We start from the raw sequence: 72,089 nt of genomic DNA, 5'->3' as shown, positions 1-72,089 counted from the left end.
TTCATAAACATTTAATATGTAAAAAAAAATAAGAATATTGTTGACCTTTTTTAACATTTTATTCACTTTTTTTGCATTTTGTTCACATTATTAACCGTGGTTAATTCTCTTTATTGGGTGTTTTCAATACAATTGAAACCTCTGACCGCAGTCCGATTACAAAACAGCATACATCAGCAACTCAACATGTTTAGAAGAGAGGAATTATACATATCATACCATCCATCGTCCGCCCAACCCTAAACGAGACATGATGAGGTCTGTTGTGAAACAGTAATTGTCCATAAATTGTGTTCCCTTTCAGTGAGACAAAATCAGTCTGTAGGCTCCGGTAACATGTTTGTTTGATCATTGGACTCCAAACTAGCCACATAGTACCAAAGTGGACTGCAGAAATCCTGTAGTCTCGTTCATGGTAGAGTCTGCATATAGCTCAGCAAGTTCCCTACACCAGATCATGTCCTTCAGCCAGGGTTTGCATTGGGTTATGACTTTACCTCTCCATGTCATTGCCACCCTGCAATGACTCAGCAGAGTAGCCATCGCAAATACATTTCAATGATGTTTGGGCGAGTCTTTCATATATACCAGCAATGCCATCATCAGGGGATGGCTGATGCCGCAGAATCCACCTTGAGATCCAAGGCCTTCATCACCAGAGACCAGAATACAGTTCTTGGTGAGCAGCTCCATGGTAAGAGAAAGAAATCCACTGCAAAACTGAGATTCAGCGGCCATTGGGGTCATTAGAAAGGCCATGTTTGCCCATGCTATCAGGGAAGTGGTAGGCCTAATGAAGGTACTTGTAATGTAGTAGCCGACATTTCCCGTTGTAAGAGATCTCTTTGGTCTGTGCACAGCAGAATGCCCATTGCTTGTCTGTGATTTCTATGCCTATATGCGATGATCATTGCAGCCAGGTGTCTACTGCTCTGGTCTAGAGCTAGCTTACAGAACCATGTTATACATACGGGCAACCAGGTGGGTTAGAGATGGGGTTTGTAGAAGGATTGGTAACAATTCCCAGTTCAGAGGGGTCTAAGGAAATGACGAGATCAGGAGTCACAATCTGTGGAGAGGTGTGGTGCAGCGGCTCGGGCAGCTGACTTCGGAGCACAGGGTCCACGGTTCGATCCCGGCTCCAGCGGCAACTCAGCTCATCACCATGGGACTCTGGGCAATAGCTCACTTAATTTCCACGACAGCCCCCAGCGCCTTGAGACCTATAAGCGTGAGTAATTTGCACTTCACAAATACGGTTTTGCAGTGTTGCAGATTATAATAACCTGGCCTGTCTTTCAGTGAGGCTGGTGTCAGGGACCCAAAATGCTCCAAAGTTATGCATGTATCATTTGGGAACAGATCACCTAGTAACTGGAGCCCCTTGCATTATAGCAGTGGGAGTAGGGATCTGTGTGCGTCCGTATGACCATACAAATAGTGTAAAATGTCTGATTGGGCTGTATATCTAGCCTGGTTATCAGTTATGTCTGCAAGGCGTGTCAGGGCCTACCTCACACACTCTACCATGTTAATCTCACTGACAAGGCATCTGGGTCTCCCAGAGAACAGAGACTGCAAAGGGGCTGGGTCTGCTAAAACGGTCTTGAGGAATACAGGTGGAGATTTTCGAACATTATGTATCCAATGAGTTTCAAAGTGGGCCTGAGCTACCAAATAGTATAGTTCAAAATTTGGAGCGCCAAAGCCCCACCGCCCATAACGTTTCTGTAGCTTGACCAGCTGATACACTGTTGCTTCCTGACCCACATCAGGGTGATCATAGGAGAGCGCAACTGGGGGGAAAATATGCTGCGCAGCGGAATGGGAATCATTTGGAATAAGTATAACAAATTCAGCAGTATGACCATATCCATAAGGGCAATACTGCTGGTCACCAACAGGGGAGCTTAATGTTAATTTCTACATTAGCTTCTCAATTCTAGACATGCACACTCCATAGTTTACATTTATTTTTGTAATTCATTTTTATATTTGTTTTAATGTAAAGAAAGTTGTTTTTAGTACAATTTTTCTGCTGTTTGTTTTATTGGTGGCTGTATTTTGTAACCTGTCTTCTTCGTTGTAGTTCAGCGTCTGGATTCCAGTGTAAAGGTTCCTAATTGCAGATTAAAGTGCAGATAAGAATCGTGTGTAAGTTACTCATTAGATATTTAGGATCATGGGGAGTAGATTGGTATTTCGGTTAAGTGCTGAAAGCTAGATTTAATGAGTATGTGGTCTGTCGTAGAAACATCAGCTTTTAACTTTACCAGAGTTAAAAAGGTGGATCACAACTGCCCGACCAAGTTTTGAGATTCATTGCCTCAATGGGAAGGCTTCACAGACCACAGGACTCAAAGCACTGGTGACAGATTGGGATATCCTTAGTTTCACCTGGTGCATTGCAGGCCCCAGGAAATTGAAGAAGAGACTCTTCTCTATTCTCTATTGCTACCCAGTCTTCGTACATCAAATAGAGAGAGGAAGGAGAAAAACAATGTATATCGGCTGCAGAAGCATGACCTAGATCAGGATCTCCAACCTTTTCTATAAATATATTTTTTTTCTGATGAGTGGAAATAGTCTTCAGCTACTAATTTCTTTGGCCATTGTTGCTGTAGTGACCACATAAAATACAATACAATAGCGATACCACACCTTGCAGGATTACTATTTGCGCCCTTCAGATGTATTTCACAATATTGTTTGACAAAATATTGTCATGTCAAAATATCATATCCAGATATTTGACTAACATGTTATCATGAAAGTACATATATGGAGGTAAGTATAGAATTACTATGATAAACTCCACATACTTTGAAAATACAGATATCTTCAGTGTAAGAAAGGCCTTCTTTTTGAATGATCCCCCCAAACTCTTGGACTGATGCTGCTGTTTTCGTTTACTCTGACGTACACTGGGCCCTGCCAACGAGGACCCGCATGTGCATGTGCTCTGACCCATCAAAGTGTATGTGCAGTTGGCTAATCCCAGAACGGCATATTTAACTTACCTAAAAGTCACTAGTATATGGTACAAATTGTACCCAGGTCTAATCAGTTAAGTGTCACTGTTGGACTGCATCACTTATTATGCTACCTCTACATTGACAAGGCAAAAACATGGCTCCAGGTCTGCCACTGTCACCTAGTAAGGCAGCCTATAAACTGCCAAACCAACATGGCAAAATAAACCCTTTTGCCATGATAAACCTCCCTTTTTAATATTTAAAAGTCTCCCTAGGAAATGCCTTAGTGCCCTACTACTGGAAGAAGGTGAAATTCTGGGGTTCGAAATGCTGCAGGAAAGATTTCGTATTCCAGACAGTCAATGGCTGGTTTATGGTCAAGTTACCAGGGCAATTAAGGCAGTCAGGCCACAGATTTCACATACAGCAGATTTTCCACTGATTGAGTTATTAAATAGAGGTTGTAGGAAGATTAAGATTTTATATAATTGCTTAGTGGACCAAATTCCGGATGATATTGAGAAGGTTGAGTCTAACTGGGCGACAAAATAAGGAGATTCTGATGTTGGTCTGGATCTTGCTCTCGTATTGAATTAAAAAATATTCCGGGCATCAAACCTTCGCGCACAACACTACAAGACTATTTTTAATCTTTACCATACACCCGCGAAGATATTTGCCTGGGGTCTAAGCGAAAATGATAATTGTCCCAGATGTAATCAAAGCCAGGCAGACATTATACATATGTTTTCTTCCTGCAAACAGTTGGAAAATATTAAAAAAGAAATAATGAAATTTATGGAGGGGCTGCTAGGTCAGTCCATCGACCTATCCCCTACCTTAATTTTACTGGGTACAGACTCTAAGTTGGGTTTAGGCGAGGCTGAAAGAGATCTAATATTTTTATCTGTTGCTGTACTTAGAATTTTAATTTCTGCGGCGTGGAAAGATACGAACCCCCCATCCTTTCAGATGTGGCTCTCGAGATTTCTAGGAATTCATAACATAGAATCCTGCCTCTATGAATATAAAGGCATGAGGCAGCGTAAGGAGGGTATACGCCTATGGGCTCCTGTAACTAATTGGAGAACAGATAGAAATGGATACAAATTTTGTTCGTCTCCCATTAATTGAAACTGATTTCTAACCCTATTTATATATTTATTTTTCTCGTTCCCGCTAACAAGATGTAATTAAAAATGTATGTAAATATATCAAATATTTATCAAATTCTTACCATGTATGCAATAATTGTTGACATTTGTCTATTTATGTACCATTTTTATCAATAAAAAAAAAAAAAAAAGGAAATGCTTTAGTACCCGACAAGGTAGGGTTCTAAATGTTAAAGAGAACTACATGTTCCTTGTATACTACACATGTCCTGACAATGAAAACTCTAAATTGTCTTTTTCACTGCAGCACGGCTGGTGGCTCCATTAGCTAACATGGAGTTTCCCTAGCCCACATGCTAAGTACTAATTTCCATTCAGGACCATGAAACCTAATACTCCAAGATATCAAATTCATCATTACATTAAACCCGACTTAATGCTGAAGTCAGAATTAATGTAACTAGTAATACAAAGATGACTTTAGAAAGTCCCCACTTTCTTGCTGCAAACATCTTGTAGCCACTTCTGATTAACTGCAGCAGTTGTCATCCAAGACAGCCTGCCGACCTCCTACTAAGAGATATGAAGCACTCCCAGTAAGGGGAGCAAAGGGTCTGCTAGAGGGAGGAGGTTTGACTTTCTCTTGCCAGGATGGTCAAAGGCTAGTGGCCTCAGATGGCCCGATTTCAAATGGGCTACCATCTCGGAGACCAAATGTGAGTCGCACCTTGCTTACCAGCTCTTTGTGTAGGTAGACAGGTTGGCATGTCCTCCAGAGGGGGAAACCCTATTACAGAGCTGGTTTTCTAGGCCGTGTGGCTCCATATCCTGGACACACCTCTGAGCTGTGCCCATGGCTCTGTCCGAGGAAACAGGGGCATTGACATCTTGAATTGGGGCAGAGAGATGAACTATGGCATTGTTTAGTGCCAACCACACATGAAATGATGTAAAAGTGGGTAGGGCTGCCCTGTGCCCCATTGGCTTGTGAGTCCTCCCCACCCACAAACTTGAAATTGGCATAAGTGACACCTCTAGCGTTCAGCTTCAGAACACTGCGGGATTGGAAAAGAACAGAAGAGGTACTGTACCTGCTGAGCCCACAGGCTGGGCCCAGAAAGTCAGCCTACAGCAGGTAAGACTGCACCTATTGCACCTACTGGAACAAGACAGGACTTCTGAAAAAGAAGTGATGCTCCCGCTCCTGCTGAGAGACCCAATGGCTGCACCTGCTCCAACTTGTGCCAGTGACCAGTGAGTGGATGCCAAGAGCTAGCTTCAGGGACACGAAAGCTAAAGAAGCCATGCATCTGAAAAGTCCCCAGCTGACCAGTTTGCCTTGGACTTGCTCTGGACCCCACTGGTGTAGCTGAGTGTTCCAGTCCTAGCCCCCAAAATATCATTCTCAGCCCTTGACTAGTGCTAGAGTGTACTCTTTTTCACCAAAGGACTGCAGCTTTTGAGCCAAAGCCAAAGAGAATGTTTTTTGATCACAGAGTCCGAGACTCATAGACTACTGCAGATTTCCTGTTTATAAGTAGCCTTGAATGGAGCTGAGAACCAAGGCTTTCACCAGACCTCTTGACTTCGCCGATCCACCAACATCGAGCCCAAGGTTGGACTCCAGCTGCAGAGGACCCTGCCAACCTCATCGTCAAAAATGTAAAAAAAAGTGCAAAGATGAAATCTTGTTCAGGACCAACTGGGCGCTCACATCCAACCCCAACTTCCACTGCAGTTGGCTTGAAACTTTGACTTTGCCCCAAATCCTCACTTTTGATTCTCATAGATAACCACTCAGAGTAAAAAGTAGGGATTTACCAACTTTTTAAAACTTGTCCAAGTGATTTATGCAAATCTTGGAAAAATCAGAACTATGTATTAATTCGTCTCCTTTTTATCATTTTGGTGGCTATTTAAAGATAACAGATATACTATATTTGTTATAAACTCTAGTGGGATTTGTATTATGGTATTGTACATATTGACTTTTTTGTTGCTGATAAATGCTTTGCACTTGTTTTCCTCTGAGTTAGGCCTGGCTGCTCTGTGCCACAGCTACCCAGGCCTGAGCCAAGGTGTTTTGTTTAAAGAACTCTAAGTGGACTCAACAGAGAATTGCGACATTATTCCTTGGTGAAGTCTCACAACCACCCCAACCGATAATCCACTTTCTCACATTCAAGATAAAAAGATGTAGAGTTAGGAATGTTAAATAAAATTAAATTTACCTATAAATAAAATTAAACTTACCTATAAATGCTTAAAAAATTCAGATGACTAACACAGCACAGAGTGCCCACAGGCTCAACAGAAATACTAACACTTATAACTCTATCCAACTCAGTTTGAATTGTCATTCAAAGAGCAGCTTTAAATGCGTCCTGGATTTTGTTTTCAAACATCAGTATATCTGTTTCTCAAGACATGTTTTTCTATCAACTCAGCACTTTCCACATTGGGTTAGCACACTGATAATGTTGTCTTTTTCTGAGAAACCCCCCCCCCCCACAGATATTTGCCTCAAAAATCAGGTTTCATGCACTGTCCCTAAAAGTAAGCTTGTGATTTCCCTAGTACAAATGTGTCATATTGACAGATACTGCTGCACATGCCAAGGTATTACCATACATGCTTGGGAGGCCTATTGTGATGCAAAAATGCCTACATTGTGCCAAAGATGCCCATCATTATGTCAGGACCACAATTGTTACCTGGCTTTCCACCATAATGCAGAGAACATGTCAGTCATGGACAATATTATTCCAAGGATAGGCAAAATTATGTAATAGCCTGCCCAAATTAGGCCAAATATACTCGCAATATTCAAAGGATTGCTAGCTATATACCATGATTAGTGCAATGATGGCCAAATCCCACCACTGCCACCTATGTGAGGACATGTGGGGACTGATTTAGATTTATACTGCCACTCTTGCCCATGTGTGGAAGAAACCTTGTTGCACATCCTTTTTGTTTGCCCCGCTTATAAGGCACCTCGCCAAAAATGCCTTAAGCCAGTTTGTGCCCAAATGGGATCGAGATCTTCTCAACTGGCTCTGCGAATTCTAAAGTCTGACACCAGCGAAGTCATAGTTGATGCTATGGCAAAATTTCGGAGCTGGAGTTGGGCCATAAGAAGGATAAGGATGCTGGGCATCATGTAACCATGTATCTATCTCAATACCTCTTTTTCCATCTTCTAAAAGATGTTTATGAGATCTGGTGTCTTATTATTTTCCAACCTAAATATGCTACTATGTGCCCATACGTTTGTGATTCTTTTCTCATATTTAAGCGAGGTTTCACTCTTCCAGTATGATTTTATTTACCATGATGATAAAAAAAAACAATATTTATTTGAAATAAGATATGCAAATGGATTTTTATTGACTTTTACCTTTTGATATTTTATATGTTTTATTATCACAAACATGGTTTTAATGTTGTTTGTATATGTATCTTTTATGATTGTTTATAATCGAATAAAGACTAATTGAAATTGAAAATTGACGACATGTGGATTATTACGTGGTGTGGTTGTGCATGTATTAATGGTGCGAACCCATATCAGGTGCAGTCAGGTTTGTTTGTAAAACCTTAGCTCAGTCTGGGCAGCTGTGACTCAGAGCAGCCAGGAATTTTCAAAGAAACAAGTGTAAAGCATTATGAAGTACCAAAACAGTTGAAAAGCTACACACCATGTGAGGCACTGCTTCCGGTTGCATGCTCGGGGAACCTCTAAGTAAATTCGTCTTCACCTCGTGCCGCAGAAAGTTATATTAAATTAAAAAGCCACGTGGGTGCTATGACTAAGATTTGAATACTATTTAACTCCATTTCCCCTGCTACATTAAACTCTTAATTTTTGGATATGAGTTCAAAAAGTGAACGACTGCCACGTTGGTTCACTTGATTTATATGAAAACTAACTGTTGGATGTTCAGTCAAAATTAATGTCCTGATGATGACCTGGAATTTATAACAAAAGGTCGAAAGGCCGTCAACGTGACTGTGGCCGCAATTATTGAAGGACACATTGTTTTGTTTTTGGCAATTTCAGTATTGTCTTATAGTCCGCCACTTGTCTGGTCCTTTGTAATTGTTATTATGTTTTATATGTACCAGTATGTATTTCTGAGCGTGATTTATAATTGGTTTTACTGAATACATTTTGTACATGTTTCCAGATAATTCTTAGATAGGCCCTTATTATAAATTTTCTGTTATTTTTTTTTGCTTAATGTATATATATCTTTAGCCATTGTTTGTATAAAATATGGATTGCCCCTGGTTCGAGGATACAGGACTGCCCTTATGGTGGTTAATGGGTGAACCTCCATAGATGTCAATGGAGTGGTTCTGATGTGAGGGATGCACGATGCTGAAGATGGCCAAGGGTGTTAAGGATGCAGACCCAGTATCGGGGGTCTTCCTGTGGCTGAATAATTTCAGCCTCAGGGATCAATGTTCCACAAAGTCAGGGTGAAGTCTAGCACAAAACCAATTACTACTGGTCTACTGGACTCCAGTTACAGCAAAACCACTGGTTCCTATTAACTTGCAGCAACTTCCGTGCTGGACAACCAAACTACACTCTGATGGCCTTCCTGGGTCCAACAGACTCATGTGCAACTTTTGAGGGTCAGAACTCGGTCTCCCAGGCTGCACTTTGATGTACAATGGTGGTCAAGTTTATTGGCGCTGGGCTCTCAAGGGTGCAGACTTCTTAGCTTTTATGGCCCTGTGGCTGTAACAGAGAGTCAGTCAACTGACTCTTGGAGTCAAATTCTCTGTCTGGGGCTCGTTGGCAACTTTTGCACGTGCTGGGCACACAGGCACAGTGCTTTCTTTGCTAGTCCAAGGTGCAGCAGGTGCAGTCCAGTCTTTAATGCCGCTTCCCTTTGCTGGATTCAAGGAAGAACAGCGCAGTTCTTCTTCAGTCCTCTCTCCACTACAGACAGAATCTTAGATCTCGGGGTGACACTTTTATGCCCTAACGAGCCTAGAGGGATGTTGTGATTGACTAGCCAATATAGGTGAAAGTGAAAAAAGTGAGTGGTAAAAGATTTTTAATCAGCAAATCTTTTATCACTCACTTTTTTCACTTTCACCTATATTTATTGTAGAGAGGTCCTGAAGAAAGCTCCTTTAATTTTTCGTAAGAGCTGAAACATGTAGACCAAGGATAATTAAGACGCAAATCACCAGTCTTACAATATTATCCACTCATAATTTTTATATATACCCTGAGCCACTGGGAATAAAGTAATTATTAGTGAGTTTCCCAGAGGTATTTTTTAAACCACACCACTTCACCACTTTCACAAAACATTAAAAAAAAACAGCTCCATAGTAGTCAGATGTCGAAGCACAGCTGAATAGCATTATTCGGCTATTCAGCTGGGAACCCGATGATGAAGCATGACACCAACTAGATTGGTGTGTGAGGGTTCTTCTAACAAACCCTTGTGGTGCCGGACACTACAGTGTTGACCAGCCACTTCACTGTGGACCGTCTAATTTGTTTATTTTACAATTACCTGGGGTAAAGGATTGACCACACTCTGTCATAACTCTCTTCTTTGTTTCTCTGATATATTTCATTTAGTCTCTAAAACATTGTGTCTAGTCTTCTCTTCTTTTATTAAGATACCGTTGTCGCCAATGACCACAAGGCAGTAGTTTCAATCATGTTTTATCTCTGCAACCTCCCCACACCGTGACCAGGACAACAGAAACCGTTGTACATAACGACCTAGAATCTTGAACAGAGGATGTCCAGCATGCAGCCAGAAAGTGGAAAGAATCCATGGGTGGGGGAATAGCGGGGGGGAGAAAAGGGCAAGGAGATGGAAAGCACCAAGGAAGTGACTTTATAGCACACTGCTACTGTTCCTCCTAGTTGGAAACTAGAGGCGGTGAGTCTCTGAAAGTTAGAGCCAAGTTCAAGCCAAAAGACAAGTCCTGGCTCAGCTTGAGATCCTCTTTATACCTTCAGCCCAAAACGAGACAAACTTACATGGGAGGCGATGTGGCCAAGTCCCTGTAACTGCGGACCATCCAACATGAGAAGCCAGGTACAAATCTTGACTTTGACTCTACATCATGTCAATCCTGGCAAATCTTCCTGTGTTGGAAGATTAAGGTGTAAGGTATTCTGTGCCTGTCTGTCTGTAGTCAAGTGCTCCTTTGTCTTTGGGCAAGGTTAGCACAATGTAAAACTGCCAAAAATAAAATGTGGATTCTACCTGTCACCCATGCTCTAATCACATCCCCAAGAATTAAGGAAAAAGCTGTAACCTTTAAAGTCAGAAAGAGATTCCTGTCTAGTGACTGAATTGCATGGGGTGAAACCAGAAAATGTGGGTTCCATCCTGACTTTTTTGTTTGACCAAATTGCGTGATCCAAGGTAAATACTTATTTCATTAAGTCTGTACAAAAACTTCTCTTGTGTTGTATTTAATAGTTTTGACTGTTGCTCCTGTTATAGGAATCTAAGCCAAAAATAGGGTACACATGACAACAGACTTGTTTCTTAGTTCACTAATAGGATTGCTGTCAGGCCAGATGGGAGTCTATAATGTTCTTCAGGGCATGTTTAAAAAAATCATACTTTGAATACATATTTCCCAATGCAGAGCTATAATCTGATGTACTAAGGTGAAATTCTTCCATGTGTCATCACTCACATCATTCCTGTGGCTGACTGCCGCCAGCATGACGCTTGCCTGTGCCTGGAGGCGCAGAAAAGGTGCTGGGGTTTCTATTGAACCCATTGAGAGCAGTTTGGCAGGGAAGGCCCACCACTCTCAGCATTTCCGCAGCTGACGGCCGCCAGTGTGATGTTGGCCATGCCTGGAGGTGCAGAAAAGGTGCTGGGGCTTCCCCCAACGCCGGCCGTGCACAGGCTTGCCTGGGCCGTGCCCGGGCAAAGCCAAGGCCAAGGGCGAGCCCGTCTGCGCCTGTCTGCGCCCGTCCGCAGTCGTATGAGTCCGGGCCGGACCCATTCTCTTGATCGTTTATCAGCGAGGTGGCTTCAGCTGGAGGGCCACAGTACCTGAGGGGTGTATCGCGGATAAGTGCCTACAGCGACGTTGATGGTCATTGTATTACTGTAACTTTTGCGAATATTGTTTTGGAGGTAGAGGCTAAGTTTCATATTATACTTCAGAAATCTCCTGTATAATCTAAATGTGGGGAAATTAAAGGCTGCACACACTGATCCCAATAGTAATAAGAGGGCAACTATCAACTCCTTTTTGGCAAAAGCGGTGGGGGCCATCTCAAAAGAGATAGACAAAGCGGAGAGGAGACTATCTATGGGTTCTATTGGTCCTCACGCACCAGTACTCACGTTAGGAGAAGTAGCTGATACAACAGATAGGAACCCCAGGGCAATTGACTCTGATAAAACAAAAGCCTCGGTTATTTGTGATATATTGCAAGAGGGGGAGAAGAGCGTTCTAACTCGCCTGCAGCAAGCAATAAGGCGGTGACAGAGCTAGATGTTTCAACGGTACCTAAAAGACCCTGCAAAACAAGAAAGAGAAACAAGCCCATACAGAGAGGAGAGGTGCCAGTGGTACAAACTAGTTTGACCAGCGTGATAGATATGGGGTACTTCTGGAGCACCTTGATGAAAATTTTCACGGGCGTGTTGACTGACTTGGTAGCGTAGCTCTGGGACAAACTGGACCAAGGCGACATTTAACATAGTAGAGTGTTTGCTGAAAACTGTGTCCAAAATACCCCCTCCCCAATGGCGCAATCTCAGGCAGCCTGTAATATAACTGAAGGGACACACAAGAAGTTACCTGTAGCGAAAGGGTTGCAGAGTCAAGTGTCGGTACTTATTAGGATACTCTATAGTAACTCTATTCACCACAGGGGTAGCGGAATTGGGGAGATAGAGGAAGGGTGGAGCATCATACCAATGAAGGTGAGACAGAGTATGCCAGGGCCAATTTTAGCGATACAAACTGTGTATGTCTGCTGATAATTGATTTGCCACTGTGATTTTGGTGGCGGTTAAAGATCCGGGTACACATAACATGGAAACTACAGAAAATCTGATCAATAAGGTAGCTCATTAGCTAGGGACACACAGCAGGTTTAATGTCTCAGGTCATACTAACATTCTGATGGCAAGAAGGTCGACTGGATTGTCCGGTCGAAGAAAACTTTCAGGGGTGATGTTATGATTGTATCTTTAGATTCCCAGCATTGGCGTATAACATCTTAAGACACTCTGCTGAGTTTCCTTTCTATGCCTCAGTGATCAAACCTCCACCTTTAGGTTTTTTCTACAGACCTACCCCATACTTCGTAGAGAAAAATCCTGCCTATGGGCGGGAGGGAGGATCCTGTACGCGAGGCTCTAGTAACAACACCAAATGTTTATGGTCCTTTATCAGATTTAAATTATTTGGACTGACTTGATGAGGACACAGCACAAAATACATCGCAGTACATCGCAGATAACCCGTTAAGAATTGCAGAATCAAGACAAGATGCCCGGGTGAGTGACATTCTAGCTCAACCTGCTAATAGTTACATCCTTCCCTGCAAGGGGGGGTAGGGACAGCTCATGCCACATTATATAATGCCCACTGTGGCGGAAATATTAGTTTGATATCTTGGAATGTGGCAAGCCTAGCTTCCAAATTTGGAGATGAGAGATGGAATAATTGTATAACCTCCTATAAGATCATATGCTGGCAGGAGACTTGGGAGATACAAAATCAATTCTTCTTAAAAGGTTATAAGGCATCTTCCAGCAGAAAGGTCTCCCTCTGGACATGCAATAGGGGGTCTAATTATTTTTATAGCATTTGACATCTGAGCATATATGGAACAGCTGAAGTGGAACTCTAGAGCCCATGAGGCACAGGTTCAAGACTGATTTGCATATGGCCATGTCTGAACTGGGGTAGCTTGGTGAGCAAAATAACAATGGATTAAACCCACATCTGTGACTGGGGTGAATGTTTTGCCATTGTGCAACATTCCGTCCATCATCTTGTGTGTTTGGCAGTTCACCCTATGTGGGAAGGGTATGCCCAGACGTGGGTCCCGTGCTCACGAAGCCACTGGAGTTAAGCTATCTTTGCTGAAGATGGCTGATAGCCAGAAACCTGCCCTAGGATGCTTGATTCCTGTCCAGGGAAGACATGGCTTGGCAGTTCGGGCTGGACTGTTCCCATGAGGCACAGGGTCAAGACTGATTTGCATATGGGCATGTCTGAACTGGGGTGGCTTGGTGAACAAAATAACAATGGATTAAACCCAGATATGTGACTGGGGGTGTATGTATTGCCATTGTGCAACATTCCATCCATCATCTTGTGTGTTTTGCTGTTCACCCTATGTGGGAAGGGTATGCCCGGACGTAGGTCCCGTGCTCACTAAGCCACTGGAGTCAAGCTATCCTGGCTGAAGATGGCTGATAGCCAGAAACCGGTTCTAGGATGCTTGATTCCTGTCCAGTGAAGATATGGCTTGGCAGTTCGGGCTGGACTGTTCCCATGAGGCACAGGGTCAAGACTGATTTGCATATGGCCATGTCTGAACTGGGGTGGCTTGGTGAGCAAAATAACGATGGATGAAAACCCCGTCTGTGACTGGGTGTGAATGTTTTGCCATTGTGCTACATTCCGTCCATCATCTTGTGTGTTTTGCTGTTCACTCTATGTGGGAAGGGTATGCCCAGACGTGGGTCCCTTGCTCAATATGCCACTGGAGTTAAGCTATCCGGGCTGAAGACGGCTGATAGCCAGAAACCGGTCCTAGGATGATTGATTCCTGTCCAAGGAAGACATGGCTTGGCAGTTCGGGCTGGACTGTTCCCATGAGGCACAGGGTCAAGACTGATTTGCATATGGCCATGTCTGAACTGGGGTGGCTTGGTGAGCAAAATAACGATGGTTGAAACCCTGATCTGTGACTGGGGGTGAATGTTTTGCCATTGTGCAACATTCCGTCCATCATCTTGTGTGTTTTGCTGTTCACCCTATGTGGGAAGGGTATGCCCAGACATGGGTCCCGTGCTCACTAGGCCACTGGAGTTAAGCTATCCTGGCTGAAGACGGCTGATAGCCAGAAACCGATCCTGGGATGCTTGATTCCTGAAGTGGCGTAAACTGTGTCACGCGTGTGTGTCTCCAAAATGTACAGGAAACCCATCAGCCCACCCAATGGCGGAGCATCATCATCTGGGATTTTGTAGAAACAAACTGGTATCTCTTCTAGGTGTCTCACTAGTTGTTATTGTGAGACATCCTAGTCAGGATCCACCAGTGATGTGAAACAGCCAAAATGAGTATGCAGTGGTACTGAAAAACAAATTGCAGTGTTGAAAATTGTGTGAGAACGAAAAATGTGAAGCTAAAATTAACTATTATGATGCCAGAGAACAAGTTTATTGAGGGGTCATCATAATGTCAAGATTAAAAATAGTGTTAGATAGTATGAATAAATGGTAACTATCTTGGGATGATTAAGAAGGTCGAAATGTTTCAGCCATTTATGGACGGTAGGTAGACCAGTGGATTTCTTCAGGACCAATAATACAACACTACTGCAACAACAGGTACGAAAAAGTAAATAATCAGAGAAACACCCTACCATTTGTGGAGTTCCAGATTCTGGAAATGATGTCTCTGTAATATGATTCTTTTCCTGCAAAATAACATACATACATATATATACAGACAATATAATTACAGGTTATTGAACACCACTATAATAACATATACAAAGCCACGTAACTAAATGCTGTAACTATTATATTCCATCAGCATACGTGATTGATATCCATCTGGTAGATCAATTTGACTCACCCAGAAAACTCTTGGGATCAGACCTCACCTCTCCTGGCGCTCGCTCAGGCAATGAGGCCCCGCTCTATAGATATGCAAAAGAAAAGAATAGCAAGAAAGACAAATATTATCCTGCTATTTTTATCATATTAGCAATCATTCAACTTTGGAAACTGGTAGAGACACGAGAGGACAGTCTATAAGAGACCCGTAGATGTTTAATGATGTTTGTTAGAGACGTAAATTTGGAGTAGCCCAGCTCGAGTTGTCAAGAGTTGGTTTGGTGCCTTAATATGTGCGGGTTTGGTGTTCAAAATCCCTTTTAAATGGACAGTATTATCGTCACAGAGTTTGGAAAGTTTTAATGAAAAACTCATCGAGACCCCCGAACAAACCGAGAGTCATGGTAAGAAATGATGAGTCCCGAAACCTGCTCACAAAGAAGTACCGCTATGTTGAGGTCTGTAAGTAAAGCGGTGGAGAAAGCGGAAAAAACGTCAAAAGACCGATCGTTCCAAACGCCTTCCTGGTGTCTTGTAGCCGTACCTGTCTGTCGGTACCTCGGGCTTTGTCCTAAGCCGAGGGGGGAGGTACCGGACGGAACAGGAAGGCTGCTATTTATATCCTGGTAAGTTCATGTTCCCAATCGAACGTGCGGACCAGAGTGGAAACTTCATGTGAACCGGAAGGTGAATATACATCCGGCTCGCGCATGCTGTCATTGGACTATTCTGGTACATCATACGGATAAACAGGGTCCGTCCATGCAGGGGCCTGCAAAAGTGCTCAAACCGGAAATACTCTCTATATCTGGTTCGTACTTACTCAGATACCCGTTTTGAAAGCAGGTGTGGTATTTCTTAAGAGAAATGTCAAAAACCCAGATAACTAGCTGAGTTTCACATCAAACCTCATTGGTTACATTCAGCTGCTTTTCTGACCAATAGAGTGGCGGAGATGGCCGAACCAAAAATAAAGTGGACAAGATGCCTAAATACATCATTATTTCACGAAATGCGGTTTGTAAACGTGGCACCGAACATGATGATGTCTACTCGACGTATAGTAAATCTGAGGGCGTTTCCTTTTAAAGCAAGTTTAAGGAAAACCAAAGGGATTTCAAGTTCTTACTCAGAAAACTGAGGGCCTTTCTTTTTAAGCAAGTTTCAGGAAAACCAGAAGGATTTGAAGTTCCTACTCGGCACTCATTGGTAATGTCAAGCTGCCCAACGTGGTGGCAGCGATGACTAAACCATGTGAGATGAGTGCAATGCTTGTAAAGGTATTTTGCGAAATGCGAACCTGATTGTTAAGCAGGTTCTGAACATGATGCCAACAAAGTTAGTTGTTTACACAAAGGCACTCACACAGTATCAGGCCTGGGTGCTTTATGATCAGAATATATGTGTATACGAACCGATGTGCATCATGACGGGCTTATACAATCAGCTTATACACTCGGTTTTTATGGCTTACAAAGTGTTGCTGTTGTTGCTGCAATTGTCATATGAATATATTCCATGTAATACACACTCATGGTGACCACCTATGATATTATAAAAAGGATATTTGAAAAAGGGGGGCCTTATTCAACCATTATTCAAGTGTTTGCATGCTGTCAATAAAACCATGCAGAGTTGTGATATCACAGATTTTGCTCAGTAAAAAATAAAAGCAAATACATTGGTATGTTGCTAATTCATTAGAATGAGTGGCATCTTGTCTAGTGTAGATAAATCCCTCCTAGGTGTCCCCAGCTTGAGGTGTTTTTGATGTGGACAAGAAAGGGGTGGTTTAGATGTTATTGAATGGTATATATCAGATAGTAACCCATGGGATGTCGTCATTTAAGCCTCTGTGTCGGTTTTGAGCTTAAAAATCCATTGTTTTTCTCTGATGAACAAAAAGCGTGCGATGTCACTGACATGGTAGGGGATGAAGGGTTGTTCTAGTACAACCCATTTCATCTCTTCAGCTTTGTGTTTTTAGTCAGGCAGTGACTCGTAAGGCGTGTCGCTTGTTTGTTGCATCTTATTGTACTTTTATGTTTGTTAATTCAAAGCTTAACTTTCCTGGTTGTCATTCCTACGTATCTTAAAGAACATGGGCATGTGACCATGTAGATGACTTTGCCACTGTTGCAATTCGTTGGCATCTTGTCCACTTTATTTTTGGTTCGACCATCTCCGCAACTCTATTGGTCAGAAAAGCAGCGGAATGTAACCAATGAGGTTTGATGTGAAACTCAGCTCGTTATCTGGGTTTTTGACATTTCTCTTAACAAATACCACACCTGCTTTCAAAACGGGTATCTGAGTAAGTACGAACCGGATATAGAGAGTATTTCCGGTTTGAGCACTTTTGCAGGCCCCTGCATGGCCCGACCCTGTTTATCCGTATTATGTACCAGAATAGTCCAATGACAGCATGCGCGAGCCGAATGTATATTCACCTTCCGGTTCGCATGAAGTTTCCATTCTGGTCCGCATGTTCGATTAGGAACATGAACTTACCAGGATATAAATAGCAGCCTTCCTGTTCCGTCCGGTACCTCCCCCTCGGTTTAGGACAAAGCCCGAGGTACCGACGGACAGGTACGACTACAAGACACCAGGAAGGCGTTTGGAAAGATCAGTCTTTTGGCATTTTTTCGCTTTCTCCACCACTTTACTTACAGACCTCAACATAGCGGTACTTCTTTGTGAGCAGGTTTCGGGACTCATCATTTTTTACCATGACTCTCTGCTTGTTCGGGGGTCTCAATGAGTTTTTTGTTAAAACTTTCCAAACTCTGTGACGATAATACTGTCCATTCAACAGGGATTTTAAACACCAAACCCGCACATATTAAGGCACCAAACCAACTCTTGACAACTCGAGCTGGGCTACTCCAAATTTACGTCTCTAACAAACATCATTAAACATCTACGGGTCTCTTATAGACTGTCCCCTCGTGTCTCTACCAGTTAGCAAGGTTGAATGATTGCTAATATGATAAAAATAGCAGGATAATATTTGTCTTTCTTGCTATTCTTTTCTTTTGCATATCTATAGAGCGGGCCTCATTGCCTGAGCGAGCGCCAGGAGAGGTGAGGTCTGATCCCAAGAGTTTTCTGGGTGAGTCAAATTGATATAATAGATGGATATCAATCACGTATGCTGATGGAATATAGTAGCTACAGCATGTAGTTATGTGGCTTTGTATATGTTATTATAGTGGCGTTCAATAACCTGTAATTATATATGTGTGTGTCTGTATATATATGTATTTATGTTATTTTGCAGGAAAAGAATCATATTACAGAGACACTATTTCCAGAATCTGGAACGCCACAAATGGTAGGGTGTTGCTCTGATTATTTAGTTTTTCGCACCTGATGGTGCAGTAGTGTTATATTATTGGTCCTGAAGAAAGCCACTGGTCTACCTACCGTCCATGAATGGCTGAAACATGTCGACCTTCTTAATCATAACAAGATAGTTACCATTTATTCATACTATCTAACACTATTTTTAATCTTGACATTATGATGACCCCTCAATAAACTTTTTCTATGGCATCATAATAGTTCATTTTAGCTACACATTTTTCGTTCTCACACAATTTTCAACACTGCAATTTGTTTTTCAGCACCACTGCATCCTCATTTTGGCTGTTTCACATCACTGGTGGATCCTGACTAGGATGTCTCACGAAAACAACTAGTGAGACACCTAGAAGAGATACCAGTTTGTTTCTACAAAATCCCAGATGATGATGTTCCGCCATTGGGTGGGCTGATGGGTTTCCTGTACATTGTGGAGACACACACATGTGACACAGTTTACGCCACTTCGGTTTCTTTCTTAGCCACATACCATTTGACCACTAGTATCCCAGTTTGTTATTAGTACAGTTGGATTGGGGGATAAGATACTAGAGGGTCGGTAATATCAATTCCCCTCGGACCCTCCATTAAATTTGTTGTGTATATGCTTGATTCCTGTCCAGGGAAGACATGGCTTGGCAGTTCGGGCTGGACTGTTCCCATGAGGCACAGGGTCAAGACTGATTTGCATATTGCCATGTCTGAACTGGGGTGGCTTGGTGAGAAAAATAACAATGGATTAAACCCAGATCTGTGACTGGGGGTGAATGTTTTGCCATTGTGCAACATTCCGTCCATCATCTTGTGTGTTTTGCTGTGGAACTCTAGTGTGGCACAGGGAATCAAGATAGGGGTGGGGAGAACATGGAGCTTCATATTGGTAAATGTTTATTATGCAAAAAAGAAGACTCAGGGACCCTCAAGTTTTACTGAGTTATCTGGGTTTCTGGAATCATCAATGGGTGAACGTTTCGTACAGGAAAATCTTGTGTTGCTTGGTGACTCTGTGTCCCAATATTGGTCCGCATGTTCGATTAGGAACATGAACTTACCAGGATATAAATAGCAGCCTTCCTGTTCCGTCCGGTACCTCCCCCTCGGTTTAGGACAAAGCCCGAGGTACCGACGGACAGGTACGACTACAAGACACCAGGAAGGCGTTTGGAAAGATCGGTCTTTTGGCATTTTTTCCGCTTTTTCCACCACTTTACTTACAGACCTCAACATAGCGGTACTTCTTTGTGAGCAGGTTTCGGGACTCATCATTTTTTACCATGACTCTCTGCTTGTTCGGGGGTCTCAATGAGTTTTTTGTTAAAACTTTCCAAACTCTGTGACGATAATACTGTCCATTCAACAGGGATTTTAAACACCAAACCCGCACATATTAAGGCACCAAACCAACTCTTGACTACTCGAGCTGGGCTACTCCAAATTTACGTCTCTAACAAACATCATTAAACATCTACGTGTCTCTTATAGACTGTCCCCTTGTGTCTCTACCAGTTACCAAGGTTGAATGATTGCTAATATGATAAAAATAGCAGGATAATATTTGTCTTTCTTGCTATTCTTTTCTTTTGCATATCTATAGAGCGGGCCTCATTGCCTGAGCGAGCGCCAGGAGAGGTGAGGTCTGATCCCAAGAGTTTTCTGGGTGAGTCAAATTGATATAATAGATGGATATCAATCACGTATGCTGATGGAATATAGTAGCTACAGCATGTAGTTATGTGGCTTTGTATATGTTATTATAGTGGCGTTCAATAACCTGTAATTATATGTGTGTGTCTGTATATATATGTATTTATGTTATTTTGCAGGAAAAGAATCATATTACAGAGACACTATTTCCAGAATCTGGAACGCCACAAATGGTAGGGTGTTTCTCTGATTATTTAGTTTTTCGCACCTGATGTTGCAGTAGTGTTATATTATTGGTCCTGAAGAAAGCCACTGGTCTACCTACCGTCCATGAATGGCTGAAACATGTCGACCTTCTTAATCATAACAAGATAGTTACCATTTATTCATACTATCTAACACTATTTTTAATCTTGACATTATGATGACCCCTCAATAAAATTTTTCTCTGGCATCATAATAGTTCATTTTAGCTTCACATTTTTCGTTCTCACACAATTTTCAACACTGCAATTTGTTTTTCAGCACCACTGCATCCTCATTTTGGCTGTTTCACATCACTGGTGGATCCTGACTAGGATGTCTCACGAAAACAACTAGTGAGACACCTAGAAGAGATACCAGTTTGTTTCTACAAAATCCCAGATGATGATGTTCCGCCATTGGGGGGCTGATGGGTTTCCTGTACATTGTGGAGACACACACACGTGACACAGTTTACGCCACTTCGGTTTCTTTCTTAGCCACATACCATTTGACCACTAGTATCCCAGTTTGTTATTAGTACAGTTGGATTGGGGGATAGGATACTAGAGGGTCGGTAATGTCAATTCCCCTCGGACCCTCCATTAAATTTGTTGTGTATATGCTTGATTCCTCTATCAACAAAAAGAGAGGTAGGGAGAAGCGCGAACACTCTTAATCCCCAATAGATTAACAGAAAATAACAACAAAAGAGTGTTCTAGTGCAGGTAGGGTGGGGGTCTGCACTGAGCACAAGTAGTCAAACACAAGCCCATTTGGTTTGTTAATAAAGCCCTCACTCACCGACCTGGTCGGTGACTTGCTTCATCATCGGGCCCCACCGGGTGTGACCGAATGTCACTCCGGTGTGCTGCAACGCCAGAGTTACTGCGGAGCTGGTCTTGTGAGGATGGAGGGGCTATGTGATAAGTAACGTGAGAAGTGTAAAGAGTGGTGGTTTAAAATTGTCTTGTATGTATCAAAAATTATTTAATAGCTGATCATCAAGGACAAAGTAAAAAATGTGTTGATAAACAAGGCCAACTAATTGGATGGTCTTGTACCGATAACATTAAGTGAAAGTGTGGTTGGTCAACATGTTTCTGCCCAAGCGGTAAAGTTAACCAGGCATTCGTCAGGACCTAGAGTGTAAACCCCGGCGGTATGAGCACGCTAAGGCCCACCCGACCGAAGGCCTTGAAAGTAAAAAATCGTGTCTGTGAAGTAAAAAGAGGGGGGCTCACCGACCAAAAGGCGGGAAGCACACAACCTCAGGTCTCCAGAAATATGGAGACAAAAATTAAAACCTGTGAAGATAAAAGGTACAAACAGACATACACAAAGACAAACAAAAAAGGTTAAAATCATTTGTCAATAAGGCTCATATGTTAAAGCCTGTGACTAGCGCTCAAGGTGCTTGGGGGTGCACAACTCGTACAAATTAGCAGAGGTGCGTGGCTCTGCCTGTGGTCTAGACAGGAACGTATACCATTAAACTTATAGTCGTGACTGAACAGGCTCACTAGTGTACTATTTGGATTGTCAACAGTGCGCGTGAGCTTGGCCAATTGTGAGAGTGAGAGATGGGGGAATTGCGATGTGATGGGCATTCATACACATCTCTGTCACTCGAGCGATCAATGGGCCAAGGGCCAGTGATCAATCAACCAAGAGTTTCAAGGGAGAAAAGAGAAAAATCTCACTTCACAGGGGGTGATATTACACCCCATAGACCTCGGGGGGGGGGAGGCAGCGCTTTTTGGCACATCCTGTGAAGGAAAGGGGGGAACAAGGAGGGAACAAGGGACAAACACAATCAGTTTGCTGAAAAGAGTACTTATCCCGTAGGGTCTGTAGCGGTCGCAGATACACTCACGCCCACTACGCCAGTCTCCCGCTGATACACCTGCTCAGCCCTCGGAACCGGGTCTCGCCGATCCAGGCTGGAGGAGTGTGAGTCATTTTATAGAGAGAGGGAGGCTGAATTGAGCTTCCGGGTCCGGAAGGTGTGTGTGATACGCATGCGTCATAATGGATGGAGTAGAGCGTGAACCAACTTAAAAGAATCGTACCCATTTCCGGGTCGGAAGGTTGGTAGTGCGCATGCGTAAGCAAGGTCGGTTTCACAAATGGCAGACTCAAAATAAAGTTATTTTGAGTCAGAGGCCCAGGGAATATCGTCATTGAGACCAGTTATATGGGTTCCCAAGCGGTATACCCATCTCTGTTCCTTTTCAAACAGTCTGTCTGGGATGTTAGAACCTCCGATGATTTGTTCAATCACAGTCCATCTGAGATCGTTTGTGGTGTGATTATTACGTAGAAAAATGATCGCTCATTTTTGTTGTAGCTTTCTTGCACCTGATATTGCTCCTATGTTCACATACCCTCTGCTTCACTTTTCTCGTGGTCATGCCAACATAACGGAGAGAGCAGGGGCATGTGACAAGGTAGACAACATTGATGGAATTGCAGTTGGTATGTGCTTTCTGGTGCCAAGTTCTCCCTGGTTCCAGATCAAGGGTTTTAGATGTAGTAGTCAGGTGGCAGACCGAGCAATTCGCACATGGGAAATGGCCTGTAACTTTCGGGAGGTTCCAAGCGTCTGTAATACTCCGTGTCAAAGGTACTGTCAATTGTCTAGGTCTCGTGTGAACGAGAGCGTCCTTTAAACTATGTCCCTTTTTGAACGAGAATAGAGGTTTCTGCCAGTCTTTCTTCGTGCTCGTGATTACAGGCCATTTCCCATGTGCGAATTGCTCGGTCTGCCACCTGACTACTACATCTAAAAAGCACATACCAACTGCAATTCCATCAATGTTGTCTACCTTGTCACATGCCCCTGCTCTCTCCGTTATGTTGGCATGACCACGAGAAAGGTGAAGCAGAGGGTATGTGAACATAGGAGCAATATCAGGTGCAAGAAAGCTACAACAAAAATGAGCGATCATTTTCTACGTAATAATCACACCACAAACCATCTCAGATGGACTGTGATTGAACAAATCATCGGAGGTTCTAACATCCCAGACAGACTGTTTGAAAAGGAACAGAGATGGGTATACCGCTTGGGAACCCATATAACTGGTCTCAATGACGATATTCCCTGGGCCTCTGTTCTAAAATAACTTTATTTTGAGTCTGCCATTTGTAAAACCGACCTTGCTTACGCATGCGCACTACCAACCTTCCGACCCGGAAATGGGTACGATTCTTTTAAGTTGGTTCACGCTCTACTCCATCCATTATGACGCATGCGTATCACACACACCTTCCGGACCCGGAAGCTCAACTCAGCCTCCCTCTCTCTATAAAATGACTCACACTCCTCCAGCCTTGATCGGCGAGACCCGGTTCCGAGGGCTGAGCAGGTGTATCAGCGGGAGACTGGCGTAGTGGGCGTGAGTGTATCTGCGACCGCTACAGACCCTACGAGATAAGTACTCTTTTCAGCAAACTGATTGTGTTTGTCCCCTGTTCCCTCCTTGTTCCCCCCTTTCCTTCACAGGATGTGCCAAAAAGCGCTGCCTCCCCCTCCTGAGGTCTATGGGGTGTAATATCACCCCCTGTGAAGTGAGATTTTTCTCTTTTCACCCTTGAAACTCTTGGTTGATTGATCACTGGCCCTTGGCCCATTGATCTCTCGAGTGACAGAGATGTGTATGAATGCCCATCACATCGCAATTCCCCCATCTCTCACTCTCACAATTGGCCAAGCTCACGCGCACTGTTGACAATCCAAATAGTACACTAGTGAGCCTGTTCAGTCACGACTATAAGTTTAATGGTATACGTTCCTGTCTAGACCACAGGCAGAGCCACGCACCTCTGCTAATTTGTACGAGTTGTGCACCCCCAAGCACCTTGAGCACTAGTCACAGGCTTTAACATATGAGCCTTATTGACAAATGATTTTAACCTTTTTTGTTTGTCTTTGTGTATGTCTGTTTGTACCTTTTATCTTCACAGGTTTTAATTTTTGTCTCCATATTTCTGGAGACCTGAGGTTGTGTGCTTCCCGCCTTTTGGTCGGTGGAGCCCCCCTCTTTTTACTTCACAGACACGATTTTTCACTTTCAAGGCCTTCGGTCGGGTGGGCCTTAGCGTGCTCATACCGCCGGGGTTTACACTCTAGGTCCTGACGAATGCCTGGTTAACTTTACCTCTTGGGCAGAAACATGTTGACCAACCACACTTTCACTTAATGTTATCGGTACAAGACCATCCAATTAGTTGGCCTTGTTTATCGACACATTTTTTACTTTGTCCTTGATGATCAGCTATTAAATAATTTTTGATACATACAAGACAATTTTAAACCACCACTCTTTACACTTCTCACGTTACTTATCACATAGCCCCTCCATCCTCACAAGACCAGCTCCGCAGTAACTCTGGCGTTGCAGCACACCGGGCTGACATTCGGTCACACCCGGTGGGGCCCGATGATGAAGCAAGTCACCGACCAGGTCGGTGAGTGAGGGCTTTATTAACAAACCAAATGGGCTTGTGTTTGACTCCTTGTGCTCAGTGCAGACCCCCACCCTACCTGCACTAGAACACTCTTTTGCTGTTATTTTCTATGCTTGATTCCTGTCCAGGGAAGACATGGCTTGGCAGTTCGGGCTGGACTGTTCCCATGAGGCACAGGGTCAAGACTGATTTGCATATTGCCATGTCTGAACTGGGGTGGCTTGGTGAGCAAAATAACAATGGATTAAACCCAGATCTGTGACTGGGGGTGAATGTTTTGCCATTGTGCAACATTCCGTCCATCATCTTGTGTGTTTTGCTGTGGAACTCTAGTGTGGCACAGGGAATCAAGATAGGGGTGGGGAGAACATGGAGCTTCATATTGGAAAATGTTTATTATGCAAAAAAGAAGGCTCAGGGACCCTCAAGTTTTACTGAGTTATCTGGGTTTCTGGAATCATCAATGGGTGAACGTTTCGTACAGGAAAATCTTGTGTTGCTTGGTGACTCTGTGTCCCAATATTGGTCAAAGCTCGAGAGAAACCCCCTTTTGCCAGACTTCAGAGGAAATACTTATGATTTAATGTTTACACTGCAAAATTAACTTAGGAACCCTATTCGTTTTCAACCACCCTCTTATAAAGGAAGGGTCACACCACAATTGTTGATTTTGTTTGATTCATCATCCATGGGTCATAATCTACAGTCCTCCAGGATTTTGGAGAGTCCCGTTAGTGATCATACCCCTGTGATCCTGGGGCTAGGCGCACAGATCGGGAGTGTAGCACAGGTCAATGGGAGGATAGGGGCAATAGCTTCAGCTGATATGGGGAGGCGATTGCGGTGGTCTCAGGTGGACACTTATGCTATCAAAAACTCACTATTCAAACTAAGGTAAAAAGAGATTATGACATGTCTCGAATCTGCCCCCTTAGACGAGGTGGTACTTAGTTCCTTTGTCACCATTGCACAGGCAGTGGCTGGCTTGTTAACTGTGCCAGCAGGCCCTCCCTGCTTGGATAACCCAAGGTGGTTTGATAGTGGGTGTTCTATGGCACTAAGGAAGCTAAAAGCAGCCCTGAAAGAGAATACACGTAATAAAGATAGGGTAGCTAGGTCCCGTAACAATTATAAAAGTGTGCTAAAACAGCAGAGGTTGTTATTACAGAATCAGGCCTGTGAAGAGCTGGTTCAAGCTAGCGAATTAAAGGACAGTAATCTTTTTGGAAGGTCATCAAAAGTCCTTGTTTTTCTGAACCTGATAGACCGAGCATGGTTCCTCATATAACCCAGGATCAATGAAGGTCCATTTCCAGGGGGTCTATAATCATGGTGACGGAGATCAAGATATTGATGACCTGGTGTCACGCCCTGATGTTGCGCAGATTAACTTCCTATTGAATGAGGTTAAAACAGCCATTGAGGGACTGTCACGGAATAAGGCCCCAAGACCGGAACAATTTAGACATCTGGCCTCCGATTTTGACCAGAGTACTTAATGCAGCAGCATCGACATCAATGCCTAAGTCATAGTCCTCCGCTACCATTGTCCCCTTCTTTAAGAAAGGTGATCCCACCCCACAGTGTTCCCGCCCCATATCTCTGATAGATTGTACTGTCAAGGTTTTGGGTAGGGTTCTATTAAATAGGCTATCAGAATGGGCAGAGAATAACGGAATTATCTCAGATGCTCAATATGGCTTCAGAACAGGCAAATCAACAGTAAAACAATACCTGAACCTCTATCTGTTGACATCAAAATACATAACCGCCAAAGAAGGTTCTATGTACTTGGGGTTTATGGACCGTACTGCGGCATTTGATAGAGTGAACAGTAATAAATTGTGGACTCCATTAGATGAGATAGGCGTCGAGAGGGCAATATTAAATGTTTTAATGTCTTTATATGCTGATACAACAGCTGTAGTTAGTTTTACATAGGAGGAGGGACTCACTGATAGTTTTAGATATTATGGAGGAGTGTGTCAAGGGTGCATTCTTGCCCCTTTTTTTATTTACATTGTATATTAATGGGCTAGAATACCACCTGATTTTACTGCCTGCTAATACCCCAAGAATAGGAACTAGACCTGTACCAGTCCTGTTATATGCGGACTCTGTGCCTATGGCACAAACACCGAGAGCATTACAAGTGTTAATTGACGGGTTTGTCTCTTTTATGAATACGCTAGACTTATCACCTAAATTTACTAAATCATTTGTTATGGAAATACGGCGCTGTGGCACTAGTACAAAAACCTACAAGGCAGGCACTGCTAGCTTAGCCAAAGTACCTACTTTTACAATTCAATTCAATTCAATTCAAAAGTGCTTTATTCGAGTATTACTCATAAAAGCAGACAAACAAACACTTAATAAAAATACAATTAAATTACAGGATCGAATATGACTTAAGCACAATACACATTAAAAAGACAATTAGAATTACATTTCATCCAGTTATATACAGTCACAGGTGCAAAGTTCATATGGTAAAAAACAGATTAAAAACAGATAAGACACCTCGCATGGGGAACAGAGAATAGATAATCTAGCAGTCTCTGTTCAACTAAGCAGAGAGTAGTTACCCTACTAGCAATCTCTGCCTAATTACCCACGCCCACCCCAGATACTTTGCAGTCGCTATTATAATCCAGTTTAAGGAGGTAGATTTTACAATGCGTAGAGCGACCATGCTACTTTTAGTACCCAGGTTTCTACACATGGGAGCCAACCAAACACGTCTGGGAGCGGAATATGCATAACAGGAGAACATAAAGTGACCCAACGTTTCCTTTCCTTCCCCACAGACTGGGCAAATAGCTGGACCGCCATCTCTCCATTTTGATGTTAAGTTACGTAGAGGTAGAGAGCCAGCCCTCATTTGGAAAAACTGTTTCCTGTCCATGGGTTTCGTTATTAAATCCCAATACATTTCATACATGGGAAACAGCTTTGCTTCAAGGAAAGCAGTCGTCATAGACCCATTGTTATTGCTAAGGAGACTCCTGTTTTCAACCTGTTCCCAGAAAAGATTTTTTATAAATAACTTGGATGGAAAGGATGACCCGGTTGGATCGGACCACAGTTCAATTAACCCTAGTTCACATAATGCTAATTTTAATGATCTAAACCATCTGATTTTATGAAATCGGTCTGCTTTGATGACATCAGCAAACCCTGCCGCATATTGTGACAACTCAGGGGTGGTCCAGATTCTACGCCAATATAATATCGGACGAAGTTTGCACATTGCCGATATTTCTTTCCTGCCAAGGTCATATCTGAGAGGCAGAAGGGGGCTGCTCTGTGGGGTGCCTGTTAGTTTCCGAAGGAAGTTATTCTCTGATGTCTGTAACTCCTGGAGGTTTTCTTGCCCCCACATCTCTGCCCCATACAATGCTGAGCCTATAGCCTTTGCCTCATATATAATCAAAGGAGGTTTGATTGGTTTGGTCAAAGATTTACAATGCTCCTTAATGATGGTACCAGCCAGTTGTTTGTGTCTTAATACTGCAATGTTTAAATGTTGGTTCCATCTATTGTCATTTGAAATGTGAATCCCCAGGTAAGTAAAAGAATTTACTACTTCGAGGCAACGCCCACTCATGGATATTTTAGATTTAAAATTTCTACAAGGATTAAAAACCATGAGTTTTGTTTTGGCTGCGTTTACCTCCAAGCCGTGGTCACTACAAAATTTATCAAAAATTACCAGTGCCTTTTGCAGACCGCTAGAGGATTTCGATAAAATTAAGGTGTCGTCTGCGAACATTAAAATTGGAACTTTTACACCTGCGAGGGAGGGAGCATCCACAGACTGGGATTGCATGCGGGAAACAATTCCATTAATAAAAAGTGTAAACAGTGTTGGTGCCATTGAACAGCCCTGTCGAACCCCTCGCTCGACAGGAAAATCAATAGTATCGTTACCGTAGCCACCCCATTGAATTTTAGCATAAGTGCCCTCATGGAGTCTCATGATCAAGGTTAAAATGGTCATTGGGACCCTCAGAGCTGCCAGCACCTCCCACAATTTTGCCCTCGGCAGCAGGTCGAATGCGGCCAGTAGGTCAACAAATGCTGCGTAAAGACTACATCCCCCCAAGACCACGGTCCTCCACTGTATCAATTGAAAACGGAAGACCTGGTCCACAGTGCTGGTGGCTTTGCGAAACCCAGCCTGAAAAGGAGATAAAACATTCTGCTCCTCTGCCCAATCAAGCAAGTTGTTAATGATTACACGCCCTACAACCTTTTGAACCGTGTCAATTAAGCTGATTGGGCGGTAATTGCAAGGTTGGGCACGGTCTACCTTTTTATATACTGGGATAATAACAGCACCCCGCCAGGATACCGGGATTTCAGTGCCCCTAGCGATATGATTTAGTAAAAGGCAGATGTATTTACTCCACCTAACGGTGTCATTTAAAAAGACATCCGCAGGGACTCCGTCAATACCCGGGGCTCGGCCACTGTGAACAGATTTCAGGGCAGACAGGACTTCACTCTGCACAAAGATGTCATCATCTGCAAACAGGTAAGTTGGGCTGGAGCTGTTATCAAACTGGTCCCTGGAAGAGTACTGCTCGCTGAAAAATTTAACCCATGCATCATGAGAGACATTATTATTGGGAGCTTCTGGAGACCTATCATGACCCCATTTGACAATATGCCAAAATAGTCTAGAGTGTTTGCGATCACTTGCACATTTCAGCTTCTGCCAGTGGTCTTCGTCCCATTCTCTTTTTGCCCTAGCAATGCAATTTTTATAGTGCTTCCTGGCAGATCGAATCTCATCCAAGTTGTTACTTTTGATCGCAGCTCCTAGATTAAATCTTGCCGCCCTACAATCTTGATTATACCACTTTGCTGATTTGTGTGGGCAGACCCTCTTGTTTTGTACAGGTTTTAAGAAGAAACTTTTGACTTTGTTAAAAAGAGTCATATGTGCTTTACTGATATCTTCATGTCCCTGTGAAGACCCAGCTACACTCTCCAGTGCCATAATGGCCTTGTCTGTCGCTGCTCCTATTTTTTCAAGGACCTGCTGATCTGTCTTAACACCTGACCACCTTAACCTACGCATATTATTGGATGGAAGAATCGTCGGGAGCACAAGTTGGTCACAAGGGGTTGGTGCAATTTCATTAGATGTCCACCAATTATGTGAGACACATAGAGGGTCGTGGTCGCTTTCTGGCCTAGCTGTTACTACCATGTCATTGAGAGATGACCATATAGATATGCTACAAATGACATAGTCAATGCGACTTTTATTTCGCCCGTTATTAAAAGTCATGGCAGGGACACGATCTGATTTAGTTCGACCATTCAGGGCTCGTAGCCCGTGCTCCAGACACATTGCGTTTAAGCCTAGTATGTCAGCCGTCCAGCGAGTTATCGGTGGAGAATCTAATGTGGGGATGTCCCAAAGCTTATCTTCCTCTGCTCCGAGAGGAGAGTCACCAGTGATGAGAGGTTCAAAAGTGCGATTTAAATCGCCTGCAATTAGAATGTTTTTCCCTGCAGAGTGTGTCTCAAGAAGATTAAAAAGACTCAAAAGAACCTCTGATTTACCTTTGCTTCCACCTCTAACATAGATATTGTAAATATCTATGGAGATGGATAGATCACTAGTCAATCTGATGAGCTGAATATCTTTTTGGTCAAGCTCCACACATTTTACAACAGTTTTTAAAGACTGCCTGATCCATATAGTTAGACCCCCCATCGGCCGCCCTTTAGGGCCCTTGGTAGCAGGAACATGAAAATTTATATAGCCCAAGGCAAAGATAGGGTCACACGCCCAAGTCTCTTGAAAGATGCAAAGATCGTAATTATTGATAAATCCAAACCAGTCTGCACAATCCATCTTGGAACATAGTCCAGCCACATTCCAAGACAAAAGATTCCCTGAGTTAGATATCATAAGAGAACAAGGGTTTGTAATAGTCTCATGTGTCATCCTACCCCCAGTGTCCTGAGTAATAATATTTTCATTGGATGGGCCTACTGAATCATCAACGGGATACCCCTGAGTACAATCTTTAGTTGAATTGCTGACCCCATCAATAATTCTTTCGTCACAGAGAGAAAAAGGCATAGATTTACAAATAGGTGGTTGTCAGTCACAAGCATTCAAGTTAGATAATGCAGAGAAACGATTTTCCAACCCCAAGCCCCAGTCCACTGAAGCAACATCCTTCCTCCCCCTCTTAGTCACAATGTTCCATTTGGTTCTCAGAATACTTGAATTTGGACCACTTCCCTTTCTTGGATAGAAGAAGTCCAGAGTCAATGGAACAATTGAGGTTGATCTCCGTTGTGGTGGAAAAATGTTGGGTAAGATGTTAGGCAAAACCCCAGGGTCAGAAAAATGTAGGACAACACACTCCCCCTTAAACTTTTTCACCCTGTCCCCAATCCACTGAACCCTTCTCGCATTAACGAGCTCTTCAGAGAGTTGCTGCTTTCCCCATGGAGAAATTACCATGTTGTTGGTCAACCATGATAAAGATTTATTTATTAAGGAAGATGTTGTTTCCCGCTCACCTTGGGCCAGGGGAGGAACATTGGCAAGGACAAGTACCAATGGGGAAGCTTCGACTACGAGCTCGAAAGTCCCTTTTTCAGTGATTGGATCATCAACAACAGGAACTGGGATGGAGGCATTAGAGGCATCACCAGGGAAAATACTCTTGGGTGCCAATTGAGGGTTTGAAACAGGGGTAGGGATTAATTCACTGTTAGCTACAGTGACTGGTTTGCTCAGAGTAGCCTCAATCCTAGTGGAAACATTTTCTGGGATTTTACCTATCTCACCCAAGGTTTTTTCTAGTAGACCTTCTAGTCGGTTAACCTCAGAGGTTAACTTATCTATTTTACTGACCAGAGGTTTAACCACACCTTTAATTTTGTTCGCCATCAGAGCCAGTAGTTTGTTAAATTGGGCATTTGAAAGTGTAACATAAGCCTTGTTAGTCAAATCAGACTCCTCTTCCTCTGAGTGTTTCCTCGGGGGGTTTGCTACTCTGTTCTTGGCTGACCTTAGACACTCCTGTTTCCCCGGAACTAAAGTGGGAGCTGGAGGGGAGATTAAGGGCTCGTTACTAGTGGGTATCTCTATCAGAGCTTCATTAACGCTAAGGTCTTCAATTCCAGCAACAGTACCACTAGGCTGAATAATAATAGTATCTGGAAGAGAATCGAGTATTTCGCCATTTGAGCTACTGTTAATCTGAAGCCCAAAGGGATCATCTGACTCAGGATCAATAAGGGGGGATTGGGTGGATGAGTCTATTCCCAGGGATGTTCTCCTGTCACTATTGATTCTTTCTACAACGTGTACAAGATAGTTCTCAATTGAGTTGTTGGGAGTAGCTATCTTTTTCGGCTGCATATTTCTCTATGTACACAACTACAATTGAAAACACGTAAAAGTATAGCCAGACTGTGAAATCAACTGGAGCAACGTTTTCAACACAACAGACCAAGAGACCAGGCCCAACCCAACCTTGGCCAACCTCGGACGGCCTCAGACGGCCCGCCCTTTGTCCGGGCTTCGTCCGGGCGTCCCGCGAGACGGGGGTAACGCGCTATTTCAGCGCCTCCTGGCGCCTGATGACGCGGCGTGCGCCGCTCGGGATGCTGGGGATTGTAGTTCAGTGTCCCCCCTCACACCGCGCTCCACTCGGCAACCTGACTCAAGGGTGGCAAATGAGTCGGCTGCGGGAGGCGGGAGGGCGAGCAGCAGAGGGCAAAGGTCTCCGAAGTTCCTCTCAGTGCTAAAACAACTGGCAGCAAGGACCGGCACAATCCTGGTAGGTTTCCCCCTCTCGACCGGGGTAACGCGCTATTTCAGCGCCTCCTGGCACCTGATGACGCGGCGTGCGCCGCTCGGGATGCTGGGGATTGTAGTTCAGTGTCCCCCCTCACACCGCGCTCCACTCGGCAACCTGACTCAAGGGTGGCAAATGAGTCGGCTGCGGGAGGCGGGAGGGCGAGCAGCAGAGGGCAAAGGTCTCCGAAGTTCCTCTCAGTGCTAAAACAACTGGCAGCAAGGACCGGCACAATCCTGGTAGGTTTCCCCCTCTCGACCGGGGTAACGCGCTATTTCAGCGCCTCCTGGCGCCTGATGACGCGGCGTGCGCCGCTCGGGATGCTGGGGATTGTAGTTCAGTGTCCCCCCTCACACCGCGCTCCACTCGGCAACCTGACTCAAGGGTGGCAAATGAGTCGGCTGCGGGAGGCGGGAGGGCGAGCAGCAGAGGGCAAAGGTCTCCGAAGTTCCTCTCAGTGCTAAAACAACTGGCAGCAAGGACCGGCACAATCCTGGTAGGTTTCCTACTTTTACATATCTGGGAGTTTTATTTGATTATCAATTAAAATGGAATAACCTGTAAGAGGAAAAGGTAAAGGTGATGAATAAAGCCCTGGGTGCTATTGCAAATTATGCATAAAGGTTAGACCCTATATGCATAGTTCCCCGGGGGTGATTTTAAAATTATATCAATCATTTTGCATTTCAAAGGCCTTGTAAGGGAGTGAGAGTTGGGGCTATAAGGTAGCAGATAAATTACAAATCACCCAAAATAAATTTCTAAAACGGAGCATATACTGTACACGAGGAATTGGGTGTCAAATATATTACAAACCTAGTGGCAGTCAGGCCTTTGCTCTGCTGGATGAAAGTTTGGTCCAACAAAGAGTCTTCTTAATCAAGCAGTAATCATGAATTCACTCTCCTTGGATCACGCATTAAAAATTCCCTGGTTGAGATACATTAAAGATTCAATCAGTGCCCTGGGTAGACCACATATATTTTCAAGTTATAAGATAGTGAAAAGGGAGGATAAAACATTAATTAAAAACCTATTTTTTTTTAAAACAACTAGCGCTGAGCGTGAAGGAAAGGAGCTCTTGAAGCCTATGGTAAGAGCCCACTCTTTAGTTAAATCAGCGCAAGGTATGGAGCCTTACCTCTCCATATTAACTAACCCCCATGAGCGTTTTTTAATTACCCGTTTTAGACTGAATATGTTTCACCATTTAGTTGCCTCTCCTCCTGGTTTTGTAGTACGTACCGAGGATAGAGGGCCCTGTGGCTATGACAATAGGTCTCCACAGGATATTTTACATTTTATCTTTTTATGTAAATATTTTACGCTGTCCCCGAAAACTATTTTTTAAACCGTATTTGAAAGATATGGGGCTTAGGCAAGCTTATGTTGCTCTTTTACATTTGCAACTCATGCAAGATGTTCGTACATTTAGTGTGGTTATTCATTTACTAAGAACAATGATAAGGTCAAGAAAATCTAGATATGATTGAGCTAGGGAGGGACATTGTGGAACCAGATTGGGATGATAGTATAATTAAATGTTCAAGAAAGATTTTAGGATTGTATTTATGGCATGTGGAACTTATGTAAAGAATAGTGCTGTTTTTAGGTATCTCCAAGAGCCATTTTAAGCCAAGGTTTGTTCAGTTTCCTAGCTGAATGATAATGAAATTGGTAGGATTCTGTACGATGAAATATGTTTTTAATGAATTTATTAGTGTTTTTTAATGTACGATTTCTTTTATGGCATTCTTACTGCTGAATAAAGATTGGTTATTATTATTATTCTTATTAATATGTGCCTAGGTGTGAAGCATGCCTGCTTCTTCCAGGTCACTCTTAATGCAGAAAGAAGCAGAGAATAGAGTAGAGTTGATACAACACGTAAGGATTGCAGGCATGAACACCCATGTCATTGTAGAGATTGTGGGGCCTTTAATTGTCAGGCCATTGTAATTTCATGACCTGACCCACATCTGTGACGAAGCAGGTAGTGTGAGACCCTAATTCATTGCAAACAGTCGTTTTCCCACTGTGCAGGAAATGTGTATTTTGACTCAATATGATATTAAAGTTTAGAATTGTTTACAGATGAATAATTTACTAATAGCTGTCTCGAACTTGCAACAGCCCAGAACTGCTAATTATAGAATATGACCAACACAATATACAATATGAGAGGGAGTGGCAGGCCCAAGGCAGAGGTGAGTCCACAGGTGTGCTCTACCACTCTAGATACTTCAATTTCAGTGGGGCCTCCATAGAGGAGAGAACCCGGTGGACTGCCTCTACTAATTTCCTCTACATCCACCACTAGGCACAGTTTAAACTCCAATCCATCAGTATGCGTAATCTCTGACATGCCTCATGAGAAAGAAATAGGCTGCATCTCGCCTGAGAGAAAAATGGCACACGGTCGTAATAAGCTATCAACAAAAGCTCCATAGGATATGAGCTTACCAGAGTCAGCTTGCGTGCACTATAATGAAAAAAAGGGGTAAGAGATAAAGAATACTTTGAGAACTTGGGTTGTTTGTAGAGGAGGGTGAAATCCTTCTCAAGCAACAGCTGCAATCCCTGTCAGGGTGAACCACTAAAGTCACAAAATTACCCTGTGCTTTACCGTCTGGTAACTTGACACAAAAGTAGTTAGACTTAACTTAGAGGCAATGTGTAAAGTATTTATTGAACACACAAACAGTAATTAAGTGAAAACACAGCACAAAAAACTCATACCAATTTTGAAAAATAGAGTACATGTTAATAAATTATTTGACACCAAAATGACAAAAATTCAATCAGTAGAACTGGAATAATTACTTTTTAAAGTTTAAAGTGAAATCTGGCACCTAAAAGATCAAAGCGCCAACCGCGGACATCTAGTCGAGTCATACCAGGACAAAGTCGAAAGTCATGGCCAACTGTGATAGGGTGTGTTTGGGATGCAAGATGTGGGTGGGTGGGCCTGGTCTCCGCTTACCTTCGTAAGTGAAAGAAATGTTGTAGAAAAATGTTTGAGGAGGCAAATTTCAGTGGGGCAAGGCAACTGGAAATGTCAAAGGAGGAGGCAGCATCATCGGGGAGCCACTGGCCGAAGTTGCGGTTAAGAAGTCTTCTTTAAAATTTAGTGGCATATTTATGAGGGCCTTGAGTCATGCTTGCACCACGCAAAGTGGTACATTCATGAAGTAAGGCCCCAAGTAATTTTATGAACCCATGCAAAGCCATGCTGCTTGGCTTTGAATGGCCTCACAAATATGCAGTAATGCATTGCAGTGCAAATCACTATATTGCCTTACTCTGTGCAAGGGAGGCGTTCCATGGGTGTTTCGGAGGAAGTGACCATGCAACTCCCATGTTTTTGACACATTCCCATATTTACAAGGACTTTGAAACCTGGGACTGCTCAAAATTGTGAACATCCTGAAGTGAGGCTTAACGAGGAGAAATATCTTTATTTCTCCTTGTTTATTTCTTGTTGTATGTGTGTTGCATTCTGCAGCATACATATAAAGAAGAAAATGCCTCTGTGGATTGTTTTTGTGCAGGAATGTGCCCCTTCCAGCACTAAAACAATCTGGCCGACTACAAAGGCACCCTTGCACCATGGTGCAAGCGTTCCTGTGTTGGTGTTAGGCTGCACAAATGGCTCCAGCAGTGCAGCATGGTACCTTGCTGCTCTGCCCTGTGCCACCTACCTTGCTGCTCTGCCCTGTGCCACCAATCCCACAAATATGCACCATAATCTCTGTTTTGTGGAGTCAGAGATCTCCAGCAAGACAAAGTTGAAGGTTGTAGCTAACAAGGGTTCCACGAGGCCAGATACTTTCTCTGCGAGGAACCACTGAACAGTATTTTCTGGTGCGGAGAAGAATGTGGTGGGAAGAGTCACAAAGTAAGGCCGATCTGCAATGCACCTTGTGCAAAACGAGCAGTTAACACCCAGTCTCCTCTCTGTTCTAAGAGGCCTTTTTGCCCCCAACAATTCCCAAGGTTTGGATTTGGGCTTTCTGGGCACCTTTAGCACAACTTCCAAAGGACCTGGTATAGAGAGACAACACTTGGAAGGTCAGGACCTACTCAGGCAGGATCCAGGTGCAGGTTCAAGATGGTTTGAGACTTTTCGGTCCCTGAGGCTCTAATCAGGAGGCTAGCCAACTAGCCCTTGGGGTCAATCTGGTAGTCCTAGTTTCAAGGAGATGTGCAAGGCACAGCAACTGGGCCGACCTCTTGGGGTTCAGGCCAGGCTTCAGGCCACAAAGTAGTCATTTTTGGCTGGCAGGTCTTTGAGAGTCCATCTGAAGGACCAGCAAGGGAACTGAAGAGTGAGACTGAGGATCCTATGTTTATCTCTGGTGCTTCCTTTGAAGTAGGAGAGTTTCTAAAAATTCCTCTTTCAAAGGGGCCTGGAATTTCCTGCCTCCATGCCCTGACTCCAACCTGGCTACAGGCACAAAGGACTAGTGTGAAGTACTGTGTAAAGGTAGGGCACAACTGATTGATTTGCAAGTGGGGCTGTGCAAAGCTTCGCCCCCCCATCCTAACTTAAATGGCCCATTCCAGCACACCTAACCTCTTCATTGTGTGGCTGTCTTGAGGGAATATACAAAGGCCAACTGCCACCCAGGATTGAGCTGCAGGCACCAAATAGGACAGGGAAATGCCAACTTTATGAAAGTGTCATTTTCAAGCTTTTGACTTAAAATCCATCTTTACAATTAAAGGGGATTTTAGATGACAATTTCTCAGACACCAAATATGGCTTTCTTACCTGCTCCCAATCAATAGTTAGCACTTATTAAATGTAATAAGGTAATTCAATGTTATGCAATGGGAGAGGGTTGCCTCGGAGTGGTGCAAAAACAAATTTGGTATCTGTTCACTACTAGGACATATAAAACCCGAAATTATACATCCAAGATTTTATTTACAATGCACCCTGCTCTATGGGCTTCTAGGGCCTACATTAGGGGTGGTGTATAAGTAATAAAAAGTTAGTGTTAGACTTTGCAAAGTGGTTGTTTTACCAAGTCGAATAGGGAGTTTAAAACTGATAGGCTATAATGGCTGGCCTGAGACATGTTTTAAGGGGCTACTTAGGTGGGTGGCATAAGAAGTGCTGCAGGCCCACTAGTAGAATTTAATTTTCCAGCCCTGGTTATGTGGTATACCATTTTACTAGGGATTTATAAGTATGTGAAATATGTGAATAAGGTGTAAGTGAATTTTACCAGATTCTAGGGAGTGAGCACAAACACTTTAACATTGGTTAGCAATGGTAATGTGCAAAAGTAATAAGGCCAACCAAAACAAATTCAGCAAAAATAGGAGAAGTGAAGGCAAAACAATTGGGGGATGTCAACCTAAGGCTGACGGGTCTCACAAATATGTTATATCACAAAGAAATATCAATTAAACATTGAATACAATATCTATAAAAAACAAGTAAGAAATATATGATGAAGAACATAGAGTAATGAAATACTTTTCCTGACTGCAGGAAGCAAGAAAAGAGGACTTGCTGTTCACATCCAAAAAGTTTATAGTGTTCCTGGTAATGGATGGGTACTGCCAGTTAGACTTTATTCTGTAGTTTGTTTCTCAGTTCACCACGTGAGGTGTAGCTTTTGTTTTGGCTGCTATATGAGTAAATGTAGGAAAAGAAGGCATAATACTTGCCTCCTTGTCTTTAATAAAATCAAGAGTTTATTTCAATAAAGCTAAGAAAATCTCCAGTATGAGTGCCCAGGAAGGGACGGAGGTATTTTCTGGACTCACTAAATATCAACACTTCAGAGTGAGGCATTAACCAGTGTAATAAGCCCCTCGTATTCTGAGTATCCCCAAGAAAACTGGGCTATTATATACAGAATAGCTACTTTTTGCTCAAATTCTGCTTGTTACATAATTTACTAAGAATTTTTCACCCAATACATTTCAGCTTATTTGACCTGACTATATTTATTAAGGGACAGATGCGTGTTGCAAAAATGAGTTCAATACTCAAAATTATGTATGTGCTTTAAAAGAGCTTACCAAACATATTAGAAATTGTTACATTTTCACATGTGGTGTTTCTTTAAACCTTTGGAATGTTAATATATTCGTGATCTAGGCCAGAATGTTGTTGGGCCATATTGAAGATTGCTGTTCTTATGTGAACTTCTAAGGGGTCGTTTCCTGCAAATAAACTTCAGTACATATCACTTATTTTTCCGTGATTCCTACTTTCAAAAGTGGCGACGAGGATGGGATTTGGAGTTATCGTAATACAGTGCAAAATTAGGATGTCTTAAAAAGTTTGAGCATCGTATTATTCTTAAACCAGACTGTATACCTGTTGTCCATAAAGTGCGTAATGTTCCTTTAGTGTTAAGATCTCAACTTAAGGTAGAACTTGATCGTTTATGTCAACAAAACATCATTGAACCCATCGAAGCATCTGATTGGCTTAGTCCAGTTGTTTTGGCACGAATACCCAACGGCAAATTGCGCATGTGTGTCGATTTAAGAGATTTAAACAAGAACATTTGGGTAGATCGCTATCCCTTACCCAAAATCAATGAGATGGTGGCATCTGTTGGAGATGCTAAATATTTTTCGTCAATTGACTTGTCTAATGCTTATCATCAGATAAAATTACATCCTGAGTCTCGCCATTTAACGTCTTTTATTACTCCTGAGGGAGCCTTTCAGTTTCTAAGAATGCCTTTTGGGTTGTCCTCTGCATCAGCTGTTTTTCAGAGAGTTATGAGTAGGGTTCTTGAAGGAATACCTAACATGTTGGTTTTTCAAGACAATGTACTTGTGTGGGGGGAAAATAAAAATATCCACGACAAAATCTTAAATGATGTGTTACACAAACTTCAGGGTGCTGGTTTAACTGTTGCTGCTGAGAAATGCAAGTTTGCTACTAATGAAATTGAATACTTGGGGCACACTTTGTCAGTGGAGGGGGTTAGGCCCAAGAAAAATGTATTAGATGCTATAAAAAATGCTCCATCTCCGTCTGATAAAGATCAACTTCGTTCCTTTTTAGGACTTGCGGAGTACTACTCTAAATTTGTGCCGAATTTTGCTTCTAAAGTTTTTTGTTTAAGGTTGTTAATGAAAAAAGGCACTAAGTTTGTGTGGAGTTCTGAATGCCAGTCAGTTTTTCATGATGTAAAAAAGGACATAATAGATGCTGTTGCACTTAAACCTTTTGATCCTAACAAAAAGTCAATTATTGTTGTTGATGCAAGTGCATATGGCTTAGGAGCGGTTTTGATGCAGGGTAAGGACAAATCGGAATGGGTTGTAGCTTTTGCTTCCCGTACATTTAAGGGTGCTGAACCTTCATATTCAGTCATTGAGAAAGATGCCTTGGCTTGTTTTTGGGGGGTAAATTACTTTAGGAATTATGTGTGGGGCACAAATTTCGAATTAAGGACTGACCACAAACCCCTTGTAGACATATTTTCAACCAAAGGTGCTGGAAAGGCTACTCCTAGAATTGCAAAGTGGATTTACAAACTACAGGAGTATGATTTTTCAATGAAGTATGTACCAGGCATTAAGAATGTTAATGCTGATTGCTTATCTCGTCTTCCTATTTGTGATGAGGATTCTGTATTGGATCAGGATGAGGATTGGTCAATAGCCACTGTACAAGAAGTTTGTAATGGTGCAATCGATGAAGTAGAGTGGAAAAAAGCGGTTCAAGAGGATCTTGTTTTGAAGGAGGTAATTGAACGGTTAACCTCACCGTGCAATAGTTTCTCATGGAGTAACTGTGAATTGTCTGAATATAAAACTGTGTGGCCAGAACTGTCTTATGACGAGGCAGCGGGTATTGTTAGAAGAGCAGATAAACTTGTGGTACCATCTAGTTTACGGGATAGGTTGTTAGACCTTGTTCATGTGGGGCATTCAGGAATGTCCGGTATGAAGAGAAGATGTAGATGTGATTTCTGGTGGCCAGGTATGGATAAAGATGTGGAAAGGCGTGTTAGGAATTGTTCAGCATGCACTTGCAGTGATAAATCTCATGTTTCCCAAGAATCCAACATTAGTCCAGTTGTGTTTCCAGACAAACCGTGCCAAAGATTAGCTATGGACATTTGTGGTCTGTTTAGCATTGGTAACATTGCTGGAAAATTTGCCATTGTTTTAATGGATTATTACAGCAAATGGCCTGAAGTAGCATTTGTGAGGGAGATCAAAGCTTCCAATATTGTCAATTTTTGTGATGAGTTGTTCCATAGAGAGGGTTTTCCTGAAACTATCACTACAGACAATGGTCCACAATTTGTAGCTAGCGAGTTCCAAGGCTATTTACGCTTGTGTGGTGTGAAACACATTACTACTGCAGTTTATTGTCCTAGAGAGAACGGTATGGTTGAGAGATTCAACCGTGTATTGAAGGAATGCATACAATTGGCTATGGTTGAAGGTCCTGATTGTAAAGTTGCGGTCAAGGATATGATTTGGAGTTATCGTAATACTCCACATTCTGCAACTTTAGTATCACCTTTTCACCTTCTCAAAGGACGTTCTGCTAGTAATAAGGTAACCCCTGCATGGATGCTTAAAACTTCTAGAAGTCTTATTCAAAAAGAGAGTCTCAGTGATAGAATGAATGTTTATCAACAGAAATATGTGGATAGACACAACAATAAAATCAGAAAATTGGAAAAATCTTTCCGTATAGGTGATCTAGTGGGATCGTCTCGTTTTGGTTTGTCAAAGGATGGTTCTTCCAGGTGGTCTCATCCAAAGAAAGTGTTGGAGGTTATGGGAAATTGTGTGCTTTTAGATGATGGACGCAAATGGAATTTTTGTAACATTGTTTTATGCAATGAGCTGGAACGAAATTTATGGTTAAACAGAAATAACAATATTTCCGTACCCAAACCCAATCCAAGTGTTATGCCACCTAATTCCTGTACTGTTCCTTCTGTGTCAACAGAAACATCTCCTAATAAAGTTCAACAAATGTCTTCCATCTTTGTTAAGAAAGATGTTCCTAGTTCAAGGAGATTATCTGGTAGGATTGTTGTGAAGCCTGTCAAGTTCAATGATTATATGTTATATTCATAATTGTTTTTTTTGTTTTTTTTATTTTGGAAGGGAAGATGTGTTACATTTTCAAATGTGGTGTTTCTTTAAACCTTTGGAATGTTAATATATTCGTGATCTAGGCCAGAATGTTGTTGGGCCATATTGAAGATTGCTGTTCTTATGTGAACATCTAAGGGGTCGTTTCCTGCAAATAAACTTCAGTACATATCACTTATTTTGCCGTGATTCCTACTTTCAAAAGAAATTAACAAGGCACTCATGATCGAAGTCTGAACTTGTCATAAATGAGCACAACTCATTGTAAGAACAGATCTGAATAAATCAGAGGTTAGAACAGAAAGTTGGACTGGTCATTTAGCAATTAAAATACCCTAGCAGCAAATGTTCAGCAGAGCAGCCTCAACTTTCCAATGTGGTTTTAAAAAATGCATTGATTATTTTGCATAAAAGGAAGTTGGTTCATTGCAGTGGCTGCAGGTGGCCTCAAAATGTGCTTTGTCACCAAAGAGTCATTCTGTTGTAAGAATGTATGAACGTCATGGGGGCTGTTCATAAACTGCAGGGGGTATTCATAAAGGTAACAAACTTTTGAGAAATTTACATGTGTAATTCACTCTGATACTTTAGAGTAACTGTTGGCTATTCACAAACTCCGAGTGTAAAGTTACTCAAAAGCGTAAGAGTAAATTACACTTGCAAATTACTTGAAAGGTTGTTACCTATGTATTGTGCTACCTTTTAAAACCATTTACCACCATGTGAGCGGGAAAGTGGGCGCTGCTACAGCTTTCAACTATTTAAGACAGGAGTCTATCCAAAACTATGGCCGATACTGTTTCTTTGAGTCCGATGCACAAAGCCATTTTGTGGTTGCAAATCCTGTCATTTTATGAATCCTGTGCTTTGCGACCACAAAAATGTCTTTTTGCTACATACTTGACCCATTTTATGAGACAGAAACGATTTAGGGTTTGCAAAATGGGTTTACTGATACATTCTGAAACATAATTAGAAAAGGGCTTGGGGATCACCTCCAGATTGCGATTATAAATATGTAAATTGATACTTGTATAGCGCACTACTCACCCGCAAGGGTCTCAAGGCGCTTGTAGGAATACCGCTGTGGAACCCATCCCGGCTTACCCTGTGAGGCGTTCACTCCTGGGCACCCCCAAGGTGGAGGCCAGGCATCCTTAGCGTTGTGGGGGCCGTTGTGGAGATATTGCCCAGAGTTGCAGAGTGGGACTCCATGATTGGAATAGGCACCGAGGCGAGAATTATCAGGTCTGTGGAATTTTGAGCCCAAGACCCGCCGAGGCGGGGAATTGAACCCTGGTCCCGGGGTAGACCTCTGCATCAGGGTCTGCCGCTCTAATCATTGAGCCACACTTCTCCACTATAGTAAATAGTATGTATTAGTGGTTTGCAAGCAACTGTAGTTGCAAATCATTGAAAAAGTAACTTCCTTCTCAAAAGAGGTGGTAACCCATTTGCACAGGGAAAGCTATCCCCATTGAACAGCTTCCCCTTTTGGAATTGTATAGGAGGGCATGAAGGGGAGCAGGCAGTCGTTATTGGGCACACTGTATGTTCCCGTCAATGCAGCCGCTGCCCGTGCAGGTAAAAGCGGTGGGGCCAGGTGGGGGGGATTCTGAAAGATGACCATGAGGGAAAATTAAATAAATAATTCATTTTCCTCGTCATCGTCTGTCGAAATCCACGACCCCCTACCTGGCCCCACCGCTCTTATCTCCACAAGCCGCGGCTGCCTCATTGTCTTCCTAAGTAGATTTTATTAAAGCAGCACTGTTTTTTTAAGGAATGTGGACTGCTTTAAGAAAACAAAAAGAAAAAAGAGTTCACATTTGGGTCTGTGGTTCCTTGCCAGCATCAATCCTTTCTTTATAGGCACTCACAGGTGATGCAAATCGCGAAATGCCTAATTAATATTAATTATGCAGGTCCTTCTGTGACCCCCTGCAACTGGAGATTTTGCAATGAGACTAAATAGTATATAAATATTACAGACTGCATGAAAAAATGTCTGTGCACAGCTTAGGACCACGTTTTGCACCACTCTTTTGGTACATTGGGCCCAAGATGAGAAAAGGCCCTTGGAGGCGTAATAAAGGGTATGACTAGTTTAGACAGGGAAGGAGTACGTTGTTAACCCTGTTGTATTTATAAGCTGCTTTAGACAGCAACCGTGATATTTTAAGTTCTGCACCAGTAACAGCCTTGCCATTTTGTAAAGCATGGTTTTGAATTACCTAAAATAACTTTTCACCTCTGTGCTCTGAGACACTCAGCATCATGTTATACATTTTTAAAAAGTCTGAAGCTGAAAGCTTTTTCAGGTGAAACCTAAGAAGGATAAAGTGGCCCTGTGAGTATTGAAGCGATAGGCAGAAGCAGAGACTTGATGAACCTAAAACAATATCTGCATTAGCAAAAGACACAACCACATACAGAATTATGTATGACCGAAGACAGTGCGTAGTCTAGTCTTTACACACTGCTGCCAAGTGCTTTGATGCCATTCGCAGGATGTAGCTATCGAGAATGCTGTGAGTGAACTGGTGCTGGGACCTATTGATGTGGGGGCCCACAGCATCCCAATGATGGCTGCTTTTTGCTACCCAAACAAGGGCAGGGACATTTCCTTGCTTTTAGGAGAGTCCATGTGTGAAATCTTTAGAAAGTCCCTACTTTTTTAAACTGCACTTTCCTTGGAGGTATATTTTAGTCCATACTTACAAAAACCTATTAGTCCCAGAATGCAACATCCTGTTGGCTAAAACGCCCACTCTGGTTAAAGGTATTAAACATCGCATGGGGTATCTTGGAAGGTATGTTTACATGCTATAACTGCTTCATTGATGGTCCTAGACAACGGTATTGAGCAAAATGTTTGAGTTAATGCTCAAAATCAGCTTCAATAGATAATTAATATATCAAAGGAAAAGAGTCAGTTCAGTTCAAGTCACTTTATTTCGTCCACCGGGGCCATAAAAGTACAGACAATCTAAAATGCATATAATTAATTGAACACACCTTAAATTCAACAATAAGACAAGTCAAAAGTTAAAAATACATACAGTTTCACAGTTATTATAAATGATAAAGAAAAATATTTTGGGTCATGACTAAAGTGCCTTAGTCATCTAAAAAACATATACAAGTGTACACAGTTGCTTATAATAAGGGACGGTACCAGTATATCAGGATATTAACAAAACGCCAATAATGACTTACAAAATAACAGCACACTTGTGTAGAATCATATAACAGGGCAACAAAGAACTTTACTGCAGAGCACCCACATAGCACCCAGGAATTTAGAGATGAAATGGCTATTGCTGGGTGAGGATCTGATCTAAGAATACAAAGGGCTTCCTGATGTGTACATACTCCTAGTAACGTACATACAGGTGCGAGCCAAGTTTGCCGAGGCGATGTATAGCCTGGACAGGCTAACAATACATGGGAGATGCTCTCTCTTTAAAGGTTGCAGGCAGGACAGCAAGTGTCTCCTTTTCCCGCCCAACCAGAAGTACACTCTGAGGGATAGAGTGACTATTCGGAACTGGAAATATAATTTTCCATTGACAGGAACAGATACTAAATGCCAGAATGACTCAAACCTTGTAGACTTGATGTCAATGAAGTCACTGGTCAGCTTAGAGCAGGTTGCTCTCCGAGATTCCTCAGCTACCGCCAGCGACTATTATTTCTTTTTCAACACAGCCTGGTTGGAAAGAAGTTGAAGCCTGGTGATCCTTACACATCATGCTGACTTCATGTTTGAGAGCCATGGACTTTTATAAAATTGGTCAGTCTTCATGACATCCTTTTGATTTCCACATAAAGGGCAAGCTTGGGTGTGGTCCACAGGCATCTCCAATACAGTAGTGGCCGTAGGAGGATTTTATCTGATGCCCCTGTAACTCCCAAATCACTAAACAATTGATATATTAGGGTAGTAGGTGGAAGGGAAGTAAGATTCTTAAGAAATGTATTCTCATTTTTAATAAGGTTGTCATGTTTAGATAAAAAACATATTTCAGCCCCACATAGAGCTGATCCCAAAGCCTTGGGCTCAAAGATCTTAAGTGCAGGTGAATTAAGTTTGTTATGGGATAAAGAAAATTCCTTGAGTATCACACCTGAAATCTGTTTGAGTTTAGTGGTTACCTTATTGATATGAAGGTGCCAGGACATGCCCTCCTCAAAAGTGACCCCTAAGTATGCAAAAGAATCAACCATTTTAAAGAGAACTTCCCCATGCGTTGTCCACCCTTCAAGAATCTGAGTTTATTAAAGTACGTCACTTTGGTTTTAAGAGTGCTGATCTCCAAACCATGTGCAGCCCAGAGCTCATTAACATGAATCAGAAGTTTCTGAATCCAGATGGGGCAACCACTTCCACTTGAGACAAAAAAAAATAATGTCATTAATAAAGAGTGAGAACAGAGTGAGAGCAAGGACACATCCCTGGCAAACGCTCTTGCGAACTGGTACCCTTTCTGTCAACTGAGCCTGCCACTCCCCCAAGCGGATACGCGCATAATTATCCTTGTGCAAGTAAATTAAAAGTGGCAAAATGTCATGGGGCATTGCCAGATAAGCCAAGGCACTCCAAAGGCCCGGTCAGGGAACCAAATCAAAAGAAGATTTATGTTGATGAAAGCAACGTAAAGGCTGCCCCACCAATCAGAACTGTTCTCCAATAGATTAACACATAGCTGAAATCCTGGTCGATGGTTGCGACTCTACACCAAAAGCCTGCTTGAAATGGACAGAGAACATCAATTCCAACCATCCAGTCTTGAATTTTATTAAGAAGACAATGACCCAATTTTTTTAATGCATTCTATAAGACTTATTGGCCTGTAGTTGGAAGCTACGGAATGGTCGCTTTTTTATTTATAGGTAATACTATGACGCCTTTCCACGAATCAGGGATGGTTGCAATTGCATTGGCTAGGACTAAGATATAATGCGACCAGGCCTCTATGTCAGATAATAAACATATCTGCTGGAATACCCTCAGGACCAACTGCTGATCCGCCGAATACAGCTTTCAGGGGCTGGACAATATCAGCAATTTCAAACATAGGCGTAGCACTAGTAATTGTCTGGGAGGCTGTAGTAGCTATTATCTCTGTAGAGTCAACAGAATCATCACAATAGAGATTATGAAAATAGTTAACCCAATCACAAGCGCCAACGTTATTGGTAGAATCCAATGTAACTGTAGAACGGCCTGTGACACCGACAACCTGAATTTAGAATGGTCACCGGTAGAACATATTTCCAAAAGGGCCATCCACCTCTATTCATTCCAATCTCTTATGGCTTTGGAAATTGACTTTTTGTATTCCTTCCTTAGCACCACAATATGGGCCATATCTTTAGTTTTTATGGCATTAACTAAAGAGCGATTTGTTGTACAACATTCTTTATTGTACCAAAATTGCTGTTGATCTACATTATTCCGATTCCATATATTTGGAATGGTAAAAAGGGATAGAATGCACTCAAAGAATGCCCCATGTATAGGCATCATTTGATCAGGAATGATGGCTTGCACCTCCAAATGTGGCTAAGAATTTATTCAATGTCCTCATGGATAACAGCCAGAATTTCAGGGCGAGCGACAATCTGGTGCAATTTCTGATGATGTTTGCCTGCAATCAAGGCAACTTCCCTAGTATAGGAAACTGGGTGACAATCTGAATGAATGAGCTCACAGAAAACCTGAAAAGTTGCAGATAGGGGGTTATGATCACTTTCAGTTCATTCTTTTTTTTATTTTTATTTTTTTATTCTCATTGCAAGAGTCATACAATAATAACACAAAACAATTCATACAGTGTTACCATCATACATTAGAGTTCCTAATAGATAATAAATGCAGAGGAATCAATTTATGACAACAAACTAATTTTTTTGGTACGTAAAAGATATAAAAAATCGCCACATTTAAAAAAAAAACCAGTGGTCTAGAGAAAAAAAAAGAAGAAAAAAAAAGATAACAATAATACATTCAGATAGTGATATCAAAAAAAGTTCCCCAAATTCTCTCTCTTTTTCTCAGAGAGCGCGGCCCCATTGTTTTTGCTAATGATATTTCCATCGTGTGTATTTCATTAACTAAATTCCACCATTCCATAACATGTGAAGGCTTCAAAGATATCCAAGCCCTGGCTATAACCAATCGTGCACAAGCAATTAATATAGAGATCAGATCTTTATGTGGGCTATTTAAATCCTGTATATCGAGTAGGATGGCCTGTACGGAAAATGGTAAAACAATTATTTATTTCTGGATAAGTATACCTTCTATTCCTCTCCAGAATTCACATAGGGCAGGACAAGAAACATACACGTGAGCCAAGTAAGCAGCAAATAAATCGCATGTAGGACATTTCGTACGGTCGCTAAGATCATTATTAGTTGACCAGCCTGAAAATCTTTGAGGGGTATAGTAAAGTTGGCATACCGTTCTATAATGTTAAAGTCTTAAATTATAAGATTGGACTACCTGATTAATTTGACAAAAGGAAGCAGATATTTGGTTTGATGTTATATTCATACCCATCCTGGTAGTCCATTTAGCAGCAAGTCTGCAACAGTCATCCGTTTTTACCTTACTCAGGCATCTATATCCCTCGCTAATAAGTGCTTTAATTTTATTTGAATACAAACAATTTATAATGTCAGACTGGCCTACTACTTTCAGTTCATTCTAACACAGTCCTGTCAATGACTGCTGGCCATAATCTCAGATCGACAAGAATATAATCTATGCATTTTGAGTGGAAAAACCTGTTAAAACTAAGAGTCAGACCATCAGATTTGTAGGACAAGTTGTTTGTAATCCTGAAGCCTTTAGTGTTTGGAATTCATTAAGGAACAGTTAGAAATACGTGATTTTCCAGTATATTTATTATCTAGTTCTCAAATATATTTTAAAATGTCATGCCCTTTTTAGGTCTTGCTACAGGCTGCTCTAGTTGTTCGGAAGTACTCAAACCATCAGTTCTTTAAGAAAGTACAATAAGAGATTGTATAGACAGATAGTGGACTTTCTGTCATCCCACATCAGCTGTTGTCTTTCCTGTGTTTTGTCATGACTTGCCATTACTTGGATGGGCTGTCAGTCTATTAAGTCCATGGTATTTTGTAGATGGCTACATTGACCCATTTGGGTTTCCATTACTTTTTGTGATGGGTCATTAAGTAATTCCTTTCTTTAATTTGAAGATGTGACATGATGTTCACCTTGTAATTGAGAGACTGTTTGTTCTTTTATTTGTTTACTTTTCTGACACTTTAACTGCCAATTTGTCTTTATTCTTTAAATTCTTCCCCACAGCTCCTCCAGAAGGTTGAAGTCTCCATTATTCTTATCTATGATCAGCCAGTACCAGCAGGAGACCGCCCTCTTCAAGCTCCTTCGAGCTCACTATATGCTGCTTCTAGCCGCGGGCATACCCCTAATTTACCAGATCTTAAAGGCTGAGATATGCCCCTGGGAACCACTTAGAGAGTTTTTGCCTAATATTAGCTTTCCATTCTGCATCAGCTTTGCCCACCTCTGTACTCCTGCTTCCTTCTTTAGGTGGACTCACTTAACAAATTGTCGGACAATCAGAAAGCTTAGTTAGACTAAGATATAGAAATAAAAGCAGTGAGGAAGTCAGAGAGGGAATGCTGCGGGACCAGCCGGCTCCAAATTAGTTCTATCTTGCCTTCGTGGAGGTGATAATCCCTTTTTTGACACAGCAATTTGGTGGGGGCATCACTTCTACCTTCATGGGGAGAGGCGGTGGTCATCTTAATGTTATAACCAGGTAAAAACCGCAAACCGTTTAAGTCATATAGATCTATTTCATTTTTAAAAAAGGATTACAAGCTGTTCAGTAATATTTTAGCCAAAAGATTAAGTCTGGGTGTGGGGACTCTGATTCACAAGTTTCGGAAGGACTTCATAAAGGGTAAATACCTTCATGAACTCATGCATGAGCTAATTTTCATTGTCAATCTCATCACTACCTTCGGGATGCTCCTTGCGGTTGTCACCTTAGACGTAACAAAGGCGTTTGATGGAGAAAATTGGTCTTATTTGAATGGCATTCTAAAAATTAGCGACATAGGGGAGAAATTTAGAAGTGTGATCCAAAGAATTCATCCCACTCCCTCAGCGAAAATACTTATTAATGGTGGTACGACAGAAGAGTTTAAGATCTTGGGTGGGATGACACAGAGTTGCCCTCTTTCCCCCTGCTATTTAATCTATACATTGAACTGCTTGTGGGGAAATGCAAAGAGTAAACGGGTATTGTCCCATTTACGTGTGTGAGGTGGGAAAAAAGATCTCCCTTAATGCTAATGCATTGATGATATCTACTTCCAACTTAAAAGAGTACCAGAAGAAGAGGAATTGAAGCAGGACTTGAGGAAGGTATAATACAATGCTGTTAACATCTCCAAGACAGAGATAATGAGATGGAATATGGGGGAGCCTCATCCTGAAATAAAAAAGATGAGATACCTGGGAATCAAAATCGTACATGAAGTGAACAAAATAGCAGAGCTTTATTTTAAGAACGTTATTATGGCGGTAAGGCTCTCATAATCAGTTGGTCTCATTTACCTCTAATGATCTTTGGGAAGGTAAGCCTAATAGAAAAACCTGTCAAAATGCACCTTCCCTTTCCATACAATCTCCTTAATTTCTAAGAAAGAAGGGCTAGGAAAGCTTCAGGGCAGCATTAGTTCATTCATATGGGTCTCCAGGGGCCCGCACATCTCATGGAAGAAACTGAAAAGGAGACATGAGGAGGGAGGGCTTGAGTTCCTTGGACCTACAGTTTTATGCTTGGGCCTTACAACTGAAAACTGTAAATGCCTGCTAAAAGAATCGGTAGCAAGTGGGAGCCTATATGAAGCGATGCTGAAAGACCTCAAGGGGGCAAATCTCGTTTTTACACACTTACTCTTTCAAAACAAAGTGAGGTTGAAAGTGCTTCAAGCTACGGCCTATGTTTAAGCACAGATAGGGTAAGCTATTAAGGGGATATGTTATAGCAATCAAGCACCAATCGGGGATTCCCTGAAAATACCAGAATGTCTGATGTATAAATTAGCAATCCCAATCAGGGATAATGTAATTTTACTTGTCAAATCTTGACCCAGTACTGTACACACAATACTAAGCTCTACACATAGTCGTACAGCGTGCGGCAACAGTAACCAGGCTGAAATAGGGAGTTAGTATTGAATGCAACAGAGTGATATAGCACTTGCGATAAGTATTAGATTTTAAACCAGATTTGAATGCCGGGAATGAGTGGAGAGAGCCTTAGAAGCTCGTAAAACAAGCTCTACAGGATCATAAACCCAATATATACATGATTTTCACTTTCTAAAAGCCCGAACTGTACACAGTAACAAGCCTTGTAGGGATGAATAATCAAAATGCAGTGTGTAAAATTACAAAATTATTCATGAATGTCTGTGCAAACACGAGATCAACGTTGTATTTCCTTGTCAATCGCAAAGAAAATGATGCTTAAAGATGCGTTCTTTGGTTCCTTGCGATTTGCTAGGTAATGGCATTACTTGCCCGCATTAAGTATTTATATTCATTACTGAATGCAACATGGAAGGCAGCGCTCTCCGCTTCCTGCCCCCCATGAGGTACTCTGCTTTGATAGTAATTGGTATGTGAATCATATTTACTTAACTCCAGACTGTCTACACAATTACCTTAATGGATTTATTCTTGTCTTATCATACATTGACCTTTTAAGGGCATTGCATTTTATGGTCATGCACTATTTGACATTTTAATTTGTGTATTCTTTTTGGATCTTCTTAGGATATTACCTATTTGAAGTTTTAAGCTTTTCAGATGTGCAATGCTGTAGGTTCTCTTCCAGTGTATTGTGTTGCTAAATCCTTTTGTGGTTTTAATTGACTGGAATAAAGGTTTTTTTATCTCTACTCTGCTTTTCAGAATCACGTGATCCTTATCAACCCCAGACACACTACTGCACTGTGCATACTGCAATGTGCATACTCTCATTAGGACTTTCTATTTAGAAAGTTTTGTAGAGCACATTCTTGACCCCATCCAGAATGGCAGAGCTCTTCACAACCGGTGAAAAACAATGGAGCAAAGAGCATGTGATACACCAGACAATAAGGCAAACAGCAAGTGGTCAAACATAGTGAAAATAAGACCATGAAACAATGCACTATAACCGGGCATCAGTGAGCACAGTGAGTGAATGTGGAGATCAAAAATGCATATAAGAGAGGTGGTCATATTTAAGACACGTCGTCGGTGTAGGCAGCTTTCCTGTAGGAGAAGTGTGGCTCAGGGGTTAGAGGCGGCAGACCCGGAAGCTGAGATCGGCCCTGGACCAGGGTTCAATTCCCCGCCTCGGCGGGTCTTGGGCTAAAAATTCCACAGACTCGATAATTCTCGCTCCGGTGCCTTCTCGACTCACGGGTTCACACTCTGTGACTCTGGGCAATAGCTTGCTTAATCTCCACAACGGCCCCTCGCGGCAGGATGCCTGGCTTTCACCTTGTGGATACCCTGCCGGGGTTAACTCACAGGGGAATACCAGGACGGGTTCCCTAAGCAAGCGCCGGGAAACCCACTGCGGGTAGCTGTGCGCTATATAAGCTCAAATACACACACACATACAAGATAATCATAGACTCTGAAGTTGACTAACTCAGCTGTGTGTCTGCCGAGCCTAAAAAGTGCCAGAGGAACCTATCTCACAGGGCCAAGCATGGCCCACCTCACTGAGCCTAATTAGGCCCAGGGGACCCATTCCCTGGTAACAAAATGCACATAAAATGAGAGGGGGCCACGCTGCCCCACTCATCGAGTCTAAAGAACACCCAGGTACCCCATCCCCAGGGCTGTGATTCAAATTAAAAGGTAGAGGGGCCGCTCAACCCTCCTTCCTGAGCCTGTAAACACCCCAAGGTCTCCATCCCCTGGGACCGGCTCAGCGACTGTCCTCAGAAGCCAACTCCGGGACACAGTAGTTTTCCAACAGATGTTTGTTTACCTCTGGCAGGAGCATTTTTAAATCTCCTGCCAAATGGGAGCAAACATACAAGTCTGGGAGCAAGCTTGTGTTCTGCTTTCCTATCCGCACAGCTGCAGACAGGGAAACAAAACACATATTGCTCCAGCTCGGTTTGAGCCTTCAAAAGGCAGCTGCTCCCCCTGGGCAGAGTAATGCTGGTTTCCTTACCATGCGTGGAGCCAGCTGTGCCCGCCAGGGCCCCCACCCACCCCATAGCCCCCAATTTGTTATTTGTAGGTGGCACTGGTGGGTACCAGGGCACCCACCAATATTGAAAGCAGGCCCCGGGGATGGGGTCCCCAAGGCAAAAGAAGGCTCAGGGAGGGAGGCTGTGTGGCCCCTCCCCTTTTTATTAAAATACGGCCTGTGAGAATGGGGTTCCCTGGTCATAATAAAGCTCGAGGAGGGAGGCCACGGGGCCGCACTCCTCTTTGTATTGACATGCGGCTCCAGGAGATGGGGTCTCTGGAGCCTAATGAGGCTCAGGGAGGGGGACCACACTGCCCCAGCCTTTTTTAATGGCAGTCAGCCCCGGGGATGCACTCCCAGTGCCTGTTAAGTCTTGGTAGTAGGGCTATATGCACCCCCCTCCTTAATATATATGTTTTGGCCCCAGGTGATTGGGCTCCCAGGACGGAAGCCCAACCCAATGCAGCGCATGCCAATCACTGTGCGAGGCATGTGATTGGCAGCCTTTCGGGGGTGGCTGCCTTTGGCTGCGGCATGGGCCTTTGCTCATCCTCCCACTCTGCACAGCCAAAGGTGTGGGTAGCATGGAGTTGGCTGTCTGCTGGCGGGTGTTGGCCACAGGGCCAGGCCCTTCAGCCAACCTCTTGCCCCACACGGCCAAAGGCGGTGCACAGCATGGGGTTAGCTGCCTAGCTTGGGACTGGCTGCAGGGCCTAGCCGCAGAGGAGGGATGACAGGTAAGAACGTAAGTGATTTTGGAATGTGTCATACCTCCTGAGATGTTTAAATAAAATATCTACCTTTGCATACATTGTGTTGATATTTGGCATTATCTGTCTATTGGCAATGAAATAAGGAAGCAGATTATTGCATTCAAGTGGCCACCCACCCTTGAAGTGAGGTGCTGGCCATGCGAGCAGTCTCACATTGCTAGATGGGCCAGCTTGAAAGGGTCAGTGTGTGGGCTGTTCTTTATTTTGGTCACGTCATGGCCCTCCAGGACCAACAATAACCCACATCTTGGTTCCCTTCAGCTGACACATTCTGTAGAGACAGGATGCCCGAAAGGCCGGTTCAACATTGGCCTTTGGAATACTTTGAACCACAGCTGTACCGCAGCTATTGCAGAAAAGTCCAGGGCACAGCATGATTTAGGCTACAGTGCTGCTGAAAAGCCTTGATGATAAGGGAAGCGTTGGAGCCTACTGGATAGGCACACGCAACCATGATAGGGTTGTTCTCTAACAAACACATATGGTTGGTTACACGAGCATGTGTTGTGCCCATAAGCCAATATGTGGATTTCATCAGAAGTACAAAATAAATACATTAAATTCTGATGCCCCCAAGTGCCCTCGAGCACATGCGATGAGATTCATTTTGCCGAAGGTGTCCTTGGAGACTGCTGATCATACCAGTTTTGGTAACTCATTTAAGGGGTTGGCACAGTTGCCAACACATTTTTGACAACAAACTCAAATCGTTTCCCAAGTCACTTCCTATGATTTTACTTTCTGTCATGCCTCTTTCAGTGACGTCACAAGGGCAAATATTGTGGTTTGACTCTTAAATTCGTCAGGAAATATTGAAGGTTTCTCCTAAGCTACCAAATGTCTGTGCAGCCAGCGCACTAGAGTAACCATGAAGCTCCTTGCCAAAATGCTTTAAAAAAACTTAAATAAATAAATTGAATAAGTACATATCTGAGGCTAACAGTACACTATTTATCTTGGCACACTAATTATTTAAACAAAGCAACTCACTTTTCTCATCAGGAGAGCATAGTGAGACTCCCTGCACTGAAATTATGAAACTTTAATAGCGGTATTTGTCTACTTTAATTAAACACATTGCTGCTAAAATTATAGTTGTGTGCAACTATATATTTTAAACACTGACACAATATCACAGGGACCCAGTCTGAACTAATTGCAATTTTAATCCGAAATGTAAAAATAACTTTTTGTGGTACAGTTTAGTATTGAACATTCTCCTGCTTTGCACTTAGCTATGAGTGTGAAACAAGCAGGTAGGTGAGACAAAGCATATATACATATTTAAATACAGCTCATTTTGAAAAAGGAATGGCCTCTGGGTTTTAAGGCCGCAGTGGACCTGCCTTTTTCACAAAACTGTGTAATATGGCATAATACAAAAAGCTGCAAAGTAGTAGCCAAAAATACAGAGTTGTTCCAGACTGTAGCTGTATTTATTTTCAGATGAACGTGTTTGTAAAAATACACCTGCACGTTCCTTCATTATCCAAAGGCTTGGCAAATATAAGGGGGGTAGATACTACAGTAGGACTACTAACCACATACTACAAAATGCTATTCACAAACATATGGCCCGCAACTCCCCCCCCCCCCCTTGTCTGTGCATCTTTTCAGATATGTGAGCGGAGATCGCCACACAAGTAGGTATATGTACTGAAAGTGGGAGGGACAAGGGGAGTGAGTGGCTATAAGAGGGGATGTGCTTAAATGTAATCGGTATAGGGACATTTAAGTGAACTTTAGAGAGATACTAGCCGTTGACGTCGATTCACCAAAAGGCCAAACTTATCAGAACTGGCATCACACATCCTTTGACCTTATTGACATCAAAGGAAGTGACATCATATGACCTTTGACCCTGAAACTTTCCAGGAAGTCATGTGACATGACCTTCACCCTCATGACATCACAATAATTGACATCTCTGATGTTACACTATAAATAAGTCATTACTATAAAAATATAACACATTTAGGTGCTACCATAAACTTTGAAAGTGGTATAAGGGGGAATATGTGCTACAATACTCGCCCTACATTTTACTGAGCAAAGTGAATGAACCAGAGCTCTTTTGAATGGATTTACGGGTAAAGCTTTTCCCATAAGAAGAATTTGAAACAAATGGGTCAAATTGTGCATTTTAAAGCAACATTTTCATATCACATCCATCAGCTAAAAAGCCATGAGCTGTGAAAGGGCACTTGTTAAATATATAGGTCCTTTCATGGTGTGCCAAGTAATGAAACCTGACGTCCCATAGGAGTTATTCCCCTTTTTTACAAAATTGCTGTGGGTACCCCCATATGCCAAAAATACACTACTTTGTACAGGGGCCAGCATTTTGTTATGGGTGCCCATAATATTCCAGGCCTGGAATTTCTTTTTTGAAAACATTTTTTATTAAGTTTTGAGAGCACCACATGGGCAAAGGCCCGACAAAATTCACATAAACAACATAGTATTACAGGGTTACCAAATATGGAGTTATCTGTGAGTACACTTTGTATACAAAACAAAAGAAAACACACTGTACGCAGACTACCCCACCTGTTTTGGGGGAAAGCCCTGTGCCTGGAATACAGCCATTTCAGCTCCCATACACTTATCCAGTTCTCCTCGCCACTTTCCCATCGTCGGAGGAGAGATACCCTTCCATAGTTGAGCAATATCCTGTTTGGTGATAGCAAGGGCAAGGAAGAGTAGATGTTCCTTTAACCGGTTGCCACTTATGTCTTCGGTACTGTGGAGGAGGGCCAAACGGGGGTCTTGCTGGAGGTCCCAGGATAATACCTCTCTAAGACAGGTCAAGACCCTGCGCCAGAAAGGCTATAGAGCTGTACAACTTCAAACTGTGTGCTAAAAGGTCCCCTACTCCCAGTCGCAGCGCAAGCACAAGGGGGACGCCACAACTCCCATCTCCCAGAGGCACCACCGGGTGTAGTACACACGGTGTACATACTTAAATTGTATATGACGGAATCTGGATGCTACCGCAGCACCCCGGGAACTAGCTATCGCCTCTGCCCAGTCATCGTCCGTCAGGTCTGGAATGTCTTTCTGCCATGCCCTCCTCGTCTTATGCAGGGTCGTATGGGTGTGCGTTAATAGTGTCTGGTATATTTTTCTTAGTTTATGGGCGCCCAGATCCCCCATGAGAAGTCGACCTTCTAAAGGGTTGAATTCAGGGAGATCAGGTGTATTTGCCAGAGAGGGAGTCAATGCACATGTCAAAATACTGGCTGTACTCTATTTCATGGCCACTGAGTCTTTCCAGCGGCTCAGTTCTGACAATGTAGGTATTTCAGAGGCAAGCGCAATGAGATCAGAAGTGCATGAACCATGATGCAAAGAAGCAAACTTTTCTGGGATGTGATGTAGTCTGGCCACACCCTTTTCCCTGCCCAAACTGAATTTCATGACCTCCTCTACCATTTCACGCGTTCCTGATGTTCCTATTTATGATTACACTTCAAGCGGTCTGAGTCGGAGGGTACAGCTTGAGCTGGCGATTCCCGACCGACTGCAGACGTTAAGATGCGACTTGTAAATAACCTCTGGGAAAACCAAAAGTCTCAAAGTTAGACTTTTTTCTCAGATTGCCTTTGTGAATTGGGCCCTTTGTTTTCTGAACAAAACATTGCACAGAAGAAGTTAATTTCTGATGTATGCCTCTCTACATTGACATAACGTTTTGCTTCTTCTATCTACAATAAATTATTTTAGTACCCCCTTGTGGCATTATTTTCCCTCTCTGTTTCTTTATACTTTGATTTTATGCCTTGTGCTTCCTATGTCCATTCGATTTCTCTAGCTCTAAGTCCCTCAGTACCCACTTAGTCTCTGGTGCCTTATTCTGTCTCTTAGTACCCTTTCCTGCTCTCAGTACATTTTTACATTTTGTGTCCATTCTTTCTCTCTTTGCCCTTTTTTTCTCAGTGCCCCTTCTTTCTCTCAATGCCCTTCTTACTTTTTGTGTCCTTGTTTCTTCCCACAGTCTTCCTGTCACTGACGTGACTCACTGGTCCCAGTTGCCATTGAAATACATAGTTGTGTGAATCACTCCTAAATGCTCATCTGGCCTTTGTAGGTTTTAACGCTCTACAAAGATAAAGTAGTCCATCTTTAGTTAGTATCAGTAGTCCATCTTTAGCATCAGGGTCTTATAGGCTATAAAATGGCATATCATACTCATATTGAATTTCTCTAAACTATGCAATGTCGGACTCCTGGGTTTAAACATAGGGGGGGCAGCGGCGACCAGCTAAGTTAAGCGCGGTGGGGCGGGCAAGGCGTTGCAGGGGGGTAAGCAGACAGACGACAGAATAGGTATTATTTATTTATTTAACTATACCTATTCCGTCGTCGGTCAGCTTCCCCCTATGCAGCCCCTTGCTCCGCTGCATCATGCTTACCTGAACCAGCCCCCGCTGGGGCTGAGTCTAAGCTCACTATTAAAATACCTTGCAGGATGATTGGTGGTGGTGGTGGTGGAATGGGTTCACCCATTTGCCAAAGGAAAGGCACATTTGATTCACACATCCAAAGTATAGCTTGCTGTGGAAATACATTGTCATTATTTTAGCAGCTTGTTTTAAGTAACCGTCTTTCAAGTAGGGGTGGGGCTGATTGTCGGGATTTAGTGGTGGTCAGAGGCTTACTGAGTGATGGTACCAGCCATCTAGAATTGATATTCAGGTTATGGTCTTCACATCTGAAAAAAGGACTTGCAGGAAAGATGGGTGTGTGGTTTCAGGAATGAGATGGCTGTGAGTGCTGCAAGTCAGTCTTTTGGTCACTGGCTGGGCTGAGTGCAGGAGTCATTGTCGAAATAGCAAGAGACCTATAGTTCAGGACTGAGGTACATTCAACTAGCTGTGTATATATATGGCTAATGGAATATTATGCTGTATTGCAGGTACACGCCCAGAGCTGGGTGTCATTATATATATATATTTTTTTTAATGTTCTCAGGAAAGTTACACTGATTCCAAAAAATAATCATACGACATGGTACAGCAGATAATAATACAAAAAACAACAGCAAAAAGAGAAGCAGAGAAAGAGAAAAAAAGAACAAGAAAGAAACAGGAAAATACCAAGGACAAAAAGGGGCCAGGGAAAACCAATGGAGACAGCCATTTATAAGATCAAAAACAACAGATAATATAGCGTATATTTTCTTTAAGCTTAAAGACAAAAGTTACCCCTAACCTTGCTGCTCCACCAGAGGCCCCCAGATTTGCAACCCTTTTTTCCTGGCTCTACGTCCCTTGCATTTATCAAGTGCCATCTCCAAGTTAAATATATGGAAAAGTCTGGCGTGCCAAGCCTTAAATGTTGCGGGATCTTCATCCTTCCACTTTGAAGCAATCAATATGGGTAGGGTTGCTGTCACCATAAAACAAAAATAAACTTAGGATACTTCTAGCTGCAAGGACTCATCCCAACCAAATAGAATTAAAGTAGGAGTTAATAGGGCTATTCGCCCTACAACCTTATACAAGAAATTTTCAGTCCCCTGCTTTACCGCGCCCAGTTTACAACACTCGGCAAACATATGGGCCATATAGGCCGGACCTTGCCCACATCTTTGGCATTTATTAGTCTCCCTTTTCACCCATGCCCAAAGTTTAGCTGGTGTGAAGTATAATCTAAAAATTGATTTAGAATGTTGAGCCTTGAGGTTGGCAGATAAGAGAACCTTCTTAGACAGTTCTAGGGACCTACATAGATCCACATCTTGATTTCCTAGTTTAACTGCCCACCCGCTTTCCATTTTAACTATATCGTCAACACTAGCTTCCATTATCATAGCAAATATTTCCTTCATTTGGGGCTGTTTATTAACTAAAATGTCTCAAAGTGGGTGTTGTATCTGTATGTCTTTAATTCTTCAGATTGCTTTACTGTATTCTATGTTACATGTTCTTAGTTCTTTTCATGATGCGTTGCTGTCAAGTACATTCTGACTTGGATACCTGACTGGACAGCATCGCATCTGGATCTTCTCTTTCTTTGTGGGTTTTATTATTTTGGAGTTAATTCTTTAATAAACTCATTTTCAATCAACTTTTATTGACTTATGTTGTGTTAACATAACTTCAAATTCTCCCTTTCACGTATTTTCTTTTCAATAATGTCTTTTTGTAATGGTTTGATTTTTATGATAGCACTCTTGTTCCACCAGACTTTATTTTTAATCATTACAGTTGAATTTGTAACTCGTACAACCTGTTGTGGAGAACTATATTTAGATGCTCCTTTATTTACTTTTTTAGATTTTTTTATAATAACCCAATCTCCAGTTTCATATTCATTCTTTTCGTCGAAAGGAATTTTTGTACTTAGTTTGTATCTTTTCTCAAAATTATTTCTAACACAATCATCAATAGATTTTTCGGGTTTATAACCTTCAATTTTTTTCAATGAATCAATTTTGTTAAAAAACACAGGTTTTAAAACACTTTTTCCATCTCTACCTTTCAATAAGAAAAAAGGTGTAAAGCCAGTTATAGAGTGTGGAGTATTAAGATAACTCCAAACTTTCTCTTTTATATGTATTCTTACATTCAAACCAGATGATAAAACTGTTTGAATTCCCTCTTTGAAAAATGTATTTGCCCTTTCTACTAAACCATTAGCAGATGGAAAATATAATGGAGTTTTCTCATGCTTAATATATTACCGTTTAAGAAAATCAACCATTTTTTTAAAATAAAATGTGTGCCGTTGTCTGTAACTAATTTTTTTGGTAACCCTTCAAGACAAAAAATTGTATCCAAAAAATAAATTACAACATCAGTTGTTGGAAAGCTTGCATAATCATAGACAATCCACTTTGAATAATAATCTGTTAAAACAATAAGATATTTCATATCACTACTCAAAATATTATACGGCCCAGAAAAATCTATTGCCAATTTCTCCCAAGGCTGATCTGGCAAAGTATTAGTTGAGGTAGCAGTTCTAGTGTTTTTCCAATGTTTATCCGATAGTAAACATTCAGGACATTTGTTAACGAATTGATCTACATAAGAATCCATACTTGGCCACCAGTAATATTTTCTAATACATTTTTTTAGTTCCTGACATACCCGGATGACCAATATGTGCTTTTTTAATTAAACCATCAAAAGATTCATTGTAGGAATAAAAAGACCATTTCTTGTCACAATATCATTTTCTAAACTTAACTCTGAAGAAACTTGTAGGTAAGGAACCAAACATTTCTCTAAATTTCTTAATGGTGGCCACCCAATGGCCACCCATTTGTAATATACTTCTTGATTTTAACAAGTACATCATCATTCTTATATCCATTAATCCAATCATTTTCAGAAATTACTCCCAATTTTTCTGAGGCATCTATTGCTGAGACAACAACACATTCATCATCATTAAATTCTGATGTTTCTTTAGCGTTGTCAACTGGCAATCTAGACAAGCAATCTGCTCTAAAATTCGCTCCGCCAGATATAAGTTTAATATCAGAATTGTATTCCTGCAACCATGATATGATTCTTACCAATCTGGAAGATGCCAAACCAGTTCCATTTCCATTCATTAAAAATATCAATGGTTTATGATCAGTAAGTAAATCAAAATGACTGCCCCATAAATAACTTTTGAACTTCTCAACAGCCCATGAGCAGGCCAATGCCTCCCTCTCTATAGTACTGTAGTTTGACTCTGCCTTGCTTAAGGTTCTTGAAATAAATGCAATAGTATTTTCTTTTCCTTTAAAAGCTTGAGTTAACACACCGCCAAGTCCTAGAGAACTTGCATCCACAGTAACTGTGCATTTAACACCACAGTTAAAAGGTTGTAAAGCTGGTGCATTTTTGATCATTTCTTTTATGTTTTTAAAAACATCATCATGTTCCACTCTCCAAATGAACTTGTCATTCTTTCGAGTTAAACATCTACGTGGTTCAACACCAAATGTGTATACATGCACAAAACGTGCATAGTACTCACTGAGTCCTAAAAAAGATTTGAGTGAGACTTTGTCAACTGGTGCTGGTGCATTAGTGATCGAATCAATGAGATTTTGTTTAGGTTTGATACCCTCCTTTGTAATAGAATGTCCCAAATACTCTAACTCATTCACTAAAAAATGACATTCACCTTTTGACACCGTCATTCCTTTTTCATGCAAAATTCCAAAAACTTTACCAAGAACTTTATTATGCTCTTCAATGCCTTTACCAAAGATGAGAATGTCATCTTGGAATGCTTGTACCCCTTTGATGTCTCCAAATAATGAGTCCATTAGCTTCTGAAAAACACTAGCTGCAGAAGCTAATCCAAATGGGAGTCTCATATATTTGAAGGCACCAAAGGTTGTAACAAAGGTAGGGAGATCCTGTGACTTATCTGAAAGAGCAACCTGATGGTAAGCTGATTTCAAGTCAATAAGGGAAAAATGAGTAGATTCTCCAATAGCCATTAACATTTCTTGGATAAGTGGTAACGGGTGGCAATCCACCAAAATGTTCTTATTTAAGGAACGTAATTCGGCACACAGACGCAGTTTTCCATTTTCTTTTTAGCCAAAACCACAGCCGAAACCCACTCAGAAGAATCAGTGGGTTTGATGATCCCATCTTTACATAGATTATCTAAGTGTTCTTTCAATTCCTGCCTAACACTAAGTGGAACACTTCTAACTTTGTGTTTTACAGGTGTTGCACCTTCTTTTAACTTAATCTCACGCACAACTCCTTTCACACGTCCTATCTTGTCTTCAAAAACATCTTTATACTTATTTAAAATATCATCTAATTTGCAGGAAATGTTTTTATCAGTGCACAATTTAACTGCTGAAATAGGAATATCCCCAAGAATTATTGGAGTATCACTCCCAGGTTTGAGCATTATTCCCATTTTTTCTAAATCACGCCAACCAATTATATCACGTCCTTTTTTTGCTACATATACTTTAGTTGTTATTGATCTACCCAACTCAATGTCTTGTCCTCCAAACGCCTTAAGATTAACGTCTGTAAGGAAAAGTTCATTAGGAAAACAATTCTTGTAAAAATAATGTCAGACAAAATAGTTATGGGCGATCCGGAATCTGCCATGACTTCTAATTTTACATTTTCTATAGTTGCTTCACCTAAAGGTGCTTTAAATGACATATCAGAATAAATTATATTTACATTTACAATAAGATTATTAATGTCTTCTTGCAAATCTTCTATTGCATTTACACTTGTGTGAGACACGTTTTTATATTTGAAATTAGTTTTACATAAGCTTTCCAGATGTCCTACTTTTTTACATTTTGTACATCTTTTTCCATGTGCTGGACAATTTGGATTATTTCCAATATGAGTTTTTGAGCCACATCGATAACATATCAAATTTTTCCTAACGTTGAAACTTCCTTTACTTTTACTATTTTCTTGTGCTTTAGGTTTGCTTGAAACAGCACATATTAAATCAGAATTACTCTCAGATCCAGTTATAACTTTCGTTGAAACTGAAGATCTTTTTATTTCAATTGCAATGTCAATTACTTCATTTCATGTAGGATTTCTACAAGCCAATAGACGTTCTTGTACTTTTTTGGGAAACAATGAAACACTAGCTGATCACGTAGATATATATCAAGCATTTCTCCAAATTCACATTTCGATGCTAATATTCGTAAATTTGAAACTTAATCTTCAATGCTTTCATCAGCTAACTGTTTCCTATTGTTAAAACTGTGTCTCTCAACCGTAATATTTGGCTGCTCATAGAACCTTTTTTCTAATCCTTTAACTGCCTCTGTGTAAACATCCCACGGTATGAATTGTCCAGGTGGAGGTTTACCTTCTGGAATGTTATAAAAAATTTCTCTTCCCGCATCTCCTAATAAACCATAAATACTTCTTTTATTTCTATCATTTGAATATTATTTCCCATTTATTGCAATAATGTAGCTTTCAAAGGAATTAAACCACTGTTGCCATTTTACAGGTGGTTTTCCTGCATTCTGCAAAAATGTATTTATTTGAAATGGCGGAATCTGGTATGCCATACTTAAATATCTTATTTAAAATACAAGTTCTTATTTTCTCACAATAAATAATTAAATATTCTCTCACCTTAAAAAATATGAAGATTAACTTGTCATCTTTAAAATGTAAAAGTGTTTCTTAAATTGTTGTTCCTTGTTATATTTCCGTTTTAAAATAATATAAACTTCGTTTTTTTTTAAACTTGTTGAGATCAATTCCTCCAAAATGCTCTTCCTCCGTGTATCGTGATGGTTGCTAAGCTGTTGCTATGTTAAACTAAAATCCAAGATGGCCGCTGCGGCGGGTCACGTTGTGTGACCTAGCACGATGACGACTTTGCGCGATGACGAATCAAAAACACCCTTCACACGCACTTGTAACTCCTCGTGCATCTAAACATAATGACGAATCCAATATCTCGCTTCAAACGCACTTTAGCACGAGCACTACACTCTTGTCATGCTTCGCACCAAGAATCCTCTGTGGCATTCAAAACTCAACAAATGGCAACAGTCAGCGTTGCGGTCTCCCGAAATGATCAAAAGGTAAAGCAATCTTACCCCAAGTTTATCATCCGCAATTTTGTTGATCTGTTGCTCAAATTATCTTCGTTCTTTTTATTCAATTTAAATTATTTTCGATCTTATTCTTCTGTGGGTTTTCAAGCATTTGTCCGTTTTCTTATATGAATTAAATCCACATCAATCGTCCCCAAATTTATGTTGTAATTAACACAACATAAGTCAATAAAAGTTAATCCAGATGCGATGCTATCCCATCCCGGATTTTCCTTGGTACCTACTTTGCCTGCTTTGCTTCTTAAACCATTCCTTCAAATTACGTGAAGCCCAGATCTTATTTGTAAAACAGTGTTATACTTTCCAGATTTTTTCCACCCCCTGCCCCCTCCCACTCCCCTTCCCAGATCCACCCTCCCCCTACCCCCTCTCCCATCCCTGTGTCGTGAAGCAACAGAGCTGACTAGGTCTGTGGGTGATGATTCGTGGTGTTTCCTTGCTAGGGTGACATATGATAAAAAAGAACAGATATTTTCCCCCACTTCTCTCATTCCCCCCACATTATATACCTGTACATTTACTAAATCCCCCCACTGTGTCAACATTTTACAACCCAGTAGTAAAAAAACAAAAAAGAGAAGGAGAAAAAGAAAAAGAAGAAGAGCGTGAACAGTCTTGAGCCCAGGAGATGGTGTCCTGTAAAGTCCTGATTAGATACTGTCCCCTGGCTTCAGTCATTCCGAAACATATCTTATCAGCCGGCACACCTCAAGAGTCATTTGCCCCCGCCGTCTAAAAACTCCTTAGCCTTGATCTCTGAGGTGAAGACTCTAACACGATCATTCCATACAACTTTCAGCCGGGCCGGACTTAGGCTTGTGCCCCCTTTTCCTGGAACTGAGTAATCATTTGGCGTGAGGACCATCTTCGTTCCACTGTTATGTGGCAGACATATGGCCTGGTGAAGAAAGAAAACCCATCAACAGCCCGTTGTGCATCTCCTCTAGCCTTCTCGAACACATTCTGCCTCAACAGGAAGTTCCCGAAGTAAATCAGTATTGCCTGAGGTTTGGCATCAGGGCGAATTTGCTGACGTACATTGAATGGAACTCGGTGCGCGCTCTGGATTTCCTGGGACCACCTCCAACCTTCTAGGTCTGGGAAGGATTTTTGCAGCAGCTGTACCATGAATTGTTTTGCGTCTGATCCCTCCTTTCTTTCCGGGATCCCGAGGAATCGTAAGTTGTTCCTTCTTTGAAGATTCTCATTCTCTTCGAGCTTCCATTGAATATCTACAAGTTGTGCCTCATGCGCCTCCACTTGCCCCTTTGAACCAGCGAGATCCACCTCCAAGGTAGCAGTTCTTGACTCTACTTCGGTCATCCGGTCGCAGATTGTTGGACTTGGCCCTTTTGTCAGGTTCACCCCTGAACTTTTTGCCTCTAATAATGACATGATGTTAGTTGATTTCTGGTCTCTGCGCACTTTAGCACTGTGGCCCAGTGTAAAGTGCGTGCGCTCTCTGAGTGTGTGTGGTGAGATTGGCCTGCCCTCCCATAGGAATGCATGGGGAATATGTGTGTCCATGATAGTTCCTCATGTGTGGGGAGTGCAGGGGCGAGTTTGGTATGTGTGAACTCGTGAGATTAAATGCTGTGCGATGGTGTGCGCAGATTTAATGTGTCTAGTGGAGAAGTGCCACTTTTAGAAGTTCTGCAAGGGATTTTATTTGTAAGAATAATCACCAGATTTTAGACTTGGATCTTATTTACCCATTGAAGTCTATACAATCAAATTGTAATCTGATCTAATTTTGAATTGACTGCCAAATGCGCAGAAAACCTTTCAAAAGGAAATAACTAGAATACAGTATATAATTTCTGAGAATTGTGAAAAACTTGATGAGTATGAAAAAACTTGATGAGTATGAAAAACACAGGAAATTTTATTGAAGAAAAAATATTTCTTTTATATAATTTGATTATAAAATTCATAGGGTACATATCAACATTTTACATTTGTTACAATGCTTCCAAATGAAAAAGAAAAGCTCCAATCATTCTATAAATAATTTGAAAAAGTCCAAACCAATATTTAAAGCAATAAGTGACACTTATTTTGTTTAAAGTAAAGGCCACTTAATCCGTTGTTAATGGATGGAGAAATGGACCCAATAGTCAACGTTTCGGTCTTCTATGGTACTTATCCGTGAGACCTTCTTCAGGACAACACAATTAACATGTGACTGTGACCCCTAAAAACAACATAATGCAATACATTACTATTATGTCCCTAAAGTTTTAAATCTTCAACATTTATAACCATTTACCCGTGCAAAAATAAACAGTTCATTATTTACAAAAATTCTCATCAAAACTTTATCAAGTTATTAAACAGAAAACTCATACTGTCTACTGATTGTCATTTCTTAATTATCATATAGGAGGAGAGATTTCCTGTTCACATTTTAACAGCCTCTCAATTTCAAATATTGGTTCACTTTTACTCCAAAGTGAAATTTCCAAACATTGTATAGACTTCAATGGGTAAATAAGATCCAAGTCTAAAATCTGGTGATTATTCTTACGAATGAAATCCCTTGCCGGCACTCGAAGATATTGTATCCTGCCCAAGCCCGCAAGGGTATATTGGGGTTCCCACCCTTTCTGTATCTCACTTTTAGAAGTTGGCATGTCTGTGCAGTGAATGTGAATTGACTGTCTGGCTTGTGATTGGCTGGAGCTGGCTGGTTTTCTTGGCTCCAGGTGTCAGGATGGGTCTGCCCGGTGGCGAATGGAGAGATCTGCATGTTGATGGAAGGGAGGAGTTGCACCTGGGACCTAAATAGGAGTGAGCCTTCCCTCCACAATGCTGGCTCCACCCCCTGTGGTGTGTCTGATGTCCCTGGCCTGTCCTGAGAATAGGGAGAGGGGCTGAGCAAAACAAAGTGCTCAAGAACCAGTTGCATCTGGTTCGCCCTTTGCCTGCACCTTTGGAGACAAAGGAAATAGGTGTATAAAAGAGGGACTGTGACCCCATGATTTTGCTCTTGTGTTCAACTCGAATCTACCAGAGGCGTGCTGCTGTTGGGGCCCAGGGGAAGGCTTGCCTCCCTGGGCCCTGCCCAGCCCCTGGTTGCCTGGAGGATTTTCCTTGTTAGGAGCTGTTTTGCTCCATCTTTGCTGCCCAGGAAGTCTGGGACCTATTGCCTCCTTTTTGATATTGCCAAGGGTTTGTTACAGCCTTCCTGCACCTTATTTTGGGACTGGGCGCTTTAATTTAACCTCCCTGAGAAAGGGAGAGCCTGGGGGCTGAGCAGCGTGGCGCTGCAGCCCTTTTGAGAGGGATTCCCCCTGCCAGGGGATTCCCCCCTCCTTGTGTTATATGCGGGTGCCCACCCCGCTTATTTTGGTATTTGTGGTGCGCAGGTGCCCACCCTGCGTCTTGGCGCTATTGTTAATTTATGCACGGGTGCCCACCCCGCAACTTTGCCTAGTTAAACGGGTGCCCACCCCGCAGCACATTATTTTTAATTTCGAGGGTGCCTACTCCTCAGTTTTGTGCCACCGAAATTGCCCCAGTAGTCCCGCCGGGCCGCCCCGGAAGTCAGGCAAGGTAGCCTGTGATGGGGGCGGGCCGCGGCAGGACCGGAAAAGGAAGAGTGAAGGCCTCCCGGGGCCCGGTGCTCCAGCAGAAAGCTGCACGAATATTGCGGGTCTCCCATGACCAGGAGGGATCCCTGGAAAAGGAGTCGACCCAGAGCCTTGCGGCTCCATGCTAAGTCCCGGTCCCGAGATGGGGGACCAGGTGAAGACTGGCACATGGAGACGACGGGGCTCTCATGAGGAGAGAGAGCCCTGCCAGCGCCGCAGCTGATTTCCTGCGGGCGGGTCACGAGGCACATTGCTGCTGCCTGCCCCCCGCCGCATCTACAATGAGGAGCCGGTAAGTTGAGACGGCTGGGGCGGGGGGAAGACCACATGTGCACCCAGGGCCCGCAGTGGCGGGCCGGTCCGACGGCAGCCCCTTGTGTTTTAGAGCCGTGTGGCTCTAGCGATGGGCTATGTAGAATGAAGGGGCCCCATGGGGGGTCCCCCACGCACCAGAGTGGTGCCCCTTTTTCAGTGCTGCCCCGGATGGCAGCGGGTCGCTCCACCAATGGGGGCAAATATTTCTTGAAGGGCCAAAGTGGCCCAGGGGCAGTTCCAGGCCCCACCAGTGCCCCGGAGCCTGAGGGCTCCAACTCTGTGCATCATGGTTTTCAGAGCCAGAGGGCTCCAGCGTTTGAGCGCAGTTTGTCCTAAGGGCCAGCGAGAGCCCATGTCGCATTTGTGACTTTCCCAGCAAGTAGTGGGCAGCTGCACCGTTTAGGCATTTCTTTTCAGGGGACATATCTTTGTGAATCTGGGAGTGAGACGCACTCCTTTGCCCTACCTTGGCCATCCACAGCTGCACAGCACTTAGTGCCAGCTGCAGCATTTAGGCCTCCCCATGATTGTTCTCAGCTGCCCAGCAAGTAGTGGACAGCTGCAACGTTTAGGTTTTGGCGCAGTGGCGCAACCTTGACTTTCGCTGCCTAGGCAGCAGCCCTGACTCTCTGGACATAGGGCATTTGAGCCCCTTTTTAGATGGCCAGTTGGCCAGGGGGATGGTTACTTTTATAGGGCGCCAGACCCTAATGTGACTTATGTACTAATGCTTTTGTGTGCTAGGAAATGTATTGTTTATAGTATGTTTTGCGCACCCTGTTTGATACCTCTAGATATGGTTTATGCATAGGAGGTGCTTTTAGCTGTTTAGGTTTTTGTTAGGGAGATGATACTTCCCTGTGTGATTTACGCCCCTAGTGTAATTCTTACTTAGGTGGTTAGGGTCTAATGTATTTAGACTTGTGGGATATTGTGCCTGTTAGGATTTATATTTCAGGATGACACTGAGTATATTGTCTGCCAGTGATTACTGGCTGTGTTTTAAGTTCATTTATATTCTGATACTATTTCTTTACCAAGTACTGATTCTGATAGTGGCCCACCTGGCCCTGTCATGTGTAAATAATCCCTTGTAAATATTGCCCATGCCAGTTAGCACAATGTATACTGTGTGATTACTATCTGATGTGTTTTGAGAATACAAAGGCTAATTTTGATGTAACCTTGTGTGGAGTTCCTTTTGTGGGGGGCCTGGGATGTTGCTGGTGGGTGTGTGCGCAAATGCTTTACACATTGCCTCCAGGATAAGCCTTACTGCTCGTGTCAAGTTGCCAAGGGGGTGAGCAGGGGTTGTTCTTGGCATGTCACTCCCTTGCCCTGACTAGAGTGGGGGTCTCTGCCTGGCTTTGGCGCAAGCCTCAGCCAACCAGAGATCCCATTTCTAACACAGATGTTATTACAAGTTCTTCTGATTTTTCTGACAGCCCCCTGAAGTTTCTGTGCTACATTTTGTGCGCCTTTGCTCTCCATTCGGGCTTCCTCACGGTGTGCTACAATGCACTGTAGAATTGATTCCAATGTGGTGGGTGCCTGAGTTGCATCTGCTTCCTTAATTAGTTGTTTGCCGATCCCCACCAATTGATCCCAGAGGGAATAGTCCCACCTCAGCTCATTCGGTCTAGAATTCTCTACTCTAGGGGCTCTGGAGCTTGTCTTTTGGGTAGCTGGTGTGTTTTGCCTGCCACTAATTCCTTTGTCAGAGCCGCTGTCCTCCTCGCTCGATTCTATATTAGATCACGTATCTGATCCCAGGCCTGACCAAGTGGCATCTGAAAGGGAGTAAAAATCGTTCACTTCTGAGTCAACGTCCTTCTCCCCTGGCAGCCGTGTACCCTTGCAGACCCTAAGGGTTCTTTCTCCATCCTTTTCTCAGTCCCTTTTATTCTTGACTCTTACCCTTTAGGATGTTGACCGGTCCCACTAGATTGCTTGTTCGGGCTCCTCCTGGCATCTCCCGGGCCTCCCCCTCATTTGTGGCATCTCCCAGAACTGCAGAGTCCACTGGGAAGATGGATTTGCTCCCTCCAGTTGAAGCTCACTGCCCCGGAGCCCCCTACATGAAGCGCATTAGACGCAGAAGCACTAGTTTCACCTATAACAGGCTAGACAATGCAAACCTCTATGGAATTCCCCTGGGTTTCTTCTTCTGAAGCACCTATCTCTCCTACGGCTCCCGCATCCCCCTTTAACTCTGGGTATAGTACAGGCAGTCTCGCGTGTATTGCCCCCCATGGTGTCCCATGAAATTTCTCAACATCATTCACTGCCTCCTCTGGCCCAAATGGCGGCTTACCGATGACTTTCCTTCTCTGACCACCGGTTCCACTTCCTGGGTGCTCCTCCATCCAAGCTGCTTGAGCGCCGGGCCCCCGGAGCAAGTCAATGACAGAAAGCGCAGACCGCGGTGGCTGGGGCTGTGAGCCCGCACCCCTCCCTTTCCCGTCTGAAGGATTCTCAACGCGGGGCTTCTGTCTGCGTCCCTGGATTGCTACGGGAGTCGTCTCCGCCTCTGTTGTATCCCTCCTGAGTGAATCGAGCGGAGCAGTCTGCAAAATCGCGGACCGAGAGAGCTCTCTCTCTTGAATCCCCCGCAGCCTGCGAGCAACACCTCCGCTATCTCCGTCAACGCAGATATCCACTCCTTGAAACCAGGTACCGGTGCTTCATATTCCCCAGTTTGGGAGGCTTGCAATCTGGGGTAGCGGGGGGCGGAGGTTAAATCAGGTCGCTAAAATCATGTCACCCCCTGCGAGAGCCACCTACTGCCATCTCACACGGCCACCTTCTTGCTCTCCAAACGATGGATGTCATTATAAGCGCTGGACTAGAAGATTGTACTGTAGGACTGGATAGCGGTGCACTGACAGATTTGTGTGAGTCTCTGTGCATGAATAGCAGGATGTTCTGCTGGAAAGGATCGAGGTGCACCGACAGATGAAGGTGAGCCTCTGTGCCTTGATTAGCAGGGTGTAATAAAGAGCAAATTTAAACCTGTTCTGCAGACCAATTGGTGCTCATGTGACCCCCCCACTTCTCCCCACTTTTCTTCACTCCTCCACCTATCTGTCATCTTCTCTCCGTTCTTCTCCCACCCCTTAATTCAAGTCTCTCCACATTACTGAGGGGGCATGGCCAAGATGGCGGCGAGAGCGGTTGTGCTGTATTAAGCTCCGCTTCGAACCCACTGGAAAAATCCTGCTATCACCTGCATAGCGGAGCAAGCCCTGTAGTCTCAGCAGGGAAGGTGTCTCTGAACCACTCTCCGCAATCGCCGATGCTGGTGAGCAACCTGTGGGGCTGCTGGAGACTTGAACATAGAGAGAGCTGGCATGGAGCCTGCGAAGCACGAGTCTCCTGCCAGGGATGCAGGGAATCGGCGTCGGCCAATATCTACTCGACCCACCCATATATTGCGGCCTGGGCTGGAACCCGGCTGCGGCGACAGCTCCCGACCCTGCTTTTGAACCGCCAGGAGCCTTGACACTGCCATACACGACTATGTTGTTGGGGAGTGCTGCGTCCCTGCAGATCCTGCCCCAGAGCACTGTGTCACCACAGGTACGCTGTACCATGCGGTCTACGGCCGAGATAGACAGACAGCCTTGTGATGTCTGAGATGCTGGAGCAGCGCATGTGTGGAGAGGCACTGGGACCCCCCGTAGTGGCAGCAGGGGCAGTATGACGATCTCGTCTCTGTCCCTTCAGTCCTCCCTTCCTTTTCGCTGCAGAGTGCGGCCTGGACCTGTCCTCCAGCAAATAATGGCTGCACGAATGCGCGTTCCTTGGCCCATTCAACTGCCAGCAAAGGACCTCTGGCCCACGCCTTCCCAGGAACATTAACTCTGCCGGTGCAACGCACACCAGGGCTACATTTGGACCATTCCGGTGGTAGAGACAGGGCACTGGTCCTTTCGCCTACTGCTTCATAAGGCCTCGTG

The sequence above is a fragment of the Lissotriton vulgaris genome, chromosome 9, assembly GCF_964263255.1.
Source record: "Lissotriton vulgaris chromosome 9, aLisVul1.2, whole genome shotgun sequence".
Taxonomy (NCBI): Eukaryota; Metazoa; Chordata; class Amphibia; order Caudata; family Salamandridae; genus Lissotriton; species Lissotriton vulgaris.
The sequence above is the reverse complement of the archived record's forward strand: the minus strand, read 5'-3'. Positions refer to the sequence as shown.